We start from the raw sequence: 72,089 nt of genomic DNA, 5'->3' as shown, positions 1-72,089 counted from the left end.
GTGCAAGACGTGAATTTAAATACATTTTTAATTCTAACTAAAAAAAAAAGTACAAACAAAAGGCGCTCACAGCGGAGGTAAAAAAACTTGACTAGACAAAACAAAAGGCGCGCACAATGGCGGAGAACTATGAACATTAAACAAACAAAAACTTACGTGACAAGAGATGAAACAAGAACTAACGTGACAAGGAACTGTGGACATGGCATGAATGGGTGATGTCGCCAGGACGAACAACAGAAACAGAAAAGCCTATATAGTGACATGAAAAGTGAAAACAGGTGCGTGACTAACTGTGAAACAGGTGCATGACATGACTGTGAAAACGTGAGACAGGTGTGTGTGAGTCCAAACGTGGAACAGGTGAAACTAATGGTTGCTATGGTGACAAACAAAACCAGGAAGTGAAACCAGGAACTAAGGAAGTGTCCAAAAAACAAAACAGCACATGGCCAAACAAAAACATGAACACAGACATGACACTTATCATATCTGCATGGTGTTTTTAGCATACCTAAAACTGTTTATACTTACTAACCGTCCCATGTGTGATGTCTGTAGGAGTGTTTTAATGCATATTTGTACGTGCTATCTTCATTAGCATTAGCTAATATGCGTTTATGAGTGTCTGTGTTAGTATTATTATCTTACAATGGCATTATTTTTGTATTGTTTCTGTTTCACAAATTCCTCAGAAAATTCACCAATGCATCACCGTGGAGTTATTTAGTCTGTTTAGCTGTTCGGAGAGCTAGCTTCCGAAGCAAATGAGTCCATGACGATGATTTTTTTTGTTTGATCTGCCGTTTTACTGCCGTGTTACAGACACTGTTTGGAAACAATTGAGGTTTGAAATAACAATTTACAAAATCTTTCTGTGTAAATAACTAGTTTCACAACATATACAGTATATCCGGTGTGGCTAATAAAAGGGAAATGTTTAATTTATTTTTGAGGTGTGGCTTATATGCCAATGTGGAAGTGCGGAAAATACGGCCTTTCCTGGTTCACAAAAGTTTGACAGGACTGGTTTTTTTTCGAAAATTATTAAAATACCTTCAAAACACTAAAACTGGGGAAAAAACAGCTAAAAGGTACAATGTTACCACAAAAAGTTGAAATGTTTTATACCAATAGTCATGATAATAATGTAAAACAGCACCCAAAAGCAATGCACTTTTCTCCTACAACACAAAGCTGACATGTAGGTGTTTTTATTTTAAATGTGAATAGCTTTTTATCATATCTAAGTGGGTTGGTTTTAGCATGTTATCAAAATTTTAAAAATTCATAAAATGACCCACAATTGCTCCGATTTTTTTTTGGTATGTGAACCATCTTTGTATTTGTTTTGTCTGTCTGTATGTTTGCTTGCAGATACTTTCTAGTTTTTGGCAGATGTCATAAGCTGGTTATTATGTACTGTTTTGTTTACAAGCAGATGGTTTCGTAGTAACTCAAATGGCAAAAAGCTAAATAAATTCCTTTGACAAAAGTAAAAGAAATCATGGAGTGCTGTTTTTGTGTCTGTTTGTTTATTTGTATTGTTTGTTTATTAGCTTGGAGATTACTTCCTGGATCATGGAGGATGTTGTAAAACAATCCAAACTATTCTTAATTTTGGAGCAGTGGGTTTCATAGTGACCCACATGGCAAAATAAGGAAATTCTTCCAATGACAAAATTGCGGCGTGGCATTGTTGTAGTCTTTTAGTTGCTACTACTACGCCCTGATTCACACAAGATACTGTTGTTTGAAGGGACTGTAATGTACCATTTTTGATTTGGGGGCAGACAAATTGTTTCAATTGTGATTCTATTGGCAAAAAAACAAATACATTCCTTCACTTAAATTTATAGAAATCATGAAGTTCTGTTTGTATGTCCATTTGTTAGCTGGAAGACTACTTCCTGGTTAATGGAGGATGTTGTAAGACAATCCAAACTATTCTTGTTTTTGGATGCGGCCAAAAAAGGGAAACTATTCCTACGAGATGTTTTGCAGTGGCATATTGTTTTTTTTATTTATTTTTTGTTATTACTACTACTTTTTGATTCACGTAAGATGGCTGTCACGGCGCTTGCGCAATCCCTCATGCCTTCTGCTGCAAGCTCGGCTGACACCTCTGCTGGAAGCGCGCCAGGACACGCCCCTGCTCGCTCTGGCCGCAACACACGCCGGCAAAGCTGCAGGCAATCAGTAATCAGCGCACCTGGGACTAATGAGGGCAGGCAGCATAAAGACCAGCGGACCCGAAGATCCAGTGCCGGAACGTAGTCCACTCCCGTAGTAAGCATCCCATCTCTGTGCATTCCCTGTTCCCGTGTCTTATGTCCTTTGTGTCTCCCGCAGTACTTTCCGTGTCTTCCGTGATCGAGCTGTGCACCTCGACTTCTCTCTGGATTCTGGACTGCTTCCCTCGATCCTCGACCCTTGCTTGGACATGGACCTCGTTGCTTCTCTCCAGCCCCCGACTGCTTGCCTGCCCACGGACTGCCTTCTCGCCTTTCCCCTTTGGTCTGACGAAGGATTCATCCAACACACACATACAACAAACTCTGGTAATATTCAAATTGTTAATTCTACACATAGTTTTGCACCTATCACTTAGAGTAGCATACACATCCCACCTACTCATCAAGTTCAATAAACCTATTGAACTGATTCCTGCCGTGTTGTCGTCTCCTTCCCCCGCCATACGTAACAATGCCGTTCATTACGACTGCAATGTTTCATTTTTTATTTTTTGTTGGTGTCATTTGTGATTCCAATGGCAAAAAGTTAATACATTACTTTACCTAAAGTGAAAGAAACCATGGAGTGCTGTGTTTATGTTGGGTGTTAATGGTTAATGAAGTATGTCGTAAAATGTAAGGCGTATCTAGAAGCGTCTTTGCATTCTGAGCAGAGGAAACACTTCCAGCATTCCTTCATCTTGTAAACAGTTGTGTAGTTTTTTGTGTTTTATTTTGTGTAGTATTGTGTACTGGCTGCTAAGAAACAAGCAAGCACAGATATTCCGATGTTGGTCCCAGAGATGACTGAGGCTCAAAATGTACTCTGGCCTTAATTCATTGTATTTTTTCAAAGTGGACACCCAACTCATCTCAAGGGTGAATCAAACCATCTCCTGCTTTAAAAAGAAGAAGAATCCCTGGAGACATGCGTGGAAACACTCAATCAGCAATTGACTTTCTTCGTCCACATGATCTGATATATTCATTTGAACTGTCTGAAAAAATGTCTTTGATTGCAAATAGACTGTGCTTCTCAAAACATTCAGCTGTATCTATGCTGGAGGATGTGGTTATGTACAATCAGGTGTGTGGGCTGATATAGCAGGATCATTTTGCACATGTGTTGGGGAAAACTAGAATAGTATTTAGATGAATGCAGACTTAATGTCAGTTTGACATGAACAATCTTAAAATATCTAAACATGCAAGGTCATACTGCCAAATCTGGATGTCGCAGCCCCGCTTGAGCCTCCAATGCACGTGCACTGTAATGACAAAAAACGAAAATATCATAAATGCTGTAATTATGGGGCGTTTATTTGTTTACCTAAACTGCAATAAGGTGTGTGAGTTAATTGGAAGCAGGCGATATTTGAAGAGAGGCTGTTATTTCTGGAATTTTAAAAATCATTATATATATAATTTGTCTTCAAACTGATGATTAGGAGTGTGTGAGAAAGTGGAAAGGAGAACACTCTAGGGGGTGGGGTGGGGTGGGGTGGGGGGGGGGGGGGTTACCCACATATGCGGTCCTCTCCAAGGTTTCTCATAGTCATTTACACCGACGTTCCACTGGGGTGAGTTTTTCCTTGCCCGTATGTGGGCTCTGTACCGAGGATGTCGTTGTGGCTTGTGCAGCCCTTTGAGACACTTGTGATTTAAGGCTATATAAATAAACATTGATTGAACATGGATGATTATTAATAGGTATAATAAACCAGAGTTTCCAAAAAAAAAAGAAAAGCTCAGTCAGCATTAATACCGTTGATTAAGATTAAGATTAAAGTACCAATGATTGTCACACACACACTAGATGTGGCGAAATTTGTCCTCTGCATTTGTCCCATCCCCTTGGGGAGCAGTGGGCAGCAGCGGCGCCGCGCCCGGGAATCATTTTGGTGATTTAACCCCCAACTCCAACCCTTTGTTGCTGAGTGCCAAGCAGGGAGGTTATGGGAGGTCATTGTAAACAAAACTACGGAAATTATGACATGCTTGAATTTTACACCAACAGTTGAATAATGCAAAGACAATTTTTTTTCTCTGCGACCATGGACCCCTTACAGAAGATAATTTTCAAAGGGGATCTTCATGATGTTCAATATCAAGGGACTTCAGTTTATGTGAAGTTAAATGCTAACCACTTATTGTACTTTGAATGCAGCGGCGTAACTAATAATTTCGGTGACCAAGGCAAACCTAGTCATTGGGGCCTTCCACATAACAAAAACAATAGAATAATTCACCATGTTGTTAGAAACTAACACTAACTTGTTGTTTGAATGTTTGTCTTCTTCCGTTTTGGTTTGTAACATTTTGGAGGTGTTTTTTTTTTTCCAGTCAAGTGAGAAAGAGAGAGCGAGAGAGAGAGAGAGGTGCCTGGGGGCTGGTTGTCTCCTGCTTCTCCCGTGCCTTGTCCTTGGCCTCTGTCTATAGCCTGCCGCAGGCCTGCCCGGAGGCCCGGCGGGCCCCATCCTGGGGGCCCTGTTGTTGGCCGATCTGCCTGCCTGTGTGGGGTTGGTGGTACCTTGTTCCCTTGGCACTGCACCTGCTGTTTTGGGTTGGGCTTTTTGGGTAGTACTTTGGCTCCCGCACATACTGGAAGGCAAATACATTGTACACGGCAAAAACTGAAATCTAAGTAAGATGAAATATCTCAAATAAGGGTGATATTTGCTTATTTTCTGTCTGAAAAGATAATTCTTCTCACTAAGCAGATTTTATGTTAGAGTGTTTTACTTGTTTTAAGGGTTTTGGTCCTAAATTATCTCAGTAAGATATTACAGCTTGTTGCTGAGATTTTATGACTTATATTGAGTAAAATATGCTTGAATCTAGAATATCATCTCTTGCAAAGCTATGTCATCAACACTCACAAGTATAAAACAACTTTTTTAAAGTAATAATTTCTTATTTCAAGCATGTAAAAAAAAAAAAATCATGACTTTGACACAATTGTGTCTCATATTAAAACAGATGAAGTCAAATGTACTTTGCTGTTTTATTTTCAATGAAACAATAGAAAATACGTACTCATAGTAGTACACTTGTTTTTGGTGAGAATATACTTATTTTAAGGTATTTTTGGGTTCATTGAGGTTAGCTAATTTTACTTGTTTTGGAAAGTCTTGTAGGCCAAATTTTCTTGTTCTGTTGGCAGATAATTTTGCTTAGTTCAAATAAAATACCCCTAATTTTTGTATTTTTTTTTTCTTGTTTTGAACACTGACTTTTTGCAGTGTACATGCAAACATACATACAGACATACGCACGTACACACGCACATACATACATACAAACGTATATTCCTAAATACAAACATTCATAGCTACATAAACGCATATGTAAGTACATACGCACACATATATACATACACACGCACTTACATACATACATACATACGCACACACACACGGTACATACATCCACACGCATATTCACTGTACAAACATACATACATACTCTACATATACATACAGTACACAAACTCATGCAATAATTAATTAATAATTACGTTTCACCAAGTTTACCCCGGGGAGAAAGATTTTGCGGCACACTGCTAAAGCTTAACCTATTTTTATATAACAATTTATAGGGTTAATATAATCCGATTATAATCCTTTTGTAATTCAAGTATTAATTACATATACGCATTGTTGCATTTGACGTGATTGTATTGTTGATAATAGAGTTAATAATTATTATTTATTATCATTATTGTTATTTCTATTGGTATTTTTATTGCGCCATATGTAGTGCAATAATGTTCACTGTCATTTCTGTGTTATTACAATCTACTTTAGTAACTTTGTTATAATTTTTGTATCGTATTTGTTTATATTGTATTTGCTGATGTTGTTCTGTTGTTGTTTTTTGTTGTTGTTGCCTCCCTCTGTCTTATCCCCCTGTTGTCCCCGCAATTTCCCCCTCTGTCTTCTTTTCTTTTCTTCTTTCTATCCCCTCCTGCTCAGCTCTGGCCCCCCAAACATTAAATATAGGAATTTAATAAAGTCAAATACAAATAAGGCAACAAGAGAAATATCCCACACTTCTCTTTTGTAAAGCAATTCTGTACAGCAGATATGGGCATCAACATCAACTTTATGATTTGCCTGACAGGCTGAACAGGACATGTTTGAAATAAAATAAACTACCATGCAAGTTACACATTAAAGCTTATCACTGATTCCAATGCTTTTACTGTAATTGATAGGAAGTTAGGAACATTAATAAACATTTGATAAAGTGTAAGCCATTTTACAGAGATTGTTATTTTGTTGAATCAGTTGGACCAGATGTGACTGCGTTTGAACGAGACAAAATTGTTGATTTTTTTGTGTGCCTCTCGAGCTATATATATATATATACAGTATATACATAGGCGCCAATCTACATTTCTGCCAGTGGGTGCTCGGTGTGTGTGTATAAGTGTTGTCCAGATACCAATATTTTGGTACCGGTACTGGTACCAAAAGTATTTTGGTACTTTTTGGTACTTTTCTAAATAAAGGGGACCACAAAAAATGTCATATATTGGCTTTATTTTAACAAAAATACGGTACATTAAACGTATGTTTCTTATTGCAAGTTTGTCCTTAAATAAAATAGTGAACATACAAGACAACTTGTCTTTTATTAGTAAGTAAGCAAACAGAGACTTCTAATTTAGCTGTTGACGTATGCAGTAACATATTGTGTCATTTATCATTTTATTATTTTGTCAACATTATTAAGGAAAAGTGGTAGAAAATGAATTATTAATCTGCTTGTTCATTTACTGTTAATATCTGCTTACTTTCTCTTTTAACATGTTATATCTACACTTCTGTTAAAATGTAATAATCACTTATTCTTCTGTTGTTTGATACTTTACATTAGCTTGGGATGATACCACAAATTTGGGTATCAATACGATACCAAGTCGTTACAGGATCATACATTAGTCATATCCAAAGTCCTCATGTGTCCAGGGACATATTTCCTGAGTTTATTAACATAATATACATTTTAAAAAAAACGAAAGAAGATTTTCTGCGATGAGGTGGCGACTTGTCCAGGGTGTACCCCGCCTTCTGCCTGATTGTAGCTGAGATAGGCTCCAGTGCCCCCCGCGACCCCGAAGGGAATAAGCGGTAGAAAATGGATGGATAAAGAAGATTTTGTGATGTTAAAAAATATCGATGTAATCATAGTAGTATCGACTAGATGCGCTATTGTACGTGGTATAATTACAGTGGATGTTAGGTGTAGATCCACTAATGTCGTTTGTGTATATTGTAGCGTCCCGGAAGAGTTGGTGCTCCAGGCAATTTTGGGAATTTGTTCTTTAGTATTTATGTTGTGTTGCGGTGCAAATATTCTTCCAAAATGGGTTTGTCGTTGTTGTTTAGTGTGGTTTCACTATATGGCACATATTTATGACAGTGTTGGCATTGTTCATACTTCCACCCTTAGTGTGACATGTATGGCTGTTGAGTAAGAATGCCCTTCATTTGCTCGTTTGCATTGTGTTCAAAGTCAAGATGATTGTGGCACTAGTTCATTATCGGGCACATTTAACTCTTGGTTAGGCTTTGTTAAGTATAGACTATATTATTTGTGACTTTTTTAATTATGTAAAACAGACCAAACCCGCCACAAAATTAACAACAACAACATTAATTTTTCAGAAAATACTCCAAAGATTGAAAGGTGCCATTAACCCACGTAGGTGCTTGGCATTCACCGCGGGATATATATATACATGATATATACATATATATACACACACACACACACACACACACACACACACACACACACACACACACACACACACACACACACACTTATATATATATATATATATATATATATATATATATATATATATATATATATATATATATATATATATATATATATATATATATATATATATATATATATATACCTTTCTGCTGCTGCTGCTGTCTGGTCTGCGTCTTACCCCAAACCAAGCATCAGTCCATCTACCTCTGATTGACAGGCACAGTGGGACACAAATAAGTGTATGCTTATTATGGTTGAAAGACAATACAATAATTGGGGCAGATGAACGATAAGTATAACTACATTGTCAGTGAATTCATATCACGTGTGATTCTTTTTTTTTTTTTTTTTAAATCTCCATGATGACCACATCTGTTTGTAGTTAGTAGCGGGATCTTCTATTTCAGCCCATGTGTTTCCTGTCATGGAGTGAAAGGAAAAGAAAGATGGAAAATGCGTGTGGCCAACAATTTCTATTTTTCTTGGGAACGTCTTGTCTCCTGTCTCCCTCTGATGAGCAGGTCTGACCTGGACCCTGGTCTAATTCCCGCTTCTCTCTGCCCCTAAATCCAATCTAATTTCTGTCAATCCCTTTGTTTTGCTCTCATTCATCACACTTTTGTCTGTAAGAGTCTGAAAATCTCACAATGTGCCTGTGATGAAGTGCTGTAAATCTTTGACCTCCTTGCATCCTCTCAATAAAGTGCCCTGTTGCTAAATAATGAGACTTGGGGAGGCGATCTGGTCCTCTGTCAGGTCCTGGAGGCATGAGCTGGGTTATTGTTCCCATCTCTGTTTCCAACTAGGGAATTAAGTGTAGCCTGGCTCCCAGCAGTACACAGGAAGAGGACAGACCAATCCACTAAGAGCATCACTGGAGATAATAAAGCCTGGAGATTTTTTTCCTCATACCTGCTTGATAATATTTGCTCACACTAAGCTACTGAAAGTCAGCAGCAACAGTGAGTCACCGTAAGTAAACATTCATCATAAGTAGTAAAATGCATTGTACAAGAGTGACTTTCTTTGTATGTATATATATATACAGTATATATATATATATATATATATATATATATATATATATATATATATTTATATATATATATATATATATATATATATATATATATATATATATATATATATATATATATATATATATATATATATATATATATATATATATATATATATATATATATGTACAGTACAGGCCAAAAGTTTGGACACACCTTCTCATTTCAATGGGTTTTCTTTATTTTCATGACTATTTACCTTGTAGATTGTCACTAAAGGCATCAAAACTATGCCGCCTGTGAAGTGAAAACCTTTTCAGGTGACTACCTCTTGAAGCTCATTGAGAGAATGCCAAGAGTGTGCAAAACAGTAATCGGAGCAAAGGGTGGCTATTTTGAAGAAACTAGAATATAAAACATGTTTTCAGTTATTTCACCTTTTTTTGTTAAGTACATAACTCCACATGTGTTCATTCAAAGTTGTGATGCCTTCAGTGACAATCTACAGCATTACAATAGTCAAATAGTCATGAAAATAAAGAAAACACATTGAATGAGAAGGTGTCCAAAATTTTGGCCTATACTGAATATATATATTAAATTTTACCGTAGACTTACTTCCCTCACCACAGCAAGATTGAATAATTTGAATACACATTTTCAAGCATAGAAAGGGCCAAAGACTATAAAAATGGGACCCATTACCTCCCTGCTTGGCACTCAGCATCAAGGGTTGGAATTGGGGGTAAATCACCAAAAATGATTCCCGGGCGCTGCTGCCCACTGCTCCCCTCACCTCCCAGGGGATGATCAAGGGGATGGGTCAAATGCAGAGGACAAATTTCACCACACCTAGTGTGTGTGTGACAATCATTGGTACTTTAACTTTAACTTTAACTTTAACTTAAATAAACTAAAACAATATCAATACTACAGTAGTATTGGCCACTAGAGTGCAGTGTTCAGTATCGTGGCCTCTGATTGTCTCAGCCTCAGACAGCATTATATTTTGGAATCAAAGACTGTCAAGGGTAGATGTTTTTCATAATGTTGAAAATGTGAATTAGAAAAACATAAACAGATGTTTTATGCTCTAGTTAAGAGAATATTTTGTTCATAATTATTTGTTCCTACTTCAAGAAAATGTATTTATCATGGGCATGTTCGGAACCAATTACCAGCCATAAATGACGCCTGTAAATATGTTGTACACTATGTTCATTGGGGTTCCTCTGGATTACATAACAAAAGACAGCATCATTCAATACAGTTTGTGTTCTGAGTGGGAAAAAGGTGCAGATTTTGTTTCTGATTTTCTTTTAAGAGTTAAATCTCAGTGAAACTAAAATAATGCTATTTGGTAACACCAAGCCAAAATTTTTTAAATCATTTCTAAACAGCGGACATTTATCAATGACAATATGAAAAAGCTGCTGATGGTGTGTTTGCCATGGAAGCAGCCTGAAGGACATTAAGAAGTCCACTCTCCAAGGTAAATGCTGTACATTATTATTACATTACTTCATAAAACTACTGTAATTGTTAGTAGAACATTATATTGTATTGATTTATACAATATTTATTACCTAGTAGTTTATTTTAAATTTTTTAAAAGACATGTTGCATGTTAGAATCGTGCTGTTTAGGGCAGGCCAAGCACCAATCAAATTGATTTCAATTAATTTCAATGGATTAATTTGAGTGTTTTGAGTAAAGAGCTCCGTCACAGAACCAATTGAGCTCGTATGTTTATTATTTATTATTTATTTAGTATTTCTATGCCGTAGGGACAGTCATAAAACTATTAGCCATTAGACATTTGAATTAATTCACAATGTGATTTGCTTTTATTTTCTTTCATTTCACTTTGTTGTCTGTGAAGCACTTTGAGTCTGCCTTGTGTATGAAAAGCGCTATACAAATAAAGTTGCCTTGCCTTGCCTTGCCCTTAAAAATGTATACAGTTGGCACATTAGCTGAAAAACTTGAATTCATCATTCTACAAGCTGCTGAAAGATAATCTCCTCCCTGAAGTCTTTCCTCCTCCAAAGGCCCATGGGATGGAGAAACTTCATTGCAGCTAAGGGAGTCCTCCGAGAGGGACTCACAGAGGAGACTGGACTCCCCTGACATCTGTTGTGTAGAGTGGCATCTAATTTACCCTTTGCTGCAGAGGGAAAAACAATGGATGGGAGATGGAAGCATGCAATCAGGACTCAGTAGGGTCTTTATCTGCATTTGTACTGTTATTAAAACACTCAGATCTCTTACTACTGTGTGTTGTACTGTCGCTCTGCAAGGAGGTTATGTTGGGTCAACCCAAAGGACATAAGGAATTATTGAATCATACAATTCTAACTTCCACCAAGATATGAAAAGTCACAATTCCAATCACCAAGTTGTACGCCTTCGTAGGTTACATTTTATGTTCATATAGTGAATAATATTCATGCTCTGTTTTTTGAGTTAAATGTTAAAATCTGTCTTGTTTCACAATATTGACGCAATCAAATAAAACACAGACAAACCACACATATAGGCATTCATTACTTTTTACGTAAACATTCCAAAATATAACACAGTGGCTTACTTTATGTTTTCAGGTTTTACATTTTTACGCTCTTCTTTAATAAGTTATTAGGTTATGTATATCTATAGTGATCAATGATGAACTGTACATTTAAGTGCATATTTTTTAGACCAATATGAGTCTCAATGTGCTTTTTTGTATTACTTATTGGGATATTTTTTTAAACATCTTCTTTTCTTTCTCACAGGGGTGAGCTTAATTGAAAACTGTAAAATCTATGGTGGAAGTCAGGGGTCCCCAAACTTTTTATGTATATATATATATATATATATATATATATACATATATATATATATATATATATATATATATACATATATATATATATATATATATATATATATATATATATATATATATATATATATATATATATATATATATATATATATATATATATATATATATATATATATATATATATATATATATATATATATATATATAATATATTTATACATAATATATATATATATATATATATATATATATATATATATATATATAATATATTTATACATAATATATATATATATATATATATATATATATATATATATATATATATATATATATATATATATATATATATATATATATATATATATATATATATATATATATATATATATATATATATATATATATATATATATGTATATATATATATATATATATATATAAACAGCTCGGCCCCCGGCCAAATTTTTTTAACCCAATGTGTGTGTATATATATATATATATATATACATATATATATATATATATATATATATATATATATATATATATATATATATATATATATATATATATATATATATATATATATATATATATATATATATATATATATATATATATATATATACGTTAGGTCAGGAAAAAACACAGAGGCTATTTCATCCCTACGAGCCTGTTTCACAGGTTTCTCTGCTCTTCAGGGGAGCGCGATGATGTCATGTTATCGATGGGAAAATGCATTTTTAGACAATATAATTTGCCTGAGCGGCTAGGAGACACCGAGAGTAAGAAGTGGTAGAAAATGGATTAGAAAGGACAGATTTAAAAAAATAAATTTAAAAAAATAAATATATATAAAAAAATATTTTTTTTTTAAATTTGGGACCTCCCGCGGACCGGATTTTTGACCCTGGCGGGCCGTATTCGTTCTGCGGGCCGTAGTTTAGGGGCCACTCATGTAAGTGAATTATCAGTCATAGAAATGGAGATGGGGTAGTATTAAATATAAGCTCTATTTCTTCCTAGTCCTTTTCAGATATGTTGAATTGTGCATATGTAACCACGTGATGTTCCTTAATGTAACTTAAACATGTTTGAAACAAATTACCATAAATTTGCCCATTGTGAGCTTACACAGTAAAACACACACACACACACATATATATATATATATATATATATATATATATATATATATATATATATATACATATGTTCATGTTCGTCCTTCGTTTTCGAAGATGACCAGGTGACTTAACGTTGATTTGCGTGTGCGAAGATGGCTGATGAGGCCAATCCTTGCGCGGAATGACCGACTGCAGTGAGGGCAGGTTATGGCTGGAGGGTGGCTGGCAGAGAGGGAGGAACTGTCTCTGGTCTTGCGGAGCTGTCGCTTCTGTTCGGCTTCATGGATGCGTTTTTCCTCGAAGTCTGCTACACCATCCCAGACTGCAGCGCGCCAGTTTGAACGGTGTTGGGCATCGGCTTCCCATGTCTCTGGGTCCAGACCACAGCCCTTGAGACTGGCCTTTAGGGTGTCCTTAAAGCGTTTCCGCTGTCCGCCGCGTGAGCGCTTTCCATGGTGCAGTTCACCGTACAGTAGCATTTTTGGTAGGTATATATCACCAAAAATGATTCCCGGGCGCGGCACCGCTGCTGCCCACTGCTCCCTTCACCTCCCAGGGGGTGATCAAGGGGATGGGTCAAATGCAGAGGACAAATTTCACCACACCTAGTGTGTGTGTGACAATCATTGGTACTTTAACTTTAACTTTAATATATATGATGTAAGTAAATGACAAGTTAAAGTACCAATGATTGTCACACACACACTAGGTGTGGTGAAATTTGTCCTCTGCATTTGACCCATCCCCTTGGGGAGCAGTGGGCAGCAGCGGCGCCGCGCCCGGGAATCATTTTGGTGATTTAACCCCCAATTCCAACCCTTGATGCTGAGTGCCAAGCAGGGAGGTAATAGGTCCCATTTTTATAGTCTTTGGTATGACTCGGCTGGGATTTGAACTTAACTTAAATATATATTTTTTGTGAACTGGATTTAATTTTCTTTAATTTTCAAGAATATTTAATGACACAGGAGGATATAATACAATTTACCATATATTTATTAATTGTGAATATCTGTTAAACAATTGTTATCACAGTATCTATTTATACCTACTATCTTTACTCATTTTATCTTGTTTTATTTTACATTCATAATTGATTTCATCATTTTAATTACTTCTAAAACGGTTTGCCTTTTTCTAAACATTTTTAATTTTGCAGTTAGTTTATTTTTGCAATTATCAGCATGTAATAAATATGGGGTGACTGATTAATCAGTAATAGACATGGAGAAGGGTTATGACTAGCACAGGTTCTTCCACCTCCTTTTTGTGCATGTTGTGTTGTATGTACATGTGTACATGAGATGTTTCTCAATGGAACTTAAAAAATACCACGGTATTGAGCACTGTATAACGGATAAACCACAGAAACCTCGACTCTATATATATATATATATATATATATATATATATATATATATATATATATATATATATATATATATATATATATATATATATATTGTGTAATTAATTAGTAATGCCAACTGAGGATTTCACAAAATTCTAAATAAGTCATAATTACTTGGTGACCCTTTTACATAAACAGAATTGACTTCTGTCCTGTCAAAGATTCTGCCATGAACTTGCCGTCGACATTAGGGTTCAAAGGTCATCCATAGATATCCAGCACAAAGGTCAGCTTCATTAAGTGTTAATGATCCTCCCTGAGGGTAACTTACCCCTCAGTTGACTCAGCACTTCTTCGTTTTTTTTTTACACACTTCATGACAACCTTTTTCCTGACATCAATAAAACACAAAATAAAACCCTGCCTTTCTTTTTGGACACCTCTCCTTCCCCTTTTTTCCCCCTGAAATGTAAATGAAGCAAACCACCAAACACGGTGGATGCGAAACAATGCAAATCCTCACTAGAATTGCCGCTGGCGAGTACGCTGCAATCGTTGGTTTAACAAGCCGCCATCAGGAGAGCGCTGAAATGGAAAGTGGAATATACAGGCATGTAGCGCTGCAGGGATTTGGAGGTACTCCCAGTAATTATTGTATCACATGAGGCTGCATCGCTGCCTTGATCTGCCAGCTTGAGAGGAAACATGGGTGCAAATGTTCTAACCCTTCGCCGCCAGAACCGATTCTTTGAATTAGTCTCTCGTTTAAGTGTCAATTAAACTAATCGGACGCCGTGTAATTTGCTATTCACTCAGGAATTTGTAATGAATAGACAGCAGCAGGATTGCAGGGATTAAAGGGATGATTGTGAAGTTATGGGCTTTGATTGCACTGTATTGTAAGTAGTGTATTCAAGTCGTCATGCCAACAATCCCGTAATGATTGGATGATTGTTTCAGTCTGTGCCTAATTCAAAATAGTCAGTTTCCAGGAGTGCATCCTTGAAAAGGATGAGCACTTTTAAATGTATCTTCTCTAGGACACTTCATCTAGTGGTACGCCAAATAATCACTAGTTAAGTGATTAGTGTTTTATTTTCCTATATTCAATCACAATGTTACTGTTTAAACTGTGTCTAATGTTACAGTGGCCAAAAAACATTAAATATAATTGTTAAATAAAACCTCTGCCTTGTTTTTAATGAATACGTAGGCCTACTACGCAACTGTATTTCACTGTTGGTCACTATGGTGGTGTACTTGGAGAGCCAAGGGTTTTCTGAGGTGGTACTTGGTGAAAAAAGTTTGAGAACCACTGCATTAGAGCAATTTTGTTTTTATGAAATGCCATATTAGCCCGAATATAAGTAATACAAAATAATAGAAGTTTTTCTCAGGGAAACAATTTTGAAAAAGACAAGTTGTCTTCCAGTCGAGGTCTAGAGATTTATGCAAACCAACAGGCACAAAGCAACTTCCATCAGTGAGTCAGAGCTTTTCTTTCTTTCACTCACACACGCACTGCAGTATCGTGACCTGGACACAGGCAGCTGCGACTTAGAGCAGTGGTCCCCAACCACCGGGCCGATTGGTACCGGGCCGCACAAAGAATAAAAAAAATAAAAAAATAAAAAAATAAATAAAAAAAATAAATAAATACAATTTTTAAATCAACATAAAAACACAATATATACATTATATATCAATATAGATCAATACAGTCTGCAGAAATACAGTCCGTAAGCACACATGATTGTATTTCTTTATAAAAAAAAATAATAATAAAATAAAATAAAAATTTAACGTCCAAAAATAATGTTAAGCTATTGAACGGAGACAAGTCAAACACTAGCGCCAGGTGGTAAACCATTATTCAGGCTGAAGCTTGTTTCTTTAGACCGCCCACAAGCTCACTGATTGGCTTTCTGGGGCTGCCTTCTTGCCAATCTGACAGTGATTGACAGCACGCAGAAGCTGACCAATCAGTTGTCAGATGCAAGATAAAAACAAGTTGGCCTCCACATGGCAATATAAATCACGAACAAGTAACACAAAATAAAAAATCCGAACAAGAGGCGTCGAGTGCTCCACTCAAAGGTAGTTATGTTGTTAACTTAGAATTGTGCCAAGGGAATAAGAACGTAAATTGCAGCTGAAGTATGTGCAATTACTGGTACCGCAATGGCTTAAATATCAGTCTTTTGTTGCAGCGGACATGGTTCGATTCCCAGCCAGTACATTACAAGGCAAACATTAAATTAAATCAAAATGCAATCTTGAAAAACCAAAGTAAAGTTATTTCATTCTGTTCATTTAGTCATTTTGTACCAAAAAATATAAATAAATAAAACATGCATCTAATCCCTTCAGACCACGTCACCTTAAAGCTACAGCCCCTGTACGCAAGTCACTTGTGTGTCCCCCACTCCTTCTGCAATCCAAATGTTGTCCCTGGCCGAAATGGCTGCGTCTTTCAGCAGCAGTTTAGCGGCTAATTCATTGTCGTATTGACCCGTGATGACAGATGAAATAAACACGGTCAAGAATTTGTCTTTTTTTTTTTTTTGACCTGGAAAAGGTACTTGTATATTTTGAGAAGGCTCAACAAAGCTATCATCTTCTTACACCCGAATAAACATTTTCTTGGAGTCATTGCTAAACGTGCTAGCATTGAATGTAAACACCCAAGCCGCTTGAAGCAGAGGAGTAGGATCTCTGCGGGCTTCACAGCAGGATGCCCACATTTGTACATCTGTCACTGTGCGATGTCACAAATGGCCCACTTTTAGAGGCGTTTTTGACAATGTTTAACACGAGTATCCAACATTGTAACAATATAACACGAAACAAGTCAGAAAAGAGGAACATCATCATGGGTTCCCCATAAAAAAGAAGCGCCTTTTATGTTTGTCCACATACAGGCTATATATATATATATATATATATATATATATATATATATATATATATATATATATATATATATATATATATATATATATATATATATATATATATATATATATATATATATATATATATATATATATATATATATATATATGCACTACCGTTCAAAAGTTTGGGGTCACCCAAACAATTTTGTGGAATAGCCTTCATTTCTAAGAACAAGAATAGACTGTCGAGTTTCAGATGAAAGTTCTCTTTTTCTGGCCATTTTGAGCGTTTAATTGACCTAACAAATGTGATGCTCCAGAAACTCAATCTGCTTAAAGGAAGGTCAGTTTTGTAGCTTCTGTAACGAGCTGTTTTCAGATGTGCGAACATGATTGCACAAGGGTTTTCTAATCATCAATTAGCCTTCTGAGCTAATGAGCAAACACATTGTACCATTAGAACACTGGAGTGATAGTTGCTGGAAATGGGCCTCTATACACCTATGTAGATATTGCACCAAAAACCAGACATTTGCAGCTAGAATAGTCATTTACCACATTAGCAATGTATAGAGTGTATTTCTTTAAAGTTAAGACTAGTTTAAAGTTATCTTCATTGAAAAGTACAGTGCTTTTCCTTCAAAAATAAGGACATTTCAATGTGACCCCAAACTTTTGAACGGTAGTGTATATATATATATATATATATATATATATATATATATATATATATATATATATATATATATATATATATATATATATATATATATATATAGGGTGTTCCAATATTGGAGCTTTGAGTATTGGCCGATACCGATATTAAACCGAAACAATATCAGCACAAATCATTGTCCATCCATCCATCCATCCACCCATTTTCTTCCGCTTATCCGAGGTCGGGTCGCGGGGGCAGCAGCCTAAGCAGAGAAGCCCAGACTTCCCTCTCCCCAGCCACTTCGTCCAGCTCCTCCCAGTACAAACTTTTATTATTTTGTAGTGTGGAATGTCCTTGATCAAGTGAAATAACTAAACAGAGAACAATGGTAGGTATTAAAAACATGTAACCTATTTGTCAACTGGAATTTACTTATGCTGTCTTTAAAATTAAGTGGAGAGGGAAATTGTTTTATGGCAACACCTAGTGGTCACAATAATTCATTAGCTTAAACTCATGACGTTGTAAATTGAGTGATGTTTAGTTTGTTAGTGGATACTTTCTATTACGCTTCTGCTTTTGTACAGAGTTTGTATCTGTGAGTAATATGCAACTATTATTATTTGATGTGTTTATATTGACAAATGTGGTGTTTTAGACTGAAATAGTGTTCAATTAAGGACACTTATTATGTATGTTTAGTTTGCGTGCTATTGTGTGCTTAGCTGTTGTGTGGCTGCGAGCTCCTAGTGGCCTATAGCTTACCATATTTGCTTTTGTAAATGGTGTAATTTGTACCCACTATCAAGCTTTAATAAAGTATTAGTAAATACTGAATTCTTTATTTATATAGCATCGATCGTGTGTGCTTATTGTAGGACATTTAGATATTAATTGGCTTTGCACAAGTAAACACGCTGCAGGACAGCTTGCATTGGAGCTTATATTGGAGATTTTAGATCAAACCGATATCATCTCACACTTGTGTTTTGTTTTTTTGCTGATATTGGATTGATAGCCAATGTCCATAATGGATAGAGAGACCCCTCGTATCAAAATCAAGAAAATAATGAAATTATTCCCTTTAATTACATCCAATTGTTTGAACAAAATAAGTAAACAAATGTTTTGGTTTTCATTTAAATCTTTTATCTTTTTAGCTCCCAGAGCGTTCCTGTGTACAATAATGTATTTCTTGAGTTTGTTGACAATATAACAATATATACGATAACAATATCAACAACTCAACAAAAACAGAGATTTATGGTTAAATTAAACATAGATCGATCTTATCACGCTAGTATCGGTTCAATACTGACAACTGGTCTGCATACTGTTTACTTTTGGATCATTTGAACAACACAACAAAAACATTTACTTGTGGAAATTAACAGAAGAGAATTAAAAAATATCAAAATCACCACGCTAGTATCAATCAAAAAGTATACTGATATTACACTCGTTATGGATAATATGGGCTCCTCTTCATTGATTTATTCGTCAATTAGGAAGTGTGTTTGGATACTTATTATAACAAAAAATAAATATATACATTCCACCGAGTGTTTGCATTTTCCTCTTTCCTGGGAAGACTTTCCACAAGATGTTGGATTGTGTCTGTGGGAACTTTAGTCCAGTTTTTGTCCATTCATCAACAAGTTTAAATAAAATAAACGTTCATCATCTGAGTCAAGTTAGTGGGACCTAACTGTTTTGATATTCAAACAAGATGGTTGAGTTGCAGGCTTGCAGAAAATACTCATTAACTCCTTATAGTCTACTTTGCTGATGCTCCACTCTGTGTCTGGCAACGCACAAGTTCAACCACCCCCCCACAATTGAGATACATGGGGAAATATCATTGATTACTATTACAATCATAAAGAAACAAACAACATAATCACATGTGGTGATTTTTAGCAGATGAGCAAAGGTCTTCACTGCCTATAAACTAAAGAGGCACTTATTGATCTGAAGGTCTTCTGCAATATTAATGTGTCAAGTAATTGTATGCATGTGTGAGAATGTGGAATTTGTGTGTTTAGCTCATGCAAAACGACCCCATTAGACACTTCGGGTGGCATGGCGTTATTGGTGTGCAGTTCATGATGACCAGGCTCACAGGTCAAGGCGGGGTCAATAGGTCAAGGATCGCCATCCCCGGAAGGTCTCCAATCAGCCTGTTGAATTGATTGCTTACACATCAGAAATGTGCTGCCCAATGTTAAGCTCAAATTTAGCCGTCTCCCCCACCTACCATCATCACTCACGGCCCCTACCTGCACACTTCAGCTGTGCAAGATACTGATTACTTGTTTACGCTGAGGGTTCTGCAGTATTTATTGACTAATTAGCGTACAAGAAACACTATTTTTTTTATCAAATGTTGTTTAAGATTCTCTCATTTGGACTAATATAATGAGTACTGCATATGTGCTGTTATAGTCCGTGACAATAGCTACGGTGAAAGCATTAAATATTATTTAAAAAAAACAACAAATAAAACCCAATAAATGTTTACACAAAATCTAACAGACTACAAAAAATATTAAATTAATAATTCTGATGATGGTGTTAATGTGCAGAAACACTGACTCTTTCTTTATATAAAACTTACTACTGTAACATTACAACCTAATTCTTGTTAAATTGAAGTGAAACTATAATTTTAAGGTTTTTTAAGTCGTTTTTTTTTTTGTTACATAATGTTTTCTGTCATAATAGTGTTATGTTTATGTTGATAAAATTATAGTTTTTTTTCATAATATTTATAAAATATAATATGACTTTATCATCATATATTTTTCTCAACGTATAAACATTTTTAAAAATAATATGACTTTATTTTGTATAATCTAAAATTTGTGTTTGGACTATGTCTCATAACGTTAACCCATTTTCATGTAACGTGACATCAATATAAAAAGTGTTTTCTTTACAAGGTTATTAATTAATAATACATTTTTCTTTGAGAACATTATTCTTCATGTAATATGAGCTTTTTCTGGAAGTCCTATGCTATTTTAATTTTTTTTTTAAGAATTACAAATTTTTCACATCATACTGTAATAACTATTTCTGTTCAAGTAATAATATGACTTTATTCTCATAGACTTGCATATGTTTCTTATTGTATTTACACTTTATGATTATTTTTATCTTTTAATATTATTACTTAATTCCCTGTAAAATTCCATGTTTTTCCTCATTGTATTCAAACTTTATAATTTCAACTAATTATTACCTAATATTTACAAAACGACATATTTTTGAAAAATGTTATTCAAAATTGTATAATTTTAATTTTAATTTTGTAATTTAATTTAATTGTTATAAAACAATACATTTCTTCTAATTTTATTTAAACTGTATAATTTTAACTTTAACCTTGTAATATTATTGTTTAATTCGAATAAAATTACATGATTTAAAAAAAAGGTTTATAGTACCACTGTACTTTTTTTTCTAGTTAAACCTTTTTTCACAATATACAGTAATTGCATTTTTTACTTTATTGTCCAATTTTGTTTTCCTCTTTATAATGTGACATTATCCTATTAAAACGTAATTTGTTTCCTTTTAGTATTATAATTACAACATTTTTCTCATATTTTTTTTATTTTTACTGTGGCACTAATGCTTCCCATTTAGTGGGAAAAAATACAATGCCTGGTTGACTAAATACTGAAATAATGAACCCAAATGTTACAATTAGCTATTATAGTCAAAATTAGAATAGCATCTTTTACCATCAATGTTGAAAGTTGAATGCTGTATGAACCTGTATGGCAAGCATGCAGAAATACCACGACACACCTTTAAGAATAAAACAGTTTTAGTCAGAATTTCAGTAGAATTCCAAATACAAAAGTCTCAAGAAAAAATGTCAACAATGTGTTGTTATTTTATAAATAAGGCGCTCTAAAATATACACTTGAATGAGGGTATGGTTTTGTAGATGTACTGCATGATTATTTCAAAAATAATGATTAAAAACAGCATCTTTTAAAGTGAAAGTACAGTACAGGAAATGAAGGAAGGAAATAAAATGCTTATACTTTGATAGCTGAACTGAGTTGACCCAAGCTCATTTTTGCACTTTTCGATAAAAGAACAACTTTGGTAATGCACATTGTTTCTCGCCTGTGACAACTTTGGTGTCAAGCTGTGTCATCCCAGCCAAAGTTCTGACCCGTCATTTGATAGAATTTGAGGTTAAAAGGTCTGTAAAAGTCTCTGAGTCTGAGCAGGACGTCTGAGGGGATGTGCGGATGGGGCCTGCCCTTTGACTTCCCCAGGCAGCGCGGCCTGCTGCTCCCCTCTGGCTTCTTCAGGCAGGGGAAGCCTTTGGTCTGATTGAAGTAGAAGTGCTTGTCCGTCACCACGCGTTTCAGTCCCAGGAAATCCTGGACGCGGCCCATCTCGCCCGCCGGGTCCGTCACCAGGCGCTCGCCGCTGACAAAAAGGAGGCGCGAGAGCGGGAAGTAGCGCAGCCAGTTTTCCAGGTGTTTGGCGTAGATGCCTATACGCACCGCGCTCCACGCCGTGTCGATGAGCCCCGTGGTGGCGTTGCGAAAGGCCAAGTCCCGGAAAGACGGCAGGCCCGGGGATTTGGACACAGTTTGGGTGTAATCGGAAACGGCCCTGGTCACGGGGTCGCGCACCACCACGATCAGCTTGGTGTGGCGGCTCATGGCGAAGACGCGGCGGGGGGCTTCCTTTGTGATGAAGTAACTGGGGGTCTTCTCCATGGTGATCTGACCATCCAGCGTGCGGGGCATCAGATTCCTGAAAAGAAAGGAAAAAATATTTATGCTCTTAATCTCATTAGATGGGATTTTCCAAAACCGCAAATGCCTTGTTGACTTCTTGAATGTTGTGCTTTACTTTTAGTGATCTAAATCTGTGGATTAGGCATCTGACAATGATGGAGCGGTCCGAGCAGCGCCGACTGCTACTGTAGGAGCCACAAGACTGACCTCAGACAATTCATTTCTCTTGCTCTTTAACACACAACGCATTTCCGGATCTCTTAGTGCAGGGGTCGGCAACCCAAAATGTTGAAAGAGCCATATTGGACCAAAAATACAAAAACAAATCTGTCTGGAGCCGCAACAAATTAAAAGCCATATTACATACAGATAGTGTGTCATGAGATATAAATTGAATTAAGAGGACTTAAAGGAAACTAAATGAGCTCAAATATAGCTACAAATGAGGCATAATGATGCAATATGTACATATAGCTAGCCTAAATAGCATGTTAGCATCGATTAGCTTGCAGTCATGCAGTGACCAAATATGTCTGATTAGCACTCCACACGAGTCAATAACATCAACAAAACTCACCTTTGTGCATTCATGCACAACGTTAAAAGTGTGGTGGACAAAATGAGACAGAAAAAGAAGTGGCATAAAACACGTCCTAGAAAGTCGGAGAAACTTATACATGTAAACAAACTACGGTGAGTTCAAGGACCGCCAAAATTAGTAGGACAAAACGGCGCTTGCCAAATACTCGAATCAGTGAAGCATGTTTAATATAAACAGTGTGATTTATAACAATTAGGGAGGTTTGTGTCATGTTTGTCATACAGAAACCATATTAAAACAAAAAATATATTTTTTTCCCCCTCATCTTTTTCCATTTTTCATACATTTTTGAAAAAGCTTCAGAGAGCCACTAGGGCGGCGCTAAAGAGCCGCATGCGGCTCTAGAGCCGCGGGTTGCCGACCCCTGTCTTAGTGGCTAAGAATCAACAAAAAATAATTTTGTGTTTAAAAAAAAACATTCTCTTTAGTAGATTTGTCCCTCTTTTTCACTGGCACTCGTCGAGGGCGGACGCTCCCTTTTCCTCTCCCTTATCTCTCCTGCTTGCTTCTTTGTCTTGTCTTGTATGTATATGTGTTTTGCTATGGAGTTTTTTCCCCCACTCCAGACTGGGCCCAATTAGGAGCCCTGTCTAGATTGGATTTTTTTACTCATCTTCCCCCAGCGTTTACGTTTTTCCCATCTTTTGTGGGGCGCCTTGTGGTGACCCATCAGCGTTCCTGTTCTGTAACCCTGTAACACAGTTTGTTTGTCTAATCTTGAACGGGTTTGTGCTGAAAACAAAGTTTTGTTGTACTTGTGCAATGACAATAAAGACCTACCTACCTACCTGTACAACTGTTTCCACTTCTGATATTAGAGCCTTGAGTATTGGCCAGTACCGCCATTAATCCAATAAGATAGCAGCATAAATCACAATACATACTTTCACCATTTTGTAATGTGGAATGCCAGAAGAAAAGGATGATCAATTGAAATGACTCAGAGAACACTGTTAGGTATGAAAAACACTAACTTTGAGTTTTTTTTACACTTTTGAAGGTGAATGTTCATTTGTATTTTGTCGAAACGTAGTGGTCACAATAATTAATTCAATTAAGAACGTGATACAGTAAGTTGAATGATGCATACACATTTCTTACTGCCTACTTTCTAATATGTGAATTTATTGACTGTGTAAGTATTATGCAACTATGACTATTTAATACTTGTTTATATTGACAAATGTTGCATTTTAGAGTGCAAAATGGTTCCATTAAGCACATTTATTACATACGGTATGTCTAGCTTGTGTGCTTTTGTGTGCTTAGCTGTTGTGTAGCTGCCTACCATGTTTATCTTTTTTCACAAAAAGTCAAGAAAATATCAAACTTGTGTGTTTATTGGAGGACAACTAGATATTAACTGTGCTGCAGTATTGCTTGTATTGGACGCAATATACTATTTTTTTTGGCTCATATTGTCTGTCTATCTGTGTTGGCCCTGCGATGAGGTGGCGACTTGTCCAGGGTGTACCCCGCCTTCCGCCCGATTGTAGCTGAGATAGGCTCCAGCGCCCCCGCGACCCCGAAGGGAATAAGCGGTAGAAAATGGATGGATGGATGGATGGACTGATATCCGATATCAATATCAGATCTGGACAGGTCTCGGGGGGGTCCCCACATCTGCGGTCCCCTCCAAGGTTTCTCATTGTAATCCCATTGGGTTGAGTTTTTTCTTGCCCTGATGTGGGATCTGAGCCGAGGATGTCGTTGTGGCTTGTGCAGCCCTTTGAGACACTCGTGATTTCGGGCTACAAAAGTAAACTTTGATTGATTGATTGATTGATATTACGAGAAAAATGTTGTAATTTTCTGATAATCAAATTTCAAAAATGTGAAATTAATGGTGTATTTAAAAAAAGACAATACTAATTTTCCATGAATATACTAAAATAAACATGTCATTTTCTGAGAATAATTCTAATTTTTAAAAAATTAAATATACAGTTTTAACATTCTTATTAAAGGGGACATTTTACAAGATTGAAGTTAAAATATATTTAAAACAATATTTGTTTAAATTACCTTTATTTTAAAAGGGGTCGTATGATTTTTTTTTGTACATTTAAACACTCCTTTGTGGTCTACATAACATGTAATGCTGGTTCTTTGGTCAAATAGTTGCATACATTATGTTTTACAGACCATCTTCAAAATGTCACACATTGGACAAATTGAGGACGTAAAAAGGAAGGCAAGATTGTTTTATGAATATCTGCACAATTCTTCCATGGTTTGATTTTAAATTTTTGGGGACTTATGCTGATTCCAAATACACAAAAACAGGTGTTAATAAGTATGAAAAGTTGGCTTTGCATAATACCGGTAGGTCCCATTTAATTAAAAAAAAGTGGGAAAAGTGGGAAATGAAAACCCATAATGTCAGGCGAACACATCTCAACAATTGTATTATCTTGGCAAAAGCAGCATTTTTAATGTGAGCAGGTGTTCGTCATATTGTGGCTAGTGACTGTGCTGTATTTTACCAAAGAATACCAAAAAAGAACATGCAAAAAGATTTGTGGTGCCTACGAAACCAGAGGTTATCCAAGGATTGAGCGCCATGTGTGCTCATTAAATCTTTACTATTGCTGTTGGCTCGCTGCTTATTATTATTGCTGCAAGCAGTTCTTGAATGGTCGACGTTTTAGTGTGTTGACATATTTCTTGATTGATCGCTCGTATAGTTGATGACCCAAGCTGAGAGGACATTACACCTGAAAAAGTCCTAACATGATGTGCCAGAGCGGATTGTACAAAACAAAGCGCAGGGTATAAAAATTGGGAGGGGAAAAAGGGATTTTGCCCATTTATTTCATGCACATGTTAGTAGTGGTAAAACGGAATGTCATAACCCCTATTGTGTGTAAGGTCCTGCCAATTTTCCTCATGCAAAAGGAGACAAATGAAGGGATTTTGTTTTGGAAACATCTCAGCCCACTTCTGCAAGATCTCTCGGCTAATGTTTAGATGGTTTGGTCTCTGCGGTTGGTTTGTAAGTAAAAAGCTTGTGCCGCTCCGAGCTTTGATGGAGACCACTCTCAGTTTTACGAGGGGCATACACAAAAGACTTATGGTTTTCATAACACATCCTTCAGTTGTATAACGAGGGCCGTAATAGAAGATCACACGAAATACAGCAAAGGATAAAAGCGGAGTAAAAAATAGAAATTTAGGATGTGTTTCAAGGAGGCCAAAGTGTGAGCAGCGCCCTCTCTCTCTCTTACGACAGAATGTGGTTCACAGATTTATTTCAAGCATCACATGGCGGGAGAGGTAATATAGCTGCTGGGATATAAATCCAAAAACCATTGTGTTTTTTGGGAGGGAAATCCAACCGATGGGTTTCTTTCTTTTTCTTTGTAGTTTTTGTAGTACGGTCCGCCACAAGCCCCACACACAAAGACCTGTGGAACTGTGAAAAAGACAATGAAATAAGTTTACAAAACTATTCATCTCCATGCTGCTGCTCAGCACTCTGCACTTTGCACCTTTGCCATATTGCACGTTGTATTGCACTACAGTAAATACCTCATCCTGACTATAGTCTTTAACAGTATGCTAGGTTGGTAGCTGTAAGCTCACTGTCTGTCATTTGTTTATCTGTGAAATATATGTCCTATGTTTAGTCTGTTGTTTAGTTTATGCTTAATGTGTGTCAAATCTTGTTTCAATCTTGTTTTAATATCGCGCATTGGAGTATGGGAGAAACAAAATTTCAGTCTTCTGTGTAATGTTGTTGGGAACTGGCATGGCTGCCGTTTTGTGACCCCAAGATGCAAGAACCAGGAGAACGGAGAGCAGGTATGATGAGTTTTAATCTCATACAAACAGAAAATGAAGCAGTCTAGCTTACAAAGGTTCCAAACATAAAGTGTTATCTTCGAGCACTGAGGAGTGCTCGAGACAGGGCATAAATAGGACGCATGTTGATTGGCCGCAAGTGTGGACCAGCTGCCAATCAACAGCAGGTGTGAACAAAAACAGTGCTCAGTGGAATAAGCAGGAAGTGGAAACCAAAATAAGAGCACTGATAGGAAGTAAATACAAAAACAAGGAAACAAACAGAAATGAAGTGACCGATCGTCACAAATGTACTGTTGCATGGTCTGATTGACCATAAAGTAGACTTGACTTGACTTGACTAACCCATCTTATTTCCTTCTTTTATGAACATGGAAGTAGCATAAATCAAAAGGACAGAAAAAAACAAATTTCTCACCTATTTGGAAAAAAATGTTTTTTCTTTGTCCGTTTGGGTCAAAATTACACAAGTGTCTGTGCCCTACTATTGAAATTGTACATATTATTATAGGCCTTTCTTCCATGATCAACAAAGCAGCCTGATAGCTAACAAATGGACAGAAAGCCAAACAATTCTTTCTCACTTTTGTCAGTAGCATTAATCTGATAAAATGGGATAGACTTTATTTATCCCACAATGGGGAAATCATGTGAATGTATCGGACACTTCAAACTCTTGGGACGGATTCTCATCGGTGCGGACTGGACATTGGCCGAGAGCTAGTGGGCAGCCTCGAACTGAGTCAGCTCTCTTGGTTGCTTTGTTGGTACTGTTCCTCTCTCTTACATTTGAGGCACACTAAAAGCAGTATCAGTGCCATAGAATCAAAAGTGTACAGTCTTGCCAACAGGAACAACTAACGACTATTTTGATTTTGATAGTCAACTAATCTATCGACTGATCCATCATCTGTTTTAACGATTAGTCGACTAATCGTATTATGGAGTGTACACCTATTCAGTTACTCTGATTTAGCCATGAGGTTTTAATTCAGCCTAAGATATATTTTAAAGGAGGCCTATTATGCAAAACAACATTTCTTTCCTATTGGTAGCTGTTTTGTGTATTTGGGATCTGCATAAGTTCTGAAAGTGTGAAATCAAGCCGTTAAGGCATTGCGGAGATATTTATGAAATAATCTTGCCTTCCTTCATACTTGTTACGTTGGGGTCGCATGGTTTTGCGGTGGTCGTGTCCACAAGATGCAGAAGGACGTCCGGAAGCAGGGTGCAGGTAAGAAGGTGATTTATTCCAATAAGCAGTACAACAAGTACAAAAACTCAGACACTAGTCAAGTGTGGAGTCAAAAAAACCAAGATAATCACCAGGGGCGAACAGCGAGAAAGTCTTACACTAGGAAAAAACAAAAGCGCTGTGATAACAGGAACCAATGTAAATGTTGCGAAGAGCGAGCAAGACTGCCATAGGCAGAGTGTGGCGCGAGAGCAATAAATAGCTCTCTGATTAGTGACCGGGAGCAGGTGAGTGTCCTGACTACTAATCACAGGCAGGTGACAAAAATCAGCACCCATGGCAACTAAGAAACCCAACAAGGGTTCTGAAAGAGAAATACACAACTAAGAAATACCACACTAAACATGTCCCGGCAACGGACTATGACAATACTTCTGCCAAACGAGCCGTTTGGAATGTGCATTAGGGGTGTCGATTTTCGAATGAATCACGATTCTTATTTGTAACAATTCTTAATCGATTCTAAAAATTAAAAAAAATATATATTTTTTTCATCTGTCCTGTCCAGCCGCTTAGGCAAATCATATTGTTGATGTAGATGCCCATATCTGATGTACACATTTACTTTAGAAATGAGAAGTGTACTTCTCATGTTGCCTTGTTTGGGTAGAATTTTATTGAAAAAACATCCATCTATCCATCCATCCATTTTTCTACTGTTGTCCCTCTCGGTTATCATTGATTTTCGTCGACTAATCGTTGTACCCTTATCCTCCATTAATCCGGTAATAGCTTGCTAATTTACAAATGGACAGAAAACGATCAACGTTTGCAATTTTGTCAACTTTTATCTCTTGTTTTTGCCCTTTGAGTCTTGATCAAACCGTTCTGTGTGCACTAACATTCAAAAACGATCTTCCTGCATGAACCAGGAAGTAGTCTGTTAACATACTATATACACACAAAGAGGTACACAAACACTTGCACTGCAAAAAGTCAGTGTTCAAAAACAAGAAACAAATATACAAAAATTAGGGGTATTTTATTTGAACTAAGCAAAATTATCTGTCAATAGAACAATAAAATTTGGCTTGTCAAAACTTTCCAAAACAAGTAAAATTAGCTGACCTCAATGAACCCAAAAATACCTTAAAATAAGTATATTCTCATTAATAACAACTGTACTACTATATGAGTATGTATTTTCTATTGTTTCATTGAAAATAAAACAGCAAAGTCCAGTTGGCTGTCATCTGTTTTAATTATGAGACACAATTGTGTCAAAGTCATGATTTTTTTTTCATGCTTGAAATAAGAAATTATTACTTTGAAAAAGTAGTTTTATACTTGTGAGTGTTGATGACACAGCTCTGCAACAGTTGATATTCTATTTTCAAGCATGTTTTACTCAATAGAGGGCATACAATCTCAGCAACAAGCTGTAATATCTTACTGAGATAGTTTAGGACCAAAACCCTTAAAACAAGTAAAACACTCTAACATAAAATCTGCTTAGTGAGAAGAATTATCTTATCAGACAGAGCATAACCAAATATCACCCTTATTTGAGATATTTAATCTTACTTAGATTTCAGTTTTTGCAGTGTGCCAGATACTCTAAATATGTGAATTATATTGAAATGCGGAACATAAACGGGACTGGAAGCGATTCTCTTGTAAAGAGAACTGTCTCTTGACAAAAATCCTTGTTGCCTTGCTGGGGGGTAAAACAAGGCTAAAAGCACAATTGAGGAGCAAGGATACGGGGAAGAAGTGGGAAGAAAAATAGAATACAAGCATATGTCCCTCAAAAGTTCTTTTCAACTCATAAAGTGACAAACTACCACAGGAAGTTACATTTCCAGCATCTGGCATCCAGTTGCTAGGCAAATTATCAGGGCGTACACATGTGTCCACACACGCACAATCCATGTAGGTGGGCTTAAGCTTTATTAGGGCCCATTAACAGGGCGGCAGGCCGGCAGGTTACTGTTTACAACGCAGATGTGAGCACATGTGAGTGAAGTACGCTGCTGATACGTCACACAGAGACAACGCATGAGAAATGCAGCAACAAATAAACTTTAATGGAAGGAGCACCAAAATAAAGGAACCTGTGTGTAACATGTGATCTTATCCATTTAGTGAAAAAAAATACTTTTCAAATGTCTAAAAATGTTGTGCCGTCATATATTCGGGTTCTAAGGATGTATACAAACAAACCAATAGCTAGGGCTAAACAACTTGTTCCCACGCAAGCTTTTCTTCCTGTTACACACACACAGACATACCAGTGACTTGGCGAGATGCAGCTGTGACGCAGACAGCTGCTCGGAAAAAAGTGCCTCAAAGTTCGGGAAAGGTTACAAATAATATAGAAGTTGTGATGCAAATTTGAAGAAGAATCATTAACAAATATGATATTATTGTTCTAATGTTCTCTACCTGGCGTTATTTCAGTGATGTTAAAAAAACACAGGACTTCTGTTACATTCTGACTTTGGTGTTGTGTCGGCTGTGACCCCAGTATGCGGAGACGGCAGGCGAAGTGCGGGTAAAATGTACTTGTTCAACAAAAATAAAGACTTAGTGCAGCAGGGAAGTGCACATGAAGCATATGGAAAGCAAAGCAAAGCTTGCAATAAAAGCATCCTTATTGACATCCAGGAACAGGTGTGTCCTAATTGCCAGTCAGGGACAGGTGAGGGAGCAAGCGCTCAAACAGGGGTAGTGGCTAAAAGGAGGCAAACAGGAAATGGAAACATAAATAGGAGCTCTGGTCGGGAAATGAAACAAATACCAGAAACTAATAATAATGATGACAACTTTGTCTATTGGGAAAAAAAAGATAGGGTCTTGAAAAAGAGCGTTCGTCTTATATTTGGTTTAATATGTTGTTATCAAAGTCCAAAGTGAGATCACACAATTTGGAATCGTACAGAAAAAATGCACCTCTAAAGTAGCACACAATTTCAAACTGCACCTCAGTGTGTTTGTTTCGCGTCTTTTCCCCCTCTTTTGCGCCACTTATTCCAAAAACATCCATTGGAAAAAAGGTGACGTTTTTATCAAAGAAAGGAGCAGCATGTTTTCTTTTCTTATCCCTACTACAGTATATTGTTGTATTTCATTTAAACTTGTTTTGCACTGCATACAGTGCTCTTTATGCCACTACTGTCTTGCATACTGCATATGGTGTTGCAGCTATTGGAACCGTAATTTCTGCAAGGGCACACAACCAATGTCAAGTTAAATCCATTCTGAGGTGAACTTGTTTTTACACTTTTGTGATAGTTCAAATGTTAAACATAGTTTTGTGATAGTTCAAATGTTAAATGTTAAACTGTGCAGTTAATGAAGGCTTTAACATTGGGACATTTTGACCCTGCAACAGATTATTAGTTACCTAGGCTCATCTCATGTTACTACTACCAACTGTTATAGGGAAATACTGTACATTCCGGTCTATAAGCAGCTACTTCTTTCCCTACGCTTTGTACCCTGCGGCTTATAAAATGGTGTGGCTAACTTATGTATTTTTCTTCGCTTTGAAGGCCATCATGCAAATAAAACACACGCAAAATACACTGAAAAGGTGTGTTATTGTTTGTTCTTTAGCACCATCTTTTGGACAAGTTCACTCAGTACAGGTGAGGCAGTGCTGCAGTGTCCTTCCATTTAGTGGTTTCAATCGGAAGTACAAGTGTTGTTCCTTTGTCTAGTAAGCCATAGCGTTTCTACTCGTATAGATGAATTCGTCACTCCAAGCCATGTTTGGAAGTTTTACAATATAACTAAAACTATTTATACTTACTAAACCCTCCTGTGTGTGATGTCTGTCGAAGTGTTTTCATGCATATTTGTACATGCTATTGTAATGTAATCAAGCAAGCGTCGTTAGCATTAGCTAATATGCTAGCACAATCACAATTGCAAGTGATAGTTGTGTTAACTTACAATGGAATTATTTTTGGATTGTTTCAGTTCCACACATTTCTGGGTAACTTTACCATTACATCACCGTGAAGTTATTGAGTCCGTTTAGCTGATTGGAGAGCTAGCTTCCGCAGCTAGTGGGTCCATGGCGATGACTTCTGTTTTGTTTGATCAGCCGTTTTACTGCCGTGTGAAAGGCGACGTTTGGAAACAATTATGGTATATAAGTAAACATTTACAAAATTTTTCAGTGTAAACATCTCATTTCACAACGTGTATACATATATATATGTATGTATATGCGGCTTGTAGTCCGGTGCGGCTAATACATGAAACGTATTTTTTACTTTTTAAATTACAATTTTTTAAATTTGTATGTACTGGTGTGCTTTATAGTCCGGAAATATGGTAGTTACCTAAATTCATCTACTGCTACTACCTACTGGTATAGAGAAATAGTGTAATTATACTGTAGTCTTAATAAAAGTAGTCCTAACCCTAAGACTGTGCAAGATTTTTGAAATAAGATAGTATTTCAGTTCAAAAAAAGTACGTTGTCATGCAGCAATATACTTTTATTTCGTTTCGGGCACATATTTGTATTGTTTTTACGCAGCAACACACAAACAAGCACACACAAGAGCAATGTGAACATGCCTTCCACAGGATGGATCCACATCTGGGAGCAATGAAGTTCAGACCCACATTGTGTGTGTGTGTGTGTGTGTGTGTGTGTGTGTGTGTGTGTGTGTGTGTGTGTGTGTGTGTGTGTGTGTGTGTGTGTGTGTGTGTGTGTGTGTGTGTGTGTGTGTGTGTGTGTGTGTGTGTGTGTGAGCCATTTAGAGGGAAGTGTTTCTGACTTAGGAAGTTTCTCTCTGCTCCTGACGTTCCGAGCCATGAAAGCTGTGATCTGTGCTGGGCTCGTGGCCAGACCCCCGGACCCTCTTTATCCCCTCCCCACTGCTCTGCTACAAAAAAAAAAGAAAAAAAGAAATGCCCCGAATTTCAGAGTCAGATGGTAGTGATTCAGGGGGCGAAAACCACCGGGTATAATCACCGAGGATCATTTAATACAACTTGTCATCATGTGCACTTTTCTCCCTTATGTGCTGGTACACGCTCTCTTTCCTCTTTTCCTTCCCTCACTCTTTAGATTCAGCCTCATTCGCAATCCAAGTCTCAATTCGCCTTTCCAACAAAACATACTGGATATGTGCGACTATATCCACATCCTTAACCACTTAAGCCCGTTCAAAGATGTTTAAAAGCAGCTCCCTGTAACTCACTGCTGTGTGAGAGGGAGACGTTTGTCATTACGGCGGGCAAATACAGGCCTGGAGAGCTCCTGTGGGCTGATGAGAAGTCAGCAGAGACTGTAATCAACTTAGCGAAAATGAGGGTTGTTTGTTGCCTCCCGTAGCCTTTAAGGACTTGAACTGAACAAGCCTTGGCTGGATAACATGCCCTTCTGGTAGAACTCCATTTTTTTCCGTTTCATATTTGACAAAACGTGTTAAGCACCAACATGCAGAGACTCCATGTTACTGCAAGCAACACCAATGCTTACTTTTTTTGAGGCGGCAAAAAGTATTTTTTGCCGTAGAGGTTTGCATCACCCGGGTAGGTCGGTAAGAAAAAAGAGCTGAAAAATGTGTGCAGCTGAGGGGAAAACTGACAAGTACAAGGCCTGGAAGCCACAAGTGAGTGAGAGGTGGTCAGTCGGGTTCCTAGGAGAAACCACAACAACATGAAAGACACCCTTTGTGCATCCACTTTCTGTGTATTTGATATATTATAATGCAACATGGCTACATACTGTAACATTTGCAGAATGTAAATAAGAAAACATGAAAAGTTAAATTATTGTTTGTCACAAGACGAAGCCTGTTAGTACTTTTATATGGGTTTTGTCCACAGCAGCACCCATGACTCGTTGAGAAGAGCAATGCTTTCAATTACTTAAAACTTTCAATTAAAAAAATATTTTCAGTTAGACCTTTTTGTACTTTCAATTCTTTTAAAATTATCCACCAGATTTGTAGCTTGTAGCTTAAAAAAAACAAAAAAAACAGTATCACCAGTGGTCTGATTCATTGTTAAACACATCCCTCCTGCTTCCTCTTCTTATACTCTGGCACACCAGGTGAATTGCAATGTGTTTATGAGCAAGAGTGATCAGGTGGAGGCAAATCTATTTGAGAAATATTTGATAGTAATCGACTTGGGATAACATTCTTAAAACTATGGGCCTGATCTACTCAAGCACAGGTGTCAAACTCAAGACCCGGGGACCAGATCTGTGTCAATAAATTACTTTATATTTTCTTAATAAATGTATTTTTTTTCTCATTTTGACAGTGAAAATACAGTTTATGTTCCGCATGAAATTGCATACACATTAAACTTTTATATTACCCAGTATTGCAACAAATATCATATTATATTACTTTTTTTTTATTTTTATGTTGTTAAAATTAAAATAAATACTTGAACACAAGCTTGACTTATGATTTCAAAGCAACTTATCCATCAAGTTGTATTCTGTAAAAATAAAACATTTACGGTGGTTGTTACAGCAAAAAACTGTAAGAAAACTGTACCACTGTTTTTACAGTAAAATTCTGGTGACTGAGTTGCAAGTTCTTACCGTAAAAATCTGTTGTTGTTTTTACCGTGTATTACTCTAATTGGAAAAATTATACCACATTTTGAATTTAAAAAAAATCTGATATTGTTTTTCCATTTACAGTAATATGTTGTAAAAACACTGTACATTTTACAGTAAAATTCTGGTGACCAAGCTGACAGTTTTTTATGGGAAAAAAAATTTGGTATATGTTGTAAAAACACCGTATATTATACTATATTCTGAGTTGCCAGTTTTTTCGTGTAAAAGCTACATTTTTTACAGTGTACATAAAATATATATAATAATCAAATGCATAGGCAAATGTATATATTATTCTCAGTTCCCAGTGGCCCTCCGAAGGCCACCATCACTACGATGTGGCCTAATGAAAATGAGTGTGACACCCCTGTAATAAAGTTTTGCATGTTTAAAAACACGCGCAAACTTGATAGCACACACAAATCTGATCTTCTAAGCTCCTGTGCAGAGGATTGAGACTCTTAAATGACCTAAATAGACAGTGGAATTCATTTAGGGTGCCTGTCCTCATGAATATGCAGCATATATCAAATCAAATCAAATCAACTTTATTTATTAAGCACATTTAAAATTTACCACAGGGGTAGCCAAAGTGCTGTACAATGGGCAGGTTAAAAGATAATACGAGAACCGAGCAAACACAACACAACACAAACAGAACAGGATAAAAAATAAATAAATAAAATAAATAAAACATATATATTGCATACTATGAAGAGGAAATGCAAATACAGTATAACCATTTAGCACTCACGATGTTATTTATTAAGACAGAAACTGTTCTGCGGCTGCTGTTTTGCATCAATATTTAGCATGTTTGAAATGTTTGTGCAAACTGACAGTTACGTACAATGACGGTGGGGAAGGAAGCGGTCGCGCAGCAATGATGGACAAAAAAACTTACGTCCTAGTTGTCAGCATATTTGGACTGTTAGAAATAAAAAATAATGGACATATTTGTGTATTCAACAATACCATTCAATAATGTTAGCTGCTTAGGGGGCAGATTTAAACAAATTAATTTGATTTATTTTGGTGTCTGCTGGCTTGTACCACAATAATATTGTACCGTGGCTTAAGTACCTTGATAATATCAGACCGTGAGATTTGATACCGTTACATCCCACTGCTGCATATTCCACGACATAACCAAACAGGCCAGGTTAGACCAGCTGCACCAGTCTGCACCACTTTTGCACTTGTTATCAATTGCACATGCAGTCTTATTAGATCACCTGCAACACACCCACCAATAGTACACACAATGTTATAGTTTGCACTCGCTGTTTGGCACATGCTATTTGGATCTTGGTAGATCAGGCCCAAGGTACGCATCATTTCATTACGAAGTGTAAGCGTGGATTAAAAACACATCCAACGTCTTACGTAAGTCTGTTTAGCCAAGAGGCGGCACCATGTTGGAAAATTTGGCCCTATGTTGAGGCCAATAATGTTAACCATTACCCAAACCACCAATGTGTTCTATAATTTAGCAGGCAAAAACGTAAACAAACTACTATGCTTGCACTATAAAACATTCTGCTGCGAGTATTCCCCAAACATGGCAGACACTGCACTGAAACTGTTATCTTTTATAACAGGAAGACTAAATATCTACCATCATTTCATTTCCTCTCAGGCATTAACGCTGGAAAGACACTTCAGTCAGACAAAAACGAGTCTCATCTAAGCGGGTTCTGCTTTGGCTTTTACGCTCTTAGATGCAGATTATATTGCTTTTATTTTTTTAGAATGCATTTTCCTCTTTCATATTCTTGCCCAGTCTAGTGATTGTCCGCACCACCCTGATTAGTTTCACCTGTTTCGTATTACTTTCTCTCTCTCTCTCTCTCTTGCTTTATTTGAGGCTGCATGATGACTTCTCTCTTTGCCAGTTTCTCCTCGCCAGTTGCCTTCCAGCTCAACCTTCTCTCTTTCCTGTTCTTGCCTGTGTAATTGCCTGTCTCGGTGGACATTTTTAGATTTGGGACATTCCTTGTTAGGACACCCTGTGTTTGGACATTGTCTGGATGGATTCTCCACAGAATCTAGAATGTTATTGCATAATCATCTCGCAATGCATCTGTAAGGAAGTGTAGAATCAAGTAGTTAGAAGTGACTGGCAATAACTACTGCGTGTAAATCCAGTCCATATGTGCAATTAATGTGCATTATCATGTGGCCACTGATTGCTTATCAAACGGGAAAATCTGCAGCCATGTCCCTGTAGGGCCCACATGAACTTCATCTTGAAGCTCCAAAGAGGCCTCGGGGGCCCCGCCTTGCCTTCAATCTTTAAACACAGGATGGACAAGCTGAAGATGGGGTGGAGAGATGAGCAAATTACAGATTCCCCTTCCTTCCTGACCCCAGTGATGTCATAGCGTCTTCGCCGCAGTACCATAATTAGGCTGTGTGGTGTGCTGTAGATGAATCCTTGGAATACACACAAATAACATATTTCATGCATTAAGACGGGTGATGGGATTATTCTAATAGTGTGGCTATAAACCATGTGCCACATTGGTTGCCAGAAATAGAATGGTGATTATTGCTTGCATATACTTTACTGAATAACACAGCTTTTTGTGTCATTTAAGCATATTTGTGCCTTCCAGTACGCATAATAATGTATGAGTCAACTCACAACCTGAGCATACAGCAACTGAGCATGCAGAATACAGTCAAAACCAGGGTGTTTTTGATATCAAAAGAGACATTTGTCTCCCTCTTGCAGTCAAGAAAATAGTCTCAAGCTGCAAAACATAACAAAGCTCATAAACTTTTTAAAGTTTTATGCTTTTTTATTTTTATTTTTTACAGCAAATGAATTTGTCCATAAAAATGTTAACACTATTTTTTACTGAGATTTTTCTCTTTTTTTATGATTCATCAGTCCCTCTAGGAATTTGCGATTTCCTTGCACATTTTGGCCAATCAGCGTCATTTGATGCTAATCGGCACTCAAACACGCACGTCAACTGTCTAATCAAAATGTACCTTTGTACTCGCTTTCATTGAGGGCCACATGGCAGTTATGGCTGCTTTTAGAGGCCATTTGTAACAGTAAATGTGTGAAGATGAATGTATAATTGCCTCATTATATTACTACACAATTGCCTATGCATTTGATTATTTGATTTTTGAAATTAACGGACAACTTACTTTGAAATCATAAGTCACGGTGACAAATTATATAATGTTAAAAGAACAATTTTTTTTTGATAATATGACGTTGATTTGTTTAAATACATACAGTATATATATATATATATGTATATATATATATATATATATATATATATATATATATATATATATATATATATATATATATATATATATATATGTATATATATATACATATATATATATATGTATATATATATATATATATATATATATATATATATATATACATATATATATATATATATATATATATATATATATATATATATATATATATATATATATATATATATATATATATATATATATATATATATACATATACATACATACATATATATTTATATATTTAGCCTTTTCAAAGAAAATACAAGCATCATAGCCATTTATGCAAATCATACAATGATGTCTGTCATATTGACACCACCCCCATGCCCCCACCACCACAATTAGATCTGCAATCAGTGGGAAACACTGTCGAGCAGGGAAGCCCAAAGTGGAAATTTGGCCCGTAATGTAATTTTGTTTGGCACGCCAAAGAGTGGCTACCAAATGTATTCCATATTCATACGGACCACTTTCAAGCTGCTCAATCATTGAGGGCATGTTCACATTGTAAAAAAGTCAGTAGATTTTTACCGTAAAATCATCAATGGTATCATTTTTCCATTTGCACTGTAAAAACAGGGAACATAGATTTGACTGTAAAAAAAGTAGCAGCTCAGTCGGCAGATTTTTGCGGTAAAGCTAACAGTGGTATTGGTTTTCAATGTATAGGAATGCACTGTAAATAGATGGCCATAAATTTTACGCAAAAAACTGGCACCTCAGTCACCAGAATTTGTACGTAAAAACAACAGGGGTTCCTTTTTTTCAATATGGAGGGGAAGAAAGAGAAGCTAACTGTATTAACCTTGTAGATTGTTATAGTAACAATAGGTTAAGCTTTGTCAGTGTGCCGTGTGTTATCCAGTTTCTCCTAGGGGAATAACTTTAATATATGTTTGATGAAACGTGATTATATGCATGAGTGTATGCATGCATATGTGCTTGTATATGAACAGCATGTGTATATGTATGTTTGTACAGGGAATGTGTGTGTGGATGTATGTACCGTGAGTGTGGATGTACGTACTGTACTTGTGTATGTATGTGGGAGCGTAGGTACCTATGTATGTGGGTAAGTACCAATGTGTGCGCGTATGTATGTATTAATGAATGCATATACGTATGTGTGTATATATGTATGTATAATTTTGTGCAGGTGAGTATGTATGTGCATTTGTATGTACAATATATTTGTCTCCCAGTGTGTGTGGGAACACAAGTACGGCCCCAGCCACCCAGAGAGCCCAACCCAAAACAGCAGGTGCGATGCCCAGGAAACACGGGACTACCAGCCCCACACAACCAGGCCGGTCAGCGACAGGAACCTCCCAGGGCCAGGCTAACTGTGCCGCCGGGCAGGGCCAGCAGCAGGCCACAGACAGACCCGCCCGGCAGAGGACAAGGCACGGGAGAAGCAGGGGACAGCCAACCACACCCCACACGGGCAGAAAGGCGGGACTCCTCTGCCCATCCGGAGAGCATGGCGGGGCCCACCCTAGGCCGCTCCTGGGTGTAAGCAATCTCTATAGACAGTACACCAAAAGATATGGTCCCACAAACAGAAAATAACTAAACACTAAGGAAACTAATGTGAATGTGTCATGGTTGACAGAGTGCTTGAGTCTGTGCAGGATTGTACCAACGTGAGGTTAAATGGAAATGTGCAAAAATAAATTATACAGCTGGACAGTGTGGTGGTTTTTGCATAAACAAAAAGTAGCCACATTTTTACTTTAAACTTTTGTAGGTTCTTGTTATGCACACCTATTTACAACATTTCATGGAAATCGCTTGTGTAGTTTTTGTGTAACTCCTTAAGGAATGGGTGTGCATACCTCTCCACCGGTCTAGTGGTGACCTTAGACTTTTGCACAGCACATTTCAAATATCTTTTAACAGCTAGATGGAAGTAGTTAGTTCAGTTACAAATTACATGAGATTTTCCGACATGTGCATTACAGTAACAATGATCACCTACTTAAAATTTGCAGAGGCAAAAGAAAAAAAATATGCTTCCTCTAATGAAACTAGTCATTTAACACACACACACACACACACACACACACACACACACACACACACACACACACACACACACACACACACACACACACACACACACACACACACACACACACACACACACACACACACAGTCACACACTTTCTTGTATTTGCTACCTTCTGGGGCCTCCGAAAGATGGCTACATCTTTAGGACCACTCATTCTAGATATATAAATATTTGTATTTACAACATTGATAATATATACATACTATGCAAATATTGAGTTTATTTTTATTTAATTTTTTTTTTTTTTTTTGTAATTGGTTTTTAATCTTCATTATTTACTTCAAGTTATTACAGTATGTCTCTATAGACATTTATTTTATTTTTTTTATAAATTTTTGCCAAAGGGGGCACGTTTCAATTTCTTACACACACTTGTTATTACATATGTTGGACAGAGGGGGAGCACTTACATTTTTTACTCACACTTGTTATTTCATTTGTTGACCAGAGGGGGAGCACTTTTAAAACCGACACACAGTCTGTTTGAAAAAATTCCTCCTTTTTGGGACCACCCTTATTTTGATAGATTTCTCCACCAGGAGTGCAAATAAGATATTTATTTTTTGTTTTTTGTAATGTGCTTAAGGCCAATGACAAATGATTCACGGACCACAGATGGCCCCTGTGCCGCACTTTGGGCAACCCAGTTGTAAAAGCTAACTGTTAAGGGCCACTATAGTCTTAGTACCGTAGTGTATTTGTTCATCCTATGGTCACATATGGGACGCGGGTTGTCTTACGTCATCACCGGAAGTCGTAAAATCAGCTGTTCACCTGGCGGGTTTTTTCGGGAATGAATAGGGAAGTCCTTCTTTAGCTGCCGTCTTCTTTTATCATATATTGCTGCCTTTGCACCTGTCAATGTTTATTTTTGTATATACATTAAATCAACAAAAAATCCTGACTTTGGAGAAATGTTCATGGACTCTGGTATTTGGCTCTCTATTAGATGCAATGGTTTTCTGTATTGGGGTCCTAACTTGTTCAAACGGTCCTCATATGGAAGGTACTTTTCTTTGTCGATGTCTCAAGAAGGGTAGAAATACAATAACACACACACACACACACACACACACACACACACACACACACACACACACACACACACACACACACACACACACACACACACACACACACACACACACACACACACACTCACACACTCACACACACACGCAAGTTGGACAAACTTTAATCGACACAGTGTGAATTTTTCTGGCAACTCCCCAAGTCCTTGCCAATCAGAATGCTTGATACTGTCTGATCCTAAAAAGCCACTTCCGAGCAGTTTCCACCCTGTCATTGCTTGTGGTTTCTTATTGTTCACAGTGTTTTGAAAGGAAAATCACAGGCAACTTTTAAGCCTGGAAACTGCCTTTATCAGTATTGCTATTAGCAGGAACCAAGGTCACCAAGGAGCCCTTTTTAATGAGGATTTAGTAGGATTTTGGACAAAAAGTCATGTTTTGTAGCGGGTGGAAAAGTTCAATTAAAAAAATGCATGACTCAGACATGTAACGTGGACTAGGGATTTAATGATTAACGGTGTTAATGATAACCGCGGTAAAACTCCCCAAGCGTTACTATTACTGTTTCAAATTAAAATGATCAAAAGAACGCCATTGATAACTGCACTTTGATAAACTCACAGACTGACTGGTGCCCGCTCATTAGATTGGATGCTAACATGAAGACAAGAGACAATAAAGTCTTTCCCCATTATGAAAACAATCTAACCTGATATAAACACATTGCTGTCTAAGCAACTAAGATATTTATTTGTGCACATTGACTCTACAAGCTGTGCTCTCTTAAAAAATGGAGGTGTTTTTACGTTGTGTTCGAGGATCGCTGAACAGAGAAGGACGCCACAACGCCCACCAGAAATAATAACTAATCATAATATATTGTATTTTTATGCACTTTTCATTTAAATAAATGTTGGTGCTACAGTACAAACCAATATTTAAAACAATAAATGAGAAACACAAAACATCAAAATAGTGTTTTTTTATTAAAAAGTGTGTATTTATTTTAGTTACTTTAAAAACATATGTTGATCAAAAGATTTCAGTGTGTGTATAAGTACTTTTTGAACCCTATTTGCAATAATAATGATAACCATGATATGACCCTAGGGAGGTGTTTAGGGCACGTCCGAGCAGTAGGAGCCCACGGGGAAGAACCAGGACACGTTGGGAAGACTATGTCTCCCGGCTGGCCTGGGAATCCCTCGAGATCCCCCGGGAGGAGCTGGACGAAGTGGCTGGGGAGAGGGAAGTCTGGGCTCCCCTGCTTAGGCTGCCAGTATTGTGGGCATTTTGATGATCAGCATATATTTTGCATATTCATGAAGACAGATATGCAAAATGAATTCCTCTTGTGTTAGGGTCGGCACCCGACCCGTTTTAGGTTTTAAATGCATACAAGAAACATGTACATTAGTTTATGACATTAAGTTTTTTTTTAACTTTGTCAGGAACCTCCATTTCAACAAAATTAAAACAAAAAATAACATTTTACAAATTGTTTTAGTGGTGTGGTTGAAATTATTACATTTATGTTAGGGTCGTTTTCAACCCAGAATGAAAATATAACTATAAAGCAATATTTAGAGCCCAAATTGAATTCATACGTGCACTGTCATGTCATTTAGCTCTTATTCCAACTTTGTGAGCTTTAGGGGGTTTTCATTTTACTTCTTTTTCTCCTACACCTGGAAAAAAAAATAAGAAGACAGGCATGTCTAAACATATTTGGTCAATTCAGTATTTTGTGTTGCTGACTTGCAGAGTGCACATCTCCAAGTTGCAGAAACCAAAATGAAAAGATTACATGCAGTGAGCCAAGCTCTTTATCATATTTTTGGTGAAAAGAATGGAATAGCAATACACAAGGAACCGGTTCCTGAGGAGGAAGACAACGTGGAGTACCAGTGTTGTTATTTATGAGCATATTTATAAGCACTTTATTGTTTATTTTGATATACTGGGAGGCTGTATGCCACTGCTGTTCTTTTTTAAATGTATAGTTACCTCTTGGCAGCTGCTACTGCAATTTAAACTATGTGCAAAAATATGATAAAGCATTGTGATCTTAAATACTTAAAACTTTGAAACAGTTTTCAATAAAGTACTGAATTTAAAAGTACATGGGGTCTTTTTTTTTTTTACCTTGGTATCAAATAAGTATTGAGAATCGTGAAACTTACTAGATATCAGTACCAACTACTGAAATTCTGGCAACTCAAGTACCCCCTTCACCTTTCTTTGCATGGTAGCCAGACATTAAACAGAGGTGGACACCAGTGACAAGTTAGTTACACGCGCACACAATCAGTAATTACCTGTCGAGACAGACCTGTGACATAAACAAAGATTTGCATTTCAATGTCTGACAAAACTTTGAAATTGATGGGGACTTGTTTTTGTGCATGTCAGCGCTGTTTCAAAGAAGTCATTTAACTTGAAGGAATAAGCATACATAAGGTTTTACAGATAAATAAAAATAAAGGCTCATGTCAGAATTATTCTACCATATCATTGAAATTGGGAGGACTGTATTCTACCAGAGTTTAATTGAAATAAATTACATACTTTATTATTTATTCATCAAGCGTTTTTGCTAATCTTTCCCATATTCTATGTTTGCAAACTAACCTCAAATTACCTGTCACACTGAGCTTCACACTGTCATTTTCATATTTGCAGTCTAATAATATATGTAAGTGAATAATATTATAAGAAAGAAAATATTAATTTTTTGAAATATATTTCTTAAATAATTGTGTATAATTTACTGCAGTTGGGAACCTCCAAAAGCACAATAAAATGTGATATATTATCAAAATCAACAACGGAATTTGAATGATATTTATGCAAGGCGCCATATAATCAAGATGATGTTGTGTTACATACTAATTGCAGCTTTGGGGTATTTCTTAGCATACGATGCAACATTGTCAAAGAAAAATACTCAGAAAAGTGTAGCTTGCATACGTTGAATTCCGTTTGGTTTAATGTGTAATGAGTTACACATTATGATGCGTTGTATAGTTTGCAATTATTTTGTGGAGATTTCAAAGCAGTCAGTGCTTAAGCTATATTTTTTGTGTGCAAACATTTTATCAATAAAAAGACAAATAACTTGACAATTAAATATATTTAAAAAATATAACAATTAAATATTTTTTGTTAGATTAATTGATTATCTTCAAAAAGATGTATTTGTCCATTCTTATAAGAAATCATTAGGTTTAAACTATTTACACAAAAATTATTTCATGACCAATATATGGGCATGGTCTACAGTACATTGTGGTTCAACCAATCAGATGATTGATCCCACTTTCCACCTCTTTGACGGTTGACTAAAACAGATTAAATGAATCCTTGTCACATACATACACAGGGCTTTTAATGATATTTTAAATGTTGTTTTGCAAAGAGCAGAGGATCATGTGATAAAAGGCCATTAAATCACTAAAAATTACATCAAATAAACAAAAATGCCATTAGAAAAATAGAAATGTCATCGAATAGTTCAAAAGGCCAAGCAATCTGCATGGTCTGCAATGGTCAGGAAATACATAAAGTCAGTATAATAATTTAATAATTAGTTATTCGTTCTCAGGACATTGAATCAATCGCCTTTCATCCAAGCAGGCTTCATCAGTTCATGCTCACAGATGTGCTGTGTATAAAACAGCTCTAATCTGAGACTATGGTGCAGGGTCCTAAGTATTTATCCTCTGAAAGTGGGGACACTCCCAGACAAGAATGGTTTTACTCACTTGTAGTGCAAAACAAAGGAGTGAGACCTCTGCCAGTACAATCAACAAACAAATATTAATTGTGTTTTACAACTGACGTCATGACTATTATTATTATTCTGGTTTTTTTTGGTTTATCAATCAATCAATCAATCAATCAATCAATCAATCAATCAATCAATCAATCAATCAAAGTTTATTTATATAGCCCTAAATCACAAGTGTCTCCAAGGGCTGCACAAGCCACAACGACATCCTCAGCTCAGATCCCACATTTATGGTTTATGGACAGTATGCACGATACAGTATTCACAAGGAATCGATGGGTGCACCAGATTTAGCTAACAGCTTATTTCAAACTGTAGTCCTTCATTTGACACCCCCTGACATACAATAGGAAAACAAATGACACCACTACTAAAAACAATAAAACGGCAGCTAATAAAACAATGTATATTTGCACAAAAAAAAAACCACAGTACAACAAAAAACAACAATAACAACACATTACACACAAGCCCCCACACATCTACACACCTCATCTCACAATCACACGTTATTCAAAATTAAATTAATTCATACAATTCATATGCTGGAAAGTGTAAGCATTTAAGTGCCTGTGCAAGGAGGCCTACAATTTAGGAAATCCCCATAATACAATGCATAAATTGCAAAACTAAATTCTTCAAAATGATTTCAAATTCCACCACTATACATAGTTGCGATGTACAGTTTATAAAATGCATGCTCAAAACCTGTAATTATGACAGTGACTAAATGAATGCATACGTTTAAAAACTAATAAAAATATACTGTATATTAAGGATGGGACTCTTAAAACAACCCACAGTTAGATTCGATTACGATTCTTGGGGTGACAATTCGATGAAGAATTGATTCATAATTCAACGCTAATTATGTTTTACTTAGTATAAAAATGATGATAAAACATTTTCAAAACAGGTTACAGATTACAAAAGCTCCCCTTGGCTGCTGACGTATGACGTACACGTGCAGCAAGTAACTATGGATATGACCTAAAATTAGATTTTATTATTTTTTATTAAAGAATCATTTGAAAAAAAAAATGTTTTGAAATGTATGTATTGATTTAGAATCGGAATAAACTTGGGGCACCTCTACTGTTTCATACAGTACTTTCTCATGACAATTATTATTAGTTCATGGTATTTTGTTTTATTTTGTTTCCAGTGATCTTAATTGTGTTTCCATTTTCTGTTTGCCTTTTTTTCCACTATTTCTTCCTCGTCTATCCCTGATTGGCAATCAGGACACACTTGTTCCTGGTTGCCAATCAGGAAGCTTTATATGCCAGCCCTGTCTTCTGCATTAAAGGCCTACTGAAACCCACTACAACCGACCACGCAGTCTGATAGTTTATATATCAATGATGAAATCTTAACATTATAACACATGCCAATACGGCCGGGTTAACTTATAAAGTGACATTTTAAATTTGCCGCTAAACTTCCGGTTCGAAACGCCTCTGAGGATGACGTATGCGCGTGACGTAGACCGGCGAACACGGGTATGCCTTCCACATTGAAGCCAATACGAAAAAGCTCTGTTTTCATTTCATAATTCCACAGTATTCTGGACATCTGTGTTCGTGAATCTGTTGCAATCATGTTCATTGCATTATGGAGAAGGAAGCTGAGCAAGCAAAGAAGAAAGTTGTCGGTGCGAAATGGACGTATTTTTCGAACGTAGTCAGCAACAACAGTACACAGCCGGCGCTTCTTTGTTTACATTCCCGGAAGATGCAGTCAAGATGGAAGAACTCAGATAACAGAGACTCTAACCAGGAGGACTTTTGACTTCAATACACAGACGCCTGTAGAGAACTGGGACAACACAGACTCTTACCAGGATTACTTTGATTTGGATGACAAAGACGCAGACGTGCTACTGTGAGTATGCAGCTTTGGCTTCTAAACATTTGATCGCTTGACCGTATGTGCGCAACTTTTTTTTGCGTATGTACGTAACTTTTTAAAAATATATAAGCTTTATAAACCTTGGGTTAGGTGAACGGTCTTTTGGGCTGAGTGATTGTGTGTGTTGATCAGGTGTTTGAATTGTATTGGCGTGTTCTATGGAGCTAGGAGCTAGCAGAGGAGCTAGGAGCTAGCGTAACAAACACGCAGGTGTTTTTATGCAGGATTAATTTGTGGCATATTAAATATAAGCCTGGTTGTGTTGTGGCTAATAGAGTATATATATGTCTTGTGTTTATTTACTGTTGTAGTCATTCCCAGCTGAATATCAGGTACCGTGAGTATGCAGCCTTGGCTGCTAAACATTTGACAGCTTGACCGTATGTGCGCGTCACGTACGTAACTTTTTAAAAATATATAAGCTTTATGAACCTTGGGTTAGGTGAACGGTCTTTTGGGCTGAGTGATTGTGTGTGTTGATCAGGTGTTTGAATTGTATTGGCGTGTTCTATGGAGCTAGGAGCTAGCAGAGGAGCTAGGAGCTAGCGTAACAAACACGCAGGTGTTTTTATGCAGGATTAATTTGTGGCATATTAAATATAAGCCTGGTTGTGTTGTGGCTAATAGATTATATATATGTCTTGTGTTTATTTACTGTTGTAGTCATTCCCAGCTGAATATCAGGTCACCCCCGGCTCTCACAGCATCTTCCCTATCTGAATAGCTTCAACTCCCCACTAGTCCTTCACTTGCACTTTACTCATCCACAAATCTTTCATCCTCGCTCAAATTAATGGGGAAATTGTCGCTTTCTCGGTCCGAATCTCTCTCACTTCATGCGGCCATCATTGTAAACAATAGGGAACTTTGCGTATATGTTCAACTGACTACGTCACGCTACTTCCGGTAGGGGCAAGCCTTTTTTTTTTTATCAGATACCAAAAGTTGCAATCTTTATCGTCGGTGTTCTATACTAAATCCTTTCAGCAAAAATATGGCAATATCGCGAAATGATCAAGTATGACACATAGAATAGATCTGCTATCCCCGTTTAAATAAAAAAAATTCATTTCAGTAGGCCTTTAATGTTGCTTTGCGTCACTTTAACTAAAACGTGCATAACTTTCCCGTATACTTTATGTGCACCTCTCTGCTGCACTAGTTCTTTGTTTTTGGTATTGGATACATGTTTACCTGCGCTATGCATGCCGTCTCTGCATCCCAGGGTCACGACCAACAACATCCACACACAACAGTAACATACTGTATATCATATGAAAATACTAGTCCAGACAATGTTGGCAAATAGCAACACTTAATTACACACTTAATTAATTCATAGGCTATTTATTTGGCTTCACCTACTCAGTGGACTAGTGGTTAGAGTGTCCGCCCTGAGATTGGTGGGCTGTGAGTTCAAACCCCGGCCGAGTCATACCAAAGACTATAAAAATGGGACCCATTACCTCACTGCTTGGCACTCAGCATTAAGGGTTAAAATTGGAGGTTAAATCACCAAAAAATATTCCCGGGCGTGGCCACCGCTGCTGCTCACGGCTCCCCTCACCTCCCAGGGGGTGAACAAGGGGATGGGTCAAATGCAGAGGTCAAATTTCACCACACCTAGTGTGTGTGTGTGACAATCATTGGTACTTTAACTTTAACTTCAAATTCATTACATTTCGCCACAAATACTGTACACTCCCTGGGGCCCTACTGATTAAAACTGGATTGTATGGCAAAGTCTCCCAGGGATGCGCACATGTTGTCACCGGTGCCAACCATCTGACCACCCCATCACTGACTGGATGAGTCACAACCTACCGGGGGGACGACGAGCTGTCAAAATATTGATGGCCAACTTTTTTCCTCCCTCTAAAATTAAAATCCATCCGTCAAACGATACGTTATCTTGCCATGTTGGATTATACATTACAGTTACTACTGTATTAGGTACACCTGCACAATCTACTAAGGTCCAATACAAGTACAGCGTAAAAGAAGAAAAGACATATTACATAATGAATGTGGATGCATCCTTAGGAAACACACAAATGACATTTTAATCTATTAAGAAGCGATGGGATTTATTTTACTGTGCGGTGTGCAACCATATGTCACATTGCCTGCCAGCATTAGACTATAACTTACATGCACAGAAGACTGTTCGAAATACAACATCTGCACTGTATGGATATTACAATGTGTTTATTTTTGTGGTCATCAAGATGAATATCTTGATTACTACACTCACCCAAATATGAGAAACATGCACCGCCGTTCTGAACCACCGCTGACTATAACCGCCATAATAAACACATTGTTCAATTATCTGACAGCGTCCATCAAAAATGAGCATTGTTATTTTTGCAGGGGTATTTTTTTTTTAGAAAAAGGGTGCAGGTTTTCTTAATTTTATGGTGAGTTTGTCATTCCATGCAAATGGCATCACATAGCACTGATTGGTTGTGACATGCATCCTGCTAAAACTATTTCCTTCCAGCATTGATGCAGCTTAAAACACATTGACTCCCCCTTCTCTTTTTCCATCTGCTCCACAAAGCCTTCTTTCTTGCAGCATAACGTATACATTTCTCTGTGAAAAAAAGAGGAATTTTGAGCAAAAGGTTCCCATGCGATTGCTAGAAATTCACAGGCAGGAAATAAAACCTGGGCATTCCTGGACAGGCAGCACATCCCTGCTCTCTGCTGAATTACGCAACCTTCCTTCCTCAGAGTGACCAGACATTGGAGGGGAGAAACGCGGGGGCGTGAAATGAGTCGATAAGCAGACAGATTTAGAGACACTGACCTAACAAGAAAGAGAACCTGTCCGCCGGCTTTAAATTGCACGGTTTGAGTGGCCTGAACAAGCCGATAAATCCGCCGCGCCAGCGACACCCCAACCTTGAGGTGTAAATGTCAGCGGCGGAGAGGAGTAACAGCCCCCAAGTCAGCAAGATTGAATATTCAGAAGTTAATCATTTCTTCTGTAACGGCGTGATAAAGGCAGAGAGAGGCCAGATCGATGAGAATGAGGCTGTGTTCATGTGATCAATACCGGGAAATGACTAATATATCTGTGCAGTGGCAGGATGGAGAGGCTGCCGTGTTGCTGAGGTGACAGGATGGGCTTCAGGTAACACACTAGGGTTGTACCGGTATTAGTATAGTACAGCGATGCTAATGAATCACATTCTGTAATACCTCCACTGAAAAGTACCGGTCCACCCCCTCCGGCGTCGTCACGTTGTGTCATTGCTGGTTTACGAGCAGAGGAGCATGTTCGGCAGTGCACAATCACGGAGTACTTACAAACAGACAGTGTGTAGACAGAAAAGGGAGAACGGACGCATTTTGACTTAAAAACTAACGATAAAGGTGAAGCTATAACACCGAAACGCCCTCAGGAAGAGATGCTTTAAGACATGCCTAGCTAGCTAGCGGCTAAAGTCCAGCCCCAGTTTTAGCTACTTCTAAATCACTAATCCTCGCCTCCATGGCGACAAATAAAGCAAGTTTCTCACAAGTATCATCCCTGCAGGAAGAGGAATAGCTAAACATGCTTCACTACAAACTGTAGCTCACCGGCGTCACAATGTAAACAAACGCCATTGGTGGATCTACACCTAACATCCACTGTAATGATACCAAGTACAGTAGCGTATCTAGTCGATACTACTATGATTACGTCAATATGTTTTGGCATCACAACATCTTCTTTCTTTTTAAAAAAAAATTACATTATATTTATAAACTCAGGAAATATGTACCTGCACACATGAGGACTTTGAATACGACCAATGTATGATCCTGTTACGACTTGGTATCGGATTGATACCCAAATGTGTGGGATCATCCAAAACTAATGTAAAGTATCAAACAACAGAAGAATAAGTGATTATTACATTTTAACAGAAGTGTAAATATAACATGTTAAAAGAGAAAGTAAGCAGATATTAACAGTAAATGAACAAGTAGATTAATATTTCATTTTCCACCACTTGTCCTTAATAATTTGGACAAAATAATAGAATGGAAAATGACACAATATGTTACTGCATATGTCAGCAGCTAAATTAGGAGCAATTTTTTGCTTACTTACTAATAAAAGACAAGTTTTTTTTATATGTTCACTATTTTATATAAGGACAAACTTGCAGTAAGAAACATATATTTAATGTACCCTAAGATTTTTTATTAAAATAAAGCCAATAATGCAATTTTTTGTGGTACCCTTTATTTAAAAAAGTACCGAAAAGTATCGAAATAATTTTGGTTCCGGTATCGGGAAAACCGTATAACACACACACACACACACACACACACACACACACACACACACACACACACACACACACACACACACACACACACACACACACACGCACACACACACACACACACGCACACGCACACACACACACACACACACACACACACACACACACGCACACACACACACACACACACACACACACACACACACACACACACACACACACACACACACACACACACACACGGAGCGGAGTGCTCCACTCTTGGGAAACCACAGAAAGACTTCCAGTCGATGGCAAATCCGAGGCTTTTCCACATATAAGGATTTGTTCTTGAACAATTTGCCAAATGCTTCCTTTAAGGATGTCCATGTGTTTTACTTGGTTTGCACGCACGCTCATATTGGAGCTCAGAGATGCAGACGGCGCTTTGATAGTGAAGAGAGCGAAGGTTTTCCCGGTTTTCACGTGATATTTTGTTGGCTTGGCACGCTGCAGAAGTCTGCTTCCAATCGATTTTGACGAATCTCTGAGCACTTAACGAGCGATTATGCTGAAAGGAAGAATAACATATGATATCTGGAAGGGGTATGTTCCAAACAAAGGGTGGCTGGACACTCAAGATATCGGGGAGGAAAGCTAGACAAGGACGGGGAAATGAAAGGTAAAGAGAGAAGACTTTTGACCTTTACAGGGTTGGTGTCGTAGGGATGGATTGAAAGGATGGGAAGAGAGGGAACAAAGAAAGAAGGGGAAAGGAAAGGAATTCGAGGATTGGAGAAGGAATGACATAACAGGAATAAGATGGAAAGGAAGGGAAAAGACTGCAGCAGAGGGAACCTTTGACCTTTGGAGTGGCACTTTATAGGCTCCAGTTTTGATTACAGTGTAAATCACAATAGAAGGACACATGGAATGGAAAAATGTGAGGGAAGAGAAGAAACAACTCTTAAAATTGGCATAGGCATTACATCATATTGACTCAGGACAACCCCGAATATAAGACGACCTTTTTTTTTTTCAAGACCCGTATTTGCAAAACAGACCAAACAAATCCTATATGTCTCATAGGACTGAAATAACTGGCAGATGCTAAAAAATAGGAGATGTTCCGTAGAAAAAAAAATGATCGGACGACAACGGCTTGGGTCTAAAATCTCCGATATAAACTCAAGTACAAGCAGTGCTGCAGCGTGTTTGCTTGTGCAAAGCGCGGCAGCCAGTTAACATCTACAATAAATGTATTCCAGTAAGCACACACATTTAGTCTTTTCTTGTACTTTAATCAAGTCATTTACAAAAGGTAAACTTGGTAGGCTATAGGCTACTAGGAGATAGCAGCGACACAACAGCTAAGCCGGGGGTCAGCAAGCCGCGCCTCTCGAGAAGCATGCGGCTCATTAACGCCGCCCTAGTGGCTCCCTGAATTTTTTTCAAAAATGGAAAAAGATGGGGTAAAAATATATTTGTTGTTTTAATCATGTTTCTGTAGGAGGACCAACATAACACAAACCTTCCTAATTGTTAGAAAGCCCACTGTTTAATATGTTTGTGTTCATGCCTTACTGATGACAGTATTTGGCCAGCGCCGTTTTGTCCTACTAATTTCGGCGGTCCTTGAGCTTACCGTAGTTGTTTTATGTGTACAATTTTCTCCGTCGCTGCCACTGAAAGACATGTTTTATGCCACTTTTTTTTGGGCTCATGTTGTCCACCAAATGTTTTATGCTGTGCGTGAATGCACAAAGGTAAGCTTTGTTGATGTTACTGACTTGCGTGGAGTGATAATAATCCATACTAACATGCTATTTAGGCTAGCTGTGTGTACATATTGCATCACCGTGCCTCGTTTGTAGGTATTTTTGAGTTAATTAAATTTCCTTTACTTATGTCCTCTGTGTATTTAATTTATATTTGCATGTCTCATGACACATTATCTGGAAGTAATATTGACTGCATTTCTGATAGTGTGCCATGTTGTTCCAGACCACAGCAAACATTACCATGTTGTTCCAGACTACAGAAAACAATACCCAGCTTGCAAAGATTGTAATTAACCCATTAGAAGAAGACAACCTGTCCTTTCCTTTAATTTGGGCACACACATCTATACCTTTGGCATTTTTAAGCCAGTGATTTCCAGGAGTTATCTAACCCTCTGAGACACTTACTTAATGCCTTCATTACACTTACATAAGGCTTTTAACTTTTTGCAGCTCCAGACAGTTTTGTTTTTTGTATTTTTGGTCCAATATGGCTCTTTCACTATGGTGGGTTGCTGACCCCTGAGCTAAGCACACTATAGTGCATAAACTAGACATACCTAATACGTTTCCTTAATTGAACAATATTGCAGTTCAAAACATGTGTCAATATAAATGATAAATGATAAATGGGTTATACTTGTATAGCGCTTTTCTACCTTCAAGGTACTCAAAGCACTTTGACAGTATTTCCACATTCACCCATTCACACACACATTCACACACTGATGGCGGGAGCTGCCATGCAAGGCGCTAACCAGCAGCCATCAGGAGCAAGGGTGAAGTGTCTTGCCCAAGGACACAACGGACGTGACTAGGATGGTAGAAGGTGGGGATTGAACCCCAGTAACCAGCAACCCTCTGATTGCTGGCCCGGCCACTCTACCAACTTCGCCACGCCGCCCCTATATATATATACGCCGCCCCCTAATATATACTGTACAAGGTTAAAACTATTATGGTGCATGTTACTTAGTTTCCGAGGCAGAGGCATATTAAAAAGCATCCAGTAACAAACGTGTCTGCATCGTTCAACTTACTGTGCCATGCGCTTAAATCACAGGCTGTCGCCAACATTGAATTATCACTCAATTTCAAAAACATAAATCTGTTAAAAGGTTAGTGTTTCTCATACCTAGCATTGTTCTTTGTTTGAGTAATTTCACGTGATCAAGCATATTCTAATAATCCACTCTACAAAATAATGACAGTATGTACCACGACTCGTGCTGATCACATTAATATTGGCATTGGCCAATACTCAAAGCTCCAATATCGATATCGTATCGGTAGTGAAACAATTGTATCTGGACACCCTTATACTAAAGAAAGGATATCATATTTCTTAGCTGCTTGTAAGTTATTTGATAACTCTGCTCGGCGCGTTATCTTGAAATTAACATTAACATTTAAATTGAATTAAATTAAATTTTTTTCCCAGCTGGCGTCGCATTTCTACTGATTACTTGTGTGTCCGTGAGTGACAGGAAGAAAAGCTTTGGCTCCCAATGGGGAGAGGTTGTTTGCCGCTTGTATTAATATCTAGACCTGTCATTTTTTAGGGACAAATATGTTGCACATCTTATATTCGAGTCAGAATGAGGATTGTTTCAAGTTGCTGTATGTCACCAACTAAATTTTTATTCCCAACCCTAAAATATAAGACAACCACCACTGGCTATTAGGGCTGGGCGATATATCGAGTTTGTAAGATATATCGATATATCTTTAAGCAAGATATGAATTAAGAAAATATCGTAATATTGATATAATTTCTTACATGTTAAAATGACCAAACGCTGCTTATTTGTTGTGTTCCTTGTTCTTCCTCGCAACACTCCATGGGCTATTGACAAAAAATGAATATCTTTTATATGTATATTTTCACCAGAAAATATATCGAGATGTATATCAAATATCGAGTTTAAAGTAAAAATATATCAAGATATATTTTTTTGTCCATATTGCTCAGCCCTACTGGCTATCATACAATATTGTATCAAAAGTGGTTTAAACAAACAGATTAATCAAACACATTTCTACGTTTTTCACAAACCCCAATTAAACTAACCTGACTCTCGCCAGATCTTTGTAGTTTGCTGAGCTCCACACAAGGATCTGGGACTTCTCAATAGGAGATGTATTTCAGAAAGCGGGGCCTTGTAAAAAAAATAATTGTATGTGATTGGATAAACCACTTGTTCGTTATCTTGAATGACGTGCTACTTCAACCATTCACATCCAAATCAACCCCTGACGCTGATGAGAGCAACGTTGGGAAATCCAAAACAACAGCCGACATATTGGATAACGACAGAGCGAAAAGTTAATAAATGCCTTCAAAAACCGTTCTCTGTTCATCCTTTAAAGAATGAATATTCGATAGATTCGACAAAACAGTTGCGATAGCAGAATCAATGTCAGCACATGACTTCTCCATTGTTGTTTGAATCAAACAGTCGCTTCGGCGCTACGTCACATCTATGAAATCCTGCCCGGCGATCCTGATTGGTTCATTATTTTTTGCTATCTGGAAGGATATTGCATTGCCCTCGAGCCCAGATCCTTGTGTGGAGCTCAGCGAACTACAAGGATCTGGCCAGAGTCAGGTTACAATTAAACTGCATGTCGTAAATTGTCTTTCAGGCCGAATAAAAAGGGCTGTCACTCACGGTTGCCTGGTATATAAATACGTGTCCGTAGGGCATGCACATACACAAACGCAGTCTCAGAGAAGCGATCAGCAATTGGCAGTGTATAATAACTATTAAAAACGCTAATACAACATTAGTTGTCAACAAACATGGCTAATACACTTGCCTGGGATGTAGTTTACAGTAAAATAATGCAAGCAGCACGTTCCGATCTATGACATACTTTGACCAGTAGTTGGGAATTATGGTAATTATTAGAGATGTCGATAAATGCTTTGAAATGTAATATCGGAAATTATCGGTATCGGTTTCAAAAAGTAAAATGTATGACTTTTTAAAACGCCGCTGTGTACACGGACGTAGGGAGAAGTACAGAGCGCCATAAACCTTAAAGGCACTGCCTTTGCGTGCCGGCCTAATTACATAATATCTACGGCTTTTCACACACACAAGTGAATGCAAGCATACTTGGTCAACAGCCATACAGGTCACACTGAGGGTGTCCGTATAAACAACTTTAACACTGTTACAAATATGTGGCACACTGTCAACCCACACCAAACAAGAATAACAAACACATTTCGGGAGAACATCCGCACCGTAACACAACATAAACACAACAGAACAAATACCCAGAATCCTTTGCAGCACTAACTCTTCCGGGACGCTACAAGGTGTGTGTGTGTGTGTGTGTGGAGGAGGAGGGGGAATGGGGTGCGGGATTTGGTGGTAGCGGGGGTGTATTTTGTAGCGTGTCCCAAATTCCAAGCTGCTGTTTTGAGGCATGTTAAAAAAAATAATGCACTTTGTGACTTCAATAATAAATATGGCAGTGCCATGTTGGCATTTTTTTCCATAATGTGAGTTGATTTATTTTGGAAAATTAGGCATTATAATGTGTTAATTCCACGACTGTATATATCGGTATCGGTTGATATCGGAATCGATAATTAAGAGTTGGACAATATCGGAATATCGGATATCGGCAAAAAAGCCATTATCGGACATCTCTAGTAATTATGTTTCTTTGATTTAAGGATTCATGAAACTCTTATTTAAATGAAATACAATGCAACCTTTCACTAAAATAAAAGTGTCAGGCAAATACAAGATTTACGGAAAAAGATCCCTAAAAGACAGAACTGACATAAAGACACAGCTGACGTATTGGAATCGTAAAACTCAATTAGGAGAGGAGAGGAAATGGGATTACTGTCAAAAATGTATCAAAAATAAAAAGGCTTCCCTCTGTATGATGCAAATTATTGTGAATCCACATTACAAGGTGAAGGGTCGATGTTGTGGATTAATACTCCATAAGGTCTCGTTTGACTGTGGCCAAAAGCCTAATCCCCGTCATCCCCCGTGCACGTCCCCAAGCTGTCCGTGTAAATGCCTGACCTGTCATTACACGGCTCCAATACTCACAGTGTTGACGCGTGCTGTCAGCGGATTAGAAAAGAAACTAAACACTCCTTTGGTCACGAGAGGGGGGTGGGGGGCGGGGGGGATAACGAGTTGAATAAAAGGCTATACAGTCAAACATACAGTCGGTCTGTTTTATGTCGACAACCCTCCACCAGCTCTTTGAGTCCTGGTGCACCATGTTCGGCTTTTTGACAAAAAGTGCCTGCCTACATGGTTGACCTCTCTTGACCACATGCAATTTGAGAACCAAAGGTGTCGTTTCTATGACGAATCAGTCCATTTATGTTGACTTTACGTGACTTCATCATTATCAATAAATCATTAAACACACAGCATTAAAGTGTGCACACATGTTTAGAGCAAAGTAAACTAAAAAATACAAGCATGGCAGTTAGGGATGGGTATCTCTCACATTTAAATTGATACCTTGGAATCGATACCAGTACCCGAGGTACTAATTTTCGGTACCTCTGTGTGCGTTCATGTGTTCCAAATGTCTTTTTTTTTTAATTAAAAAACCCCAAAAAACATTTAAACTGAGCTGCTGATAACTGTCCAATTTTTATATATACAGGTAGTTATCTTACCCTTCTGAGTCTCATTTGCCAGTATTAAATTGTAGATTTTGCTTGCATTTGCAACTCCAAAGCATTAGATGGCAGTAATGTGTGAACTATGGTGTGTTGCCTTAGCCAGGAAGTGGTCTTTGCCATTAAGCTTAATGTGCCAGTCTGCTTTCAGACTGTATGATGCAAATGTACTGAACTTGAATGAATAATAGACTGTATTTATATTATTCACATGTGAATAATGCTGTATAATAGACTGTATTTATATTATTCACATGTGAATAATACTGTATAATAGACTGTATTTATATTATTCACATGTAAAAAATACCTACTGTAAGTGTTTATTGTTTAATGTGAGTGAACTGTGGTGCCGAATTTCCCCCAGGGATAAATAAAGTACTTTCTATTCTATTATTTTCTCTTATGTTGAGCCCTCCAAAGTGTTCTTACTGTAAATATTGTACTTATGACACACCAGCTGTTTGACTGTAATATCCATCTTAGTTGTAGTTGTGTAGTTTGTAGTTCAACTTTGGAGGTGTTGAAATTCCATCCATCCCATCCGTTTTCTACCGCCTGTCCCTCTCGGGGTCGCGTGGCGTGCTGTAGCCTATCCCAGCTGAACTCGGGCGGACGGCGGGGTACACCCTGGAAAAGTAGGTGTTGAAATTGCCATGTAAAATCGCTCATGCGAATCAGTAGCGCGTATATGGCAAAGCCAATGTTATTTAGCACCAATCTTTCGTGCATTTGTGAAAAGTGGAGCCTCACTGTACGTTTGAGTGTTTTCTATCAGGCGTACTTGCTTTGTTGGCATGGAAAATTCCCTGGAGGCAATTTTGACTGAGTGATTGAGGGCTTGTGTCCATGCCAAATGCTTGAGCCGGTGCAGAGTCCGCAACCAGACGTGAGGTATCAAAATATGTTACTGTTTATTTTACGTGAATGGATTCCAGACAGTACCAACACCATTTGGTTGATATCTTTAAAAATACCAAATCCGGTACCCATCCCTAATGACAGCATTGTAACCAGGATTCTACCACAGCAACTAACAAAATAAACCCATTTTGTTCTAGATCGTTAGTCTCCCGCAGGGATTTTTGTGCGCGAACAAAAGCTTTATTGTCATTGTAGTCAAGACAGAATGACCGCAGCAGTTCCGTTAGATAAGACTACGAAATATCGTATGAAAAAAGAAGAATCAAAGTAAAAAATCCACAAATGGAGTAAACATTAGGTAAAAAAAAAGCTTTATTATTGTCCATTCTCCTCATGTGTCTGTCCACAGTCACAAGCAAAGGTGCAAGCGATGGCTTGTTTCGGTTTTGTTATCAGCCGCTTATGTTGACGTAGACAGGTTCCACAGGAAAGCAATAAAAGGAACATTTACAAGTCTTTTTACTTCTGCTTTGACATGTTCAAGTGTTGCTCAGTCACTAGCACTTCAAGTAGGTATTAAAGTCACTCACATGGGTCAACACATATCACATGCGTACAAAAAGCGAGAAAATCTGACTTTACATCAATAATGGTGATAGACAGCGGCTTGATTAATCGTAGCCATCATAGCAGAAACTTCCTGTGACCTCCACATCGCCCCGCAGACGGGGATTCTGGCACCGTAAAGAGGAAGAATTTACGGTGTCGATGACTTTGCCATAAATCTAACTTTTGTGCGTCTCCAAATTTTATTTTTCTGTGCCTCTGGCAGGGAATCTCGGGGCAATTTTATAACATAATGTGAGAGTTATGTTTACCCACGGCGCACCTTTTAGAGGGCATATTCTGTATGTTACCTGTATTTATATAATTTGCCTTTGCCTTGGCCCTCCCCTATAATGTTATATATTTTCTACACCTACAGTAAAAAAAACAAAAAAAAAACCCAGCATATATCTTTATCTTGTCAAAACAATGACTTGTTTGTTGTTTGGCAACAGTTGGTAATGGTTATGTGCAGTAAAACTTTTCATGAATTTAATTCACCTTAATGTGTGTTCCTAAATTTGTGTTGGACGTCTTAAATGAAGAGAGCAGTTGTGATTTTGGTGTACAGAGTAAACAACTAAAAACTAAGGTTTTCAACATTGTTTTTTTAAACAAATACATTTGTCTCAATATGGAAAAGGACACACATTATTGTGGGCTTCCTGCAGGTCAGCTTTATCACCAAAGGAAAAATCTAATCTGCAGGAAAGAAATCCTTCTGCCGAGTATGTTTCTTTTTCTTTTTTGAGTCGTCAGCTTGAAGCGTCCCTCTGTCTCCGACTCCCTCGTCGTCATGTGACACCATGCAGTGCGTCTCTGTTAGGATTTTGCTTACTAGTTTCGATGACCCGCCTTATCTTGCTTTTGATTGGCCAGTTCGTAATGTTTTGCCCTAACCTTAGCCAATACGAACACCAACCAATCATAATGGATTTTCTCCATATTTGCGAATGTTCTTATTTATCCAGGTCATTGTATTTTCTCAATTTTTTCGGGCGCGGTGCCTGGATCCGCAGTCCATTTTGTCTCTTTGTAGCTTGTAAGTTTGATGTATGACACCTCGCTACACGGGTCTAAAAGTAGCTAAACTACAGGAAAAGCTACCGTATTTTTCGGATTATAAATCGCTCCGGAGTATACTTTGCTCCAGTCGAAAATGCATAATACAGAAGGATAAAAACATATATACGTCGCACTCGAGTATAAGTTGCATTTTTGGGGGAAATTTATTTGATAAAATCCAACACCAAGAATATACATTTGAAAGGCAATTTAAAATAAATAAAGAATAGTGAACAACAGGCTGAATAAGTGTACGTTATATGACGCATAAATAACCAACTGAGAACGTGCTTGGTATGTTAACGTAACATATTATGGTAAGAGTCATTCAAATAACTATAACATATAGAACATGCTATACGTTTACCAAACAATCGGTCACTCCTGATCGCTAAATCCGATGAAATCTTCTTCCTCGTTTTTGCTCTTGGTATGCGCCGCTAGCGTCCTTTCTTTCTGCTGCTCGATCGCCGTTTTCTGCTGCATATTTTACTACGTCCAGCTTGTAATCTGCAGTACATGATTTCCTTTTTGGTGCCATTTTTGTTCAGCCCTTCCCAGTTTTTATAGGTTACCGCCAATGTTAAAATGATCCATATTAATAGCTACGGCAGTAGCATAAAGCATATAGCAGTTAGCATCCCATGACCCACAATGCACTTCTGCCATGACCCTCCCCCGCCAAATTCTTATTGGTTGACGTGTGTGTAACGATTGCTGACATTTGCTTCGTCTCTTCCGTGAATGAGATAAATAATATTATTTGATATTTTACGGTAATGTGTTAATAATTTCACACATAAATCGCTCCGGAGTATATGTCGCACCCACGGCCAAACTATGAAAAAAATAGCTAAACTACCGCCAAGCTACTGGGAAATGTAGTTAAGCTACGTAGCTTAGCTACATGTAGCTTGTTACTGCCCATCACTGATAATAATAATAATAAGTAACGCGGTAATGCATGCGTTTGAGCACAAAAAAACCCCATTGAATTAATCATGTATGAACACAGATTACCTTAACCGCAGACCGTTACCTAAAAAGCGTTGGTAAGTCGCTACACAGTCAGGTCAATGCATACACAGATTTCACTTTAAAATTGTCATGTCTGTGTGATCATGTTTTGTTTTGGTTATGTTCAGGTTTGGTTTTTGGACTCTTTGTGCACTCTTGTTTGTCTTGTCACCATGACTACTCATTAGTTTCACCTGTCTCACGTTTTGCACTTGTGCACCTGTCACAAATCATGTCTGTATTATTTAAGCCCACTGTTGCCAGGAAGTCAGCTGGCGACATTATCATAACTCTGCTCACTTCATGCCATGCTACTTCTGTACCTTCATGCTACCATAGTTCCATGCCAAGTAAGTTTTTGTTTATTCATGTCACGTTTAGCAGTTCTTTTGTTTCATGTCCTTAGTCTACGTTGAGTGTAAGTTTTTGGTTTCATTAGTCAAGTTTGTTCTCCGCCATTGTGCGCACCTTTTGTTTGCTTCCTTTTTTGTAGTCTGTTAGTGTTTAAAATAAAATGTGTACTTACATTCACGCCTTGCCCGCGCCAACTTTCCTTTGCCGTCCAGGAAAACAAAACAACCCATAGTCCACGTATTGACAAAAATACACCCTGGTGGGACTTTAGATAATACTGTTACCAAGTGTGGAACAAATAAATGAGGTGTATTTAAGTAAAAAGTATTCATATATGACATTCTGACAATAACATTTAATTGGTATCAAAATATTTACTGTAGTTAATGTATACTATGCAAGCAAGTAATGTTTTGTGATTAATTTGCTAAAAAGAAAAATGTTTCACTGCTGTTTTTCCAATTGATCATTTAAAACTAGGTAAAGCTTCATATACAAACCAGCATACATATTTTTACTATGCAAGCAAGTAATCTACCGCTTGTCCCTCTCTGTGTCGCGGGGGTGGCTGTAGCCTATCCCAGCTGCACTCGGGCGGAAGGCGGGGTAAACCCTGAAAAAGATGCCACCTCATTGCAGACTAATTATAATTTATATTTTAAAATGTGGTAAATCTTCATATACAAACCAGCATAGGGATTTATCACACCCACTGAATTAAAAGCTGCTTTCATTGAGTAGTTCGCTCATGAACTGTACCCACACATCATCCTAATGTAAGTCTGTTTTAGGTGTCATCAGAAATGCATTAGAAGAGCAGCAGCCGCCTCCACCTTTCCGTAAAGTAAAGCGCTCTTCATTAAATAAGCAAAACAAACCAAGCCTTGTGCATGCACACGCTTTGATCCGTCTGAAGCTCATCTCTGACCTGATCTTTAGACTGTTGTATTGATTCCATCTCCTGCATCTTGTCTTCTCATCAAACCATCATTTATTCCACCTAAAATCTAACCTTCCTATTCCATGATGTTTTCTGTAGCCTCAAGCCCACAATAACCATATCACTGCATGCACAATTTATTATGAGTTTCATACTATAAGAGCATCAGGGCTACGTCCCATTCTCCCTCCCTCGTGATCACGCTAGCCTTGGTGACAAAGGCTCTCTCCCCAGGGGACCTACATGGACACTTTGGAAAGCAGCGTGTCAGCTCAATAAACAGCAATTTATTGGCAGGGGACTGACGGAATACAATACTCAGCCATCCTTGGACACTCTCTGTGGAGCGTCTTATTGGCGCTGAGCGATATTAATGAAGAGAGCATCGAGCATGATAGTGTTACTGAGTGTGTCTATCCAAAAACATCATCGATGCTTAATTCCCTCTATTATATCTGTTTTATTGGACCTTTCATATGTTTTAATGGGGCCGTATTTCAATGTATTCAAACAGAAACAAAATTATCTAAAAAAAATAAATAAATAAAGCACCACACTTTAATGCTCTGGGCCATGTTCAGCATACTTGTCAGAAATAGTATTAATATTATATATAACAGTATTAGCGGTCATCCATTTCTACAGTAGATTGAAAGACTATAGGTCTCTTTATATGTGTACGTTCTTCATACATTATTTCCTCCAATACCGTTTGACCCATTTTATGTGCTGTATTATTATTATCGTGTATAGTGTAAGGAACAGGGCTAGCAAAATGTTTTTTTTACATAAAACTAGAACTCCATTATTTTAAATAAAAATATATTTAAAATTATTTAAATATTGCAAACGTTTTCATTTAAAACTTTGTACAACGTCATCCCACAATACTAAAACTTTTTTTCTCAAAATATTCTAACATTTTCGGATAACTTTTTTTCTTCTAAAATATGAATATTTATTTTGTAATATACATTTTTAAATGCAGTGGGGGGTTTTTTTTATATGTGTTTTAGATTTTTTGTGAGCATTTAACTATTTTTATTTTTTTTCCAAGACAAAAAGGGTACTGTATGTTTTCAAACTGTAGCATTTGGGTAGCGGTTGTAGATACTGGCCACACCTGAGCGGCCTTCTCTCGGGGGATCACAATGATGAGGGGGAAAATAAAGATTTATTTGTACTCAACCAAACCAATGAGAGATTATCATCACAAGTCTAAATCCCTCTCAATGTAAACGAAGACGTGAGTGTGCAACACATGGACACATTTTTGCTATAATTAGTGTGATTCCAAGAAAAACGGGGTCTTGCCCAGGGCGCCATAGAAGCTAGGACAGCCCTGCATCCTCCTGACAAGGTACCATAAATGATCTACTGTAGCATCATATTTCAGCTGCAGCCACAATACGCAGATCTATGTTATGTTATGGTATGTTTCCTATTATAATGTGGCTGTCCAATGAAAAGCATGTATCCAGTCTTGCCAGAAGGCCGGCTCGAACTTGAGCGCAAGCTGCAGCGAACGTGTTGTCTATCCACTTAGAAACTAATCCTCACCACCTAGGTGTCATCCCAGTATTATTATCACTGGAGGGCAAGTGGAAAAGGAATGGAAAAGTATGCTACACACACACCCACACACACACCCACCCACACACACACACACACACACACACACACACACACACACACACACACACACACACACACACACACACACACATACACACACACAGATTGATATTTTTAATTTTTTTGGGTGGTTTTTGATATTTTGTTTACAAAGTCAGGGAGTAAGTCTTTGGATACAGGAATAGTTTGAGAGCAAAACCCAAGTGATTTAAAAAGCAGCCAATAGTAATTGTTGCTTTTGCTTATTAATGTGCACTAACCACTTTATTTTGTTTAAAAAAAAATATACGTATCATTCAATACTACAAATCTAACGCTCCATCTGATTTACAACAAAACCAGCAAATTCTTAGTTTTATAAAAATGCCCTGTTCAAATTTTACAGCATTTAACAGTATTTTCTCCACAACAAAATACTGTAATCAAAATGTACTGTAACGTTACAACAAATGAGTGTAAATATTACAATACCTTTATATTTCACTGCAAATAACTGTCATTTCACAGTATTTTGATAGTTATGCAAATTTAGCCTGCAGCAAATTGAGTGAATTTACAAATATTTGTTTTTACAGTACTGTGTTTATATAAGTTATTTGCTAAAAACATGTTCATTTCTATAATCTTGTCAAATATTTTGGATCGGGATCTGAGACCAAAAATATTAATCAGACATTCCTAATAATGATGATGGGGAAATCCAGTGTTTCTTAAACATAACCAATTGTTGGGCCTCAAAAGAGGGCCATCAATAAATATCAGTTTTTTCAGCTGTGGTCGTGTATGGGCCGCAGCGATACTCAGTTGTAATACACCTTCCCACCACTTGTTTCTTAAGCGCAAAAAATATGACTAAAGCGGTGAAGCTTAGTTTCATTTGCCCTTTTTAGTTCAGAAACATTTTCATTATTAATTTAGTTTATTTGAGCACAACATAATTGTATGTGAATGATGATGATGATGATGATGATGAATTACATTTGTAACGCACTTTATATTTGTTAAAATCTCAAAGTGCTAAAAAAAAATGTTATTTTTTGTCAGGTATTTTTGAGTCCCTTCTTATGCAGTATATTTGTAGATATTTTTCTAATCAACCGGACCTAAGCCTAAGTGTTGAATAAATAATCATCTTTGTGATTAAGTTAAAGTTAAAGTACCACTGATAGTCACACACACACTAGGTGTGGTGAAATTACCCTCTGCATTTGACCCATCCCCATGTTCACCCCCTGGGAGGTGAGGGGAGCAGTGAGCAATTCCAACCCTTGATGCTGAGTGCCAAGCACATTTTCATATCATTTGACAAGGTTGTAAACTGTAAGTTGGCTAGATATAATTATTGAATATAATTCAAATCAAGAGTAAGATTACTCAATCAGTGTTAATATTGGAGTGAAACATTTGGGCCCCTAGGTTAATTCAAATCTATGTGTTCATTTTGACAGCACTAATTATTGTTAATTAGAGGCAAACAAAATATGTTCATGCATGTTTTATTGGACAGCGACGATATTGCAACCTCACTTTTTCCCCACAATAATATCCATTAATGTATTTAATTTGTCAAGTGTGAGCCTATAGACCAGTGTTTTTCAACCTTTTTTGAGCCAAGGCACATTTTTTGCGTTGAAAAAATCCGGAGGCACACCACCAGCAGAAATCATTACAAAACTAAACTCCATTGACAGTAAAAACTCGTTGTCGCAATTGTTGGATATGGATTCAAACCATAACCAAGCATGCATCAATATAGCTCTTGTCTCAAAGTAAGTGTACTGTCACGACCTGTCACATCACGCCGTGACTTATTTGGAGTTGTTTGCTGTTTTCCTCTGTGTAGTGGTTTAGTTCTTGTCCTGCGCTCCTATTTTGATGGCTTTTTCTCTTTTTTTGGTATTTTCCCGTAGCAGTTTCATGTCTTCCTTTGAGCGATATTTTCCGCATCTACTTTGTTTTTATCCTTCTTCGTGGGGACATTGTCAATTGTCATGTCATGTTCGGATGTACATTGTGGACGCCGTGTTTGCTCCACACGTAAGTCTTTGCTGTCGTCCAGCATTCTGTCTTTGTTTACTTTGTAGCCAGTTCAGTTTTAGCTTCGTTCTGCATAGCCTTCCCTAAGCTTCAATGCCTTTTCTAAGGGGCACTCCCCTTTTGTTTATTTGTTGTTTAAGCATTAGACACCTTTTTACCTGCACGCTGTTTCCGACATCTACAAAGCAATTAGCTACCTGCTGCCCCCTACTGATATGGAAGAGTATTACACGGTTACTCTGCCGAGCTCTAGACAGCACCGACATTAAACAACGGCACATTATTTGCAGACTATAATTACTGGTTTGCAAAAAATATTTTTTACCCTAAATAGGTGAAATTAGATAATCTCCCACGGCACACCAGACTGTATCTCACGGCACACTACATGTCTTTTAATTTTCTTAGTCATATCAATTTTGACTACCGTAATTTCCGGACTATAAGCCGCTACTTTTCCCCCTCGTTCTGGTCCCTGCGGCTTATACAAGGGTGCGGCTTATTTACGGCCTGTTCTTCTCCGACACCGACGAAGAGGATTTCGGTGGTTTTAGTACGCAGGAGGAAGACGATGACACAATGATTAAAGACTGACTTTTCATATACCGGTAGGCTGGTTATTTTGATAACGTACAGGCGAGCACTTTGTATTACTTTGCAGCGTTGTATTACTTGTACTCTGCACGAATGCTGTTCGCCATGTCAAAGATGTGAAAGTTTGATAGAATGATTGAAAGATTTATTGTTAATAAATGGGACGCTTTGCGTTCCCAAACAGTCATCTCTGTCCCGACAATCCCCTCCGTGGTAGCAGGAACCCCTATATACTACGCTAATTACACATCAAAACCCTGCGGCTTATAGTCGGGTGCGGCTTATATATGGAGCGATCTGTATTTTCCCCTAAATTTAGCTGGTGCGGCTTATAGTCAGGTGCGGCTTATAGTCCGGAAATTACGGTATATGTATAAATTGAATGTGCTGCAGTTATGGCTCATGTTGTGTGTGTGAAGAAGCCAATTAGGGTTATTTCCAGTATGCATGCTTTATAACGGTAGGTGAATGATTAGGTCATGTGATTACCTGTACCAGTCCAGTCCCTTATCATAGAAGCGGTCAAAGAAGTGAGGCTCGGATCCAACCGCCCTCACGTCAGGGTGGATGCGCAGGAACTCCAGAAGAGCTCTTGTTCCTCCCTTCTTCACCCCGATGATGATGGTCTGAGGGAACTTCTTGCTCCCGAAAGTATTAGCGATGGAGATGTTGTTCGTACTGTCAGCGACGTCCGGCAGCTGCTCCCGCACAAAAGACGGCGCGTCTTTTGGATAATGTTCGTCCTGCCGGCGCGCCCGCTGGTCATAAACAGGTCTGGGTGAGGACTCGCAGAATCCGTTCAGGCAGTAAAAAAGGTAAACGAAGAGGATGATCATGGTCAAGAAGACGGACAGCTTGGACTGCACCTTCAGGTGTCCAAAGTTGAACGCAGCTCTCCATTTACTACATCCCATGAGTCTTCATGTTTATGTTTTTTTTTTTTTTTTTTTTTTAAAGGCACGTCCTAAAAGATGCGCACATCCACACCAAGCGGCAGCAAGTGCCGCCGAAGTTGCGCAACGTGCGTAAAAACGCGCACCATGACGTTCCTCAAACCACTCCTCGTCCTCTCTGCGGGGATTTCAAGTGTGCTGGAACACGCGTGTGTCCCTCCTGCGCGCTCCCGCGGCTCCGTGGAAGTGTCTCTGTGGGAAACACGCATCCCCATTTCCACGCCCTATATCATCACGCCCCCACCACCCCCTGTTTCACTGAAATAACAGGCAAAATAATCCCCATTAGGACAAGTCCTCATATTGCAGTCATTTGCAAGCAATTTGACTGAAATGCAAGGAAAACATGAGCAAGTACTGCAGACTGAGGTGCCCATTTCCTCTACAAATCACCACATCCACCCTGAGGAAAATGTGTGCAAATTTGCGAAGCTGTATTATTGGACTTTTTTTAGTCCAATTTGATGTCTGCTTGGCGGCCACCTGCTGTCAGTCCCCTATCCGACCCCCCCCCCCCACACATTTAACCTTTGCACCCTAGCCATATACTGGGACAGACAGGTGCTGGAAGCTCCTTTCTCTCCAAGTGTGTTTGTGTGTGTGTGTGTGTGTGTTCTTGTACTTCTGCCCTTCTTGAGACATCAACAAGGAAAAGTACCTTCCATATGAGGACCGGTGAACAAGTTAGGACCGAAATCATGGTCCTCAAACGGATTACCATTGCATCTAATAGAGAGCCAAATACTAGAGTCCGTGAACATTGCTCCAAAGTCAGGATTTTTTCGTTGATTTACAGTTTTTACCATTTGCTTACACACAATTTTACTAACTGTGTGTCTTTTTTTCAAAAGGATTTACACACTTTTCCCGAACACCACATTCAATTGTCTTAATTCCTAGATCAGGGGTCCCCAAACTTTTTGACTCGTGGGCCGCATTGGGTTAAAAAAATTTGGCCGAGGGCCGGGCTATATATATATATATATATATATATATATATATATATATATATATATATATATATATATATATATATATATATATATATATATATATATACTACCGTTCAAAAGTTTGGGGTCACCCAAACAATTTTGTGGAATAGCCTTCATTTCTAAGAACAAGAATAGACTGTCGAGTTTCAGATGAAAGTTCTCTTTTTCTGGCCATTTTGAGCGTTTAATTGACCCCACAAATGTGATGCTCCAGAAACTCAATCTGCTCAAAGGAAAGTCAGTTTTGTAGCTTCTGTAACGAGCTAAACTGTTTTCAGATGTGTGAACATGATTGCACAAGGGTTTTCTAATCATCAATTAGCCTTCTGAGCCAATGAGCAAACACATTGTACCATTAGAACACTGGAGTGATAGTTGCTGGAAATGGGCCTCTATACACCTATGTAGATATTGCATCAAAAACCAGACATTTGCAGCTAGAATAGTCATTTACCACATTAGCAATGTATAGAGTGTATTTCTTTAAAGTTAAGACTAGTTTAAAGTTATCTTCATTGAAAAGTACAGTGCTTTTCCTTCAAAAATAAGGACATTTCAATGTGACCCCAAACTTTTGAACGGTAGTGTATATATATATATACATATATACATTGTCTTTTTAATCCGTTTTGACATTTAACATTGTCACGTTATCGATGGGAAAATTCATTTTTAGACAATATGATTTGCCTGAGCGGCTAGGAGACACCGAGAGTAACAAGCGGTAGAAAATGGATTAGAAAGGAAAGATTAAAAAAAAAACAAAAAAAACAAAAAAACATCTTTTTTAACTTGGGACTTCCTGTGGGCCGGATTTTGGATGCTGGGGGGCCGGATCCGGCCCGCGGGCTGTAGTTTGGGGACCCCTGTCCTAGATGATTTGCAAAATGACACACTTCGGTCAAAACATATGCCCATTCATCAAAATAAAGCAAGCATTTGTAAAAATGTAGTTTTATTGTCATCTCACTCACACAGACTTCAAATTATAAGACACTATTGGAGTGAGTTACCCAGAACAGTGATAATACAAAACACATTTGTAAAAAACCCTATTTTACTATAATAAATCACATTTTTGGGGACATTTTGCCTGACCTTTTTAGCATATGTGATGAATGATTACTGTAACTTGACAAAATATATTGGCAAATCCATAGCAATCGTCATTGTTTACTTTGAAGTGGGCCTATATGTAAGGACCTAAAGAGAAAGTAAAAATATCCTGCAAGCTTTTCGAGAACTGCTAAACAATTATGCTGCACACTGAAAATATTTATTTTTACCACAGTCAGGTAAATTAACATATCATAGTAGTCAACAATGATATGCAGTACAAATTAAAATAAAAAGGTTTGAAAAAAAATCCGGAGATAAAAATTACGAATGGAAAAAACTGTATAGCTGTAGCCACTTGAAAGCTGTATTTTCAATGTATCACCTGTGTGTCTTTACACCTGGTGGATGTGATTATCCAATGGGTTCAATTGTGTGGTCGTTTGCAAGCCTGCCCTTTGGATTGACCAGGAAGTAACTTCACAATCCTTATGTTTGTGTAAGGTGTAAAGTTGTGTGTATCACAATTGTTATCTGTGTGCAAGATGGGAAGGTGTGTGTAAAGTATTGTGTGTAATATTTCGCAAAAACTGTGAAGCAGAGTCTATGCCTAATATTAGGCAAATCTGCACAGTGGTTTTGTTTACTGTGTGTAGACTTTTGTTACCTGTGTGAAAATGTAAAATGTTGTTTGTGAGCAATGGGAAAAAACTGTAATGTGCATACAAAAGTAATCATTGACAGGTGCAAAGGCAGCAATATATGATAAAACAAGACGGCAGCTAAAGAAGGACTTCCCTATTCATCCCCGAAAAAACCCGCCAGGTGAACAACTGATTTTACGACTGCTGGTGCTGACGTAAGACAAACCGCGTTCCATATGTGACCGTAGGATAAACAAATACACTACGGTACTAAGACTATAGCGGAGATTAACAGTTAGCTTTTACAGCTGGGTTGCCCAAAGTGCGGCACAGCGGCCATCTGTGGTCCGTGACTCGTTTGTCATTGGCATTAAGCACATTACAAAAAACAAAAAATAGAGGTCTCATTTGTGGTGAAATCTGTCAAAATTAGGGTGGTCCTAAAAAGGAGGGATTTTTCAAATTGACTGTGTGTCGGTTTTAAAAGCGTTCCCCCTCTGGACAACATATAAAATAACAAGTGTGTGTAAGAAATTGAAATGCGCCCCCTTTGGCCCCAATTTTTTTTTTATATAAAATAAATATGTTTATAGAGACATAATTTAAATGAATAATGAAGATTACAACCCAATTACAAAAAGGGACAAGCGGTAGGAAATGGATGGATGGATACAAACAAAATTAAAAATATATATACAGTATATATATTTACTAAAAGCTTGCCTTTTTTATATATGCATAGAATGTATATATTATTAATGTTGTAAATGCAAATCTTTATATATCTAGAAAGGGTGGTCCTAAAGAGGAAGGCATTTTTCAGAGGTCTGAAGAAGGTAGCAAATACAAGAATGTGTGTGTGTAAAACCTGGCCGTCAGCTTTCCTTTCTCATGTGTGCACAACTATAATTATTTTAAAAATTCAAACACCCTAAAAGTCACACAGTCTTACCTCAAACTGTCATCGCGTTTAATGTTAGCAAAACGGGGTGAGACATAGGGCTGCAACGATTCGATTAGAAAAAAAGCTTCGATCTAATATCTGTTGTTTCGATGAATCATTTAATGCAGTGGTTGTAAAATGTTTCAGAAAAAAACTTGTCTCTCCAAGTACTACCATAATGACTGATATTAAAATACAGTAGCGAAGAAGGCCTAAGTATTCATAAAAAATAAGGCAGAGATTTTATTTAACAAATATAGTTAATACTTTTGACCACTGTAACAATACACAAAGTTTGAATATAGGAAAATAAAACACTGTACTTTAATCAAGTGATTCTTTGGCGTACCACTCGATGAAGCCAGTGTGATACACGCACAACAGCTTGAGAATGACAGAGTAGCTAATATAAATCTATCAAAGCTGAACTGCATGGAGTGCCTGGAACTTTGAAGGGGTCATATTATGATTTTCTTTTTTTCAATTTTTATTTAAAACACTTCCTTGTGTTTTTTTGGTCAAAAGTGTGCATAGATTATGTTAAGCAGACCGTTTTCAAGCTGCTTTCTGACCGTCTCTTTAGGATGCGCCGTTTTGTGGGCGGTCTTATTTCCGTTCCTCAACTTCGATGACATGTTGTAGTTTTTAAGCGCTTCCACAGTGATTCTACTGACATATA

General features: G+C 37.6%; 1 protein-coding gene across 1 annotated transcript; it reads right to left on the bottom strand.

The window, feature by feature from the left end:
• Positions 1-21,788: 21,788 nt before the first annotated feature.
• On the bottom strand, positions 21,789-67,943 carry si:dkey-121b10.7 (heparan sulfate glucosamine 3-O-sulfotransferase 6). Its single transcript, XM_062056103.1, has 2 exons — positions 67,309-67,943; positions 21,789-22,700 (listed from the first exon to the last, which is right to left on the bottom strand). The coding sequence occupies exons 1-2, from the start codon at positions 67,731-67,733 to the stop codon at positions 22,073-22,075; spliced, it is 1,053 nt and encodes a 350-aa protein (XP_061912087.1). The 5' UTR covers positions 67,734-67,943; the 3' UTR covers positions 21,789-22,072.
• Between the last annotated feature and the right edge of the window lie 4,146 nt (positions 67,944-72,089).

This window comes from Entelurus aequoreus, linkage group LG08 (assembly GCF_033978785.1).
Source record: "Entelurus aequoreus isolate RoL-2023_Sb linkage group LG08, RoL_Eaeq_v1.1, whole genome shotgun sequence".
Taxonomy (NCBI): Eukaryota; Metazoa; Chordata; class Actinopteri; order Syngnathiformes; family Syngnathidae; genus Entelurus; species Entelurus aequoreus.
Note: the sequence above shows the minus strand (reverse complement) of the source record. Positions and strands in the feature narration are given on the sequence as shown.

Bases quoted from the DNA above. Each gene is read 5' to 3' on its own strand.
- si:dkey-121b10.7 (XM_062056103.1), bottom strand. From the start codon at position 67,733: ATGGGATGTAGTAAATGGAGAGCTGCGTTCAACTTTGGACACCTGAAG. The intron at 22,701-67,308 runs GTAATCACATGA...CTTTCTTTTCAG, and splicing joins AAGGGACTGGACTGGTACAG to GAATCTGATGCCCCGCACGC.